This window comes from Amborella trichopoda, chromosome 9 (genome assembly GCF_054954075.1).
Source record: "Amborella trichopoda isolate Santa Cruz 75 chromosome 9, AtrichopodaSantaCruz75HAP2 v2.0, whole genome shotgun sequence".
NCBI classification, from domain to species: Eukaryota; Viridiplantae; Streptophyta; class Magnoliopsida; order Amborellales; family Amborellaceae; genus Amborella; species Amborella trichopoda.
Genome location: NC_142344.1, coordinates 36,354,952 through 36,427,040, shown reverse-complemented (window position 1 = coordinate 36,427,040; position 72,089 = coordinate 36,354,952). Strand labels below are relative to the sequence as shown.

General features: G+C 34.2%; 1 protein-coding gene and 1 pseudogene across 8 annotated transcripts; both read left to right on the top strand.

Moving 5' to 3' along the window:
• Positions 1 to 23,941: 23,941 nt before the first annotated feature.
• LOC18446571 (beta-glucuronosyltransferase GlcAT14B) lies at positions 23,942 to 46,507 on the top strand. 7 transcript variants are annotated; one of them, XM_088848115.1, is made up of 5 exons: positions 23,942 to 24,688; positions 24,800 to 24,875; positions 24,970 to 25,085; positions 43,629 to 43,664; positions 45,417 to 46,507. In XM_088848115.1, the coding sequence occupies exons 1-4, from the start codon at positions 24,091 to 24,093 to the stop codon at positions 43,661 to 43,663; spliced, it is 825 nt and encodes a 274-aa protein (XP_088704241.1). In that variant the 5' UTR covers positions 23,942 to 24,090; the 3' UTR covers position 43,664; positions 45,417 to 46,507. The 7 variants fall into 7 exon arrangements, with proteins under 7 accessions (XP_088704241.1, XP_088704244.1, XP_088704243.1 ...); XM_088848118.1 differs by lacking the exon at positions 45,417 to 46,507 and adding an exon at positions 44,653 to 45,012; XM_088848117.1 differs by lacking the exon at positions 45,417 to 46,507 and adding an exon at positions 44,079 to 44,406.
• An 8,977-nt stretch (positions 46,508 to 55,484) lies between these two features.
• On the top strand, positions 55,485 to 64,773 carry LOC18446572 (amino acid permease 3-like; annotated as a pseudogene). The gene is made up of 8 exons (XR_016041523.1): positions 55,485 to 55,742; positions 61,799 to 61,928; positions 62,053 to 62,286; positions 62,467 to 62,560; positions 62,675 to 62,889; positions 63,003 to 63,142; positions 63,540 to 63,767; positions 64,114 to 64,773. The product of XR_016041523.1 is annotated as an amino acid permease 3-like (transcript).
• Positions 64,774 to 72,089: the final 7,316 nt, after the last annotated feature.

Genomic DNA, 72,089 nt, shown 5'->3' with positions numbered 1-72,089 from the left:
GTGGCTTGTTTCCCTGATCAAGCTCATGCTCTTCGAAGGTCTTCTCATATTTCTCAACCTCCTTTTTCCTTAAAATTTTTTGTTAGTTTTCATGCTGTTTCGCATCCTATTGAAAGTCAAATTTGTTATGAAAATATATTATCTAAATATTGCACCTTTCTGAGTTCTATTTCTACTCTTGAGTCTACAAACTTTCATGATGCTAATTCACAACCTTTGTGGAAAATGGCCATGAAAGAAGAGATACAAGCCGTGGACAAGAATGAAACTTGGGATCTTTTTCTAATGGAAAAAAAATTACTGGTTGCAAGTGGGTATTTAAAATTAAGTATAATAGTGATGGAACCATAGAAAGGCACAAGGCTAGGTTAGTTGCTAAGGGCTTCATGCAGACTTATGGAGTAGACTACAATGAGACTTTTGCTCCTGTCGCAAAAATGGGTACGATTTGTGTCCTTTTATCTGTTGATGTGAATTGTGGATGGTCTTTATATCAAATTGACATTAAAAATGCTTTCCTTCATGGAGATTTGATGGAAGAAGTCTATATGGATTTACCTCCAAGTCATCCACAAGAAGGAAAATCTGGTCTTGTTTGCAAGCTAAAAAATGCCTTATATGGTTTTAAGCAATCTTCGCGAGCTTGGTATGATAAACTTAGCACTGTTCTCCTAAGCATTGATTTTAAGATAAGTTATGCTGATTCTTCTATGTTCACAAGGAAAAGTAAAAATGGGACAATTATAGTGGTTATCTATGTTGATGATATTGTAATTTCAGGAGATGACAAAAAAGAAATTTTAAAATTTTTTAAAAAATTTCATAGGAAATTTGACATCAAGGATATTGAGCAACTTAAGTATTTTTTGGGAATTGAAGTTGCATATTCAAAGAAAGATATTTTTCTTTCACAAAAAAATATGTGCTAAATTTGTTAAAAAAACTTGGAATATTGGGGGTCAAACCAGTCAAGACCCCTATCGAATGCAATGCAAAATTAACTAGTTCAAGGGGGAGAATTACTTCATGATGTTAGCCGTTATCAAATACTAGTTGGAAAATTGATTTATCGTACTATTACATGGCCTGACTTTACTCATGTTGTTGGCCTTATAAGCCATTTATGCATTCACCTCGAACTGTTCATTTGGAAGTGGTTAATAAAATCTCGAGGTATCTAAAAACTAACCCATGAAGAGGTATTTTAATGAAATGTAATGGTAATGCCGATATTCTTGGCTATATTGATGCTGACTGGGTTGGTAGCCTTGACGATAGAAAGTCTACAAGTGGCTACTTTACAATCGTAGGAGGAAATTTGGTCACTTGGAAGAGTAAAAAAGAAAGTGTTGTAGCTCGTTCCAGTGCTGAAGCTGAATACAGAGCCATGGCGTGAACAACAAGCGTGTTGTTTTGGTTAAAGTATCTTCTTCATGATATGAGCTTTCAAACAAAGTTATTAATGAAACTATTTTGTGATAATCGTGCTGCTATCCATTTGGCATTTAATCCGGTCTTCCACAAAAGAACAAAACACATAGAAATTGATTGCTATTATGTTTGAAAGAAGGTTCAAGCTAAAGTCATTGACACGCTGTTTTGTTCGTAGTGAAGCTCAATTGACAGACATATTTACTAAAGCCGTCACAAAGTCAAAATTCTCTGAAATTTTGTCCATGTTGGGAACCTTTGATATTTTTTCAATCCCAACTTGAAGGGGAGTGTAGAGAAGATTGCGGGAGGATATCAGCTGTACCAGCCATGCTAGTTGTGTTTCATCAACACTTTTGACTCTTTCCTTATCTAGTTGTGCTATAATTAGCCTATTTATACGATCCTTCATTGCTTTAGGCTTGTATCATGGGATTTCATTTACTCATGTTTATCCTGCATCTATATATAAGGGTGATGAACTATTGTAATTTTATGAATAAAAATAAGGTTGTTCATCTTTCATGAATGTAGGCTAAACAGCCGAACCATATATATGTCTTTGTTGATCTGTGTTTATCTATTTTTTCAGTTCACTCAATTCCAAAGATACCCCATCAAAAGTTTGTCTATTTCTTTCAAGCCACATCTCCCATAAAATCGCACCACAGTATATGTCCCAAAGAATACCACCCACCTTTGGAATAACAGTCATTTTCATTTGAGACACAAGATGAAAGATCGATGATGGAAGAACAAAGGTAAAACTTGTATTTTTCAAAGCCCAAGTCCACAAAGAATATGTGAATGGGCAATGAAGAAAACAATGATCGTCATTATCCTCATCATTCTTACAGAAAAGACACACAATAACAATGATTTTGCCTATTTTATGAAGATTAACAATAGTTATTACCTTCCATTGTGTTAAGATCCAAATAAATCCTTGAACTTTGTGCGGTATCTTCCACTTTCAAATATCTTTTAGGATACATATACGATCATGGAAAAGAATATGATAGGCAGATTTAATAGAGAAAATACCATCCACTTCTAGATTCCTCACCGGCTCATCACTCGCATGGCTAGAGGTATAAGCATGTTCTAACAATTGTAATAACTCAATATATTGGTCAATGGTTATACATGCAATTAATATTCCGAGAGACCATTTGACCCCTAACCACTCTAAACTAATTTAGCTTTGCCAATGGCTGGGCACTTATTAAGAACAAATCAAGAAAATGCCATTTGAAAGGTACATCCGAAAGCCCCTTAGAGGGCCAGAAAAGAACGCAATCTCCCCTTTATACTATCCATCTAGAATGACTTAAAACAAAAAGTTTCATTGATACAATAGATTTCCAGATATAAGACTTCTAACCTCCACTTTGTCCCCTTGCCACCATAAGATTAATGTTATCAAAACCATACTTAGTAATCAAAACTTGTTTCCAAAGTTGATTATCATTTTGTAGTATCCTCCACCACCATTTTGCAATCAAAACCTGATTGACATACTTCAGCTTGTGAATGCCCAAACCACTTTCTCTTTTAGGAGTACAAACTCAATCCCAACTTACCAAGTGGTATATTTTGATATCTTTATTAGAACCCCATAAAAAAATTTCTCATGAGACACTTTAATTTCTTTATAATATCTACATGCGTAAGCCAACAGAGATGTTTGATAAATTTGGGAGATTAGATATAAAAGATTTGATCAAGGTTATTCTGCCCCCTAAATATAAGTGCTTAGCCGTCCAAATATCGAGTTTCACATTAGCCCTCTTCACCACTGGATCCCACGCCTCGTTCGGGAGGCTCGAATCTGATAGTGACAAGCCCAAATACTTGATAGGGAATTTTTCCACCTTGCAATTCATCACCTCAGCCAAAAAACTAACTCTTTTATCCTGACAACAAACTCCAATGGCTGAAGTTTTTGTAAAATTAACTTTAACACCCAAAGCCATCTCATTGCATCTCAAAAACCTTCTAATAACTAACACCGAGTTCAATTCAGCCCCACAAAATAATAAAGTATCATCAACATATTGAAGATGAGAGATACATGGTCTAGATGAATTAATAAGAAAACCATGAAAACCTTGGCTTCTCACAATATTATTGAGCATTAAACTGAAAACCTCTCTTGCTAGAGTGAAAAGGAAAGGAGATAGATGATCCCCTTATCTGATACATCTAGATGCTTTAAAAAAGCTTTGGGACATCCACCCACGAATACAAAAAATGAGATGACAATATGCATTTGGAAATCCATTTCCTCCATTGAGACCCAAAACCCATACGAAAAAGAATTTCATCAGGAACACCCCATTCAACACGATCATACGCATTCTCTAAGTCAAGTTTAAATAGCAAACCCGGAATACCAAACCAAGATAGTGGAAGAACTAAGGGCTTGTTTGGCTCCATGTGTTAACAAACCTAGGTTTTGAATCAAAAGCTTGTTATGTCAAACCTTGCTTACATTAAAACCTGATTACTCAAGTGTTACTTGTTGGGATGGCTTTGAATGGTACCTAGGTTATGTAAATTTCATGTTGGGATTTTTTGTAAGCACACAAAACTTGAAATTTTGAGATAGTTTCTCTTTTCAAAGATTTTGAGATAATTTTTCTCTTAAAAATTTTTGAAACAATTTCTCCATCTAAAAATTTGAAATTTCAGATAGTTAACAAATTCTTTCTCAAAAAATTTTGAGATAGTTTCTATCTCTAAAAATTTTTAGGTAGTTTCTCTCTAAAATTTGATGTAGTTTATCTCACTATAATTTCAAGATACTCTCCCTCTCTAAAACTTAAAATTTGAAATAGTTTCTTTAAAATTTTTGAGATGGTTTCTCTCTATGAAAATTTTAGGTAGTTTCTCTATCTAAATTTGATATAGTTTTACTATAAAATTTTAAGATGGTTGTTTACGCTTCTATCCACACCGATCTCTGCAATGAGATCTGCTCAAGTCTTAGCAAAATTTAGTTAAATTTGTGAAAGATAGAGAAAATAAGGTCGCTCGAATTATGCGCACAAGAATGACACATCTATTCAGATCTGATCATTTCTTGGGTCCATTGGTAGCACCAGCTTCCAGATCTGTGTATTTTGCATTAAAAACTTATTTAAAACTTTACAAACTAAAAAATAATAAGAAAATACAGAAAATAAACTAACTAGAGAAGAATATAAACAAAAATTGAAGAAGGAAATGAGACTTACCTCTGGGAACACGGAACCAGGAGTTTTGGGCCTGGATCAGGCTACTCTTCTGATTTACATCACAATCTCCTTTTGGATGCCTATGGTTACTGGAATCAGTAGATATAAGGTACTTTTACTTAGATCTAGGGATCCTAAAGCAGGAGAAAAGCTGATGAATTTTTGTTTGTGTCTACCTAGGCTTTTTTGAGAGTTTAGGAGAGATTTTTTCTTAGTTCCTAAGGTTTTTGAAGGCTTCTAAGATTAAATCCAAAATTTTGAATTTATTAAGATTTTTGGGTTTTTTTTTATATAATGTTTTAAGAAATTTCTAGGGTTTTTTCTAGTTTTGGGTATTTTTGAGCTATTTTCCTAATCTTGAGAATTTCTAAAGGATTTCTTCATCTTTTCTGGTCTCTTTTTTGGGTTCTGGAGGAGGTATTTTTTAGACTTAGTTGGTGATTTTTCTTGATTTGTTTGGATTTTTTTTGGATTTATTTTGATTATTTAGCTTTATATCATTGAAAAACACATTTTACTACGTCATCGATTCAGACTGGGCTCGTCACGGGCTTTGGGGACCTGTGCGACAAGCGGAGTGTCGGGCGGGCCTACCCGACACACCCCGTGTTGGACGGGTCACCGTGGGCCCATTAAGCAGGAATTGAAATGCCATTTTTTGTATCTTTTTACTGTAGGTCCGATTTGGGTGATTCTTAGACCGTTGTAAAACTCTTGGGGTCTACTTTGATTTGAGATAGGTTTTGGGCAGCTTTGGGACAATTATATTGGGTCTTGATGTCTATGGTCTATTAGGGTTTTTGTGGTGGTTCAGAATCAAGATTTTAAGGAGTTCCCTTAGCCATAATTTTGAACGGGTGTCTATGATACTCTCTCTAAAACTTGAAATTTGATATAATTTCTCTCTCTAAGATTTTTGATATAGTTATTTTTCTAAAAAGTTTCACATAGTTTGTCTTTAAAATTTTAAGATATTTTCTATCTCTAAAACTTAAAATTTGAGATAGTTTTTCTCTCTAAAATTTTAAGCCTCTCTCTCTAAAGATTAAAATTTGAGATAATTTCTCTCTCTAAAATTTTTGAGATTGTTTATCTATTTAAAAATTCAAGTAGTTTCTCTCTCTCTCAAATGTTAAGATACTTTATCTGTGTAAAACTTGAAAACTGAGATAGTTTCTCTCTCTAAATTTTTTGAGTTTCTCTCCCTAATTTTTTTTGGATAGTTTCTTTCTCCAAAATTTGAAAGTAACATACTTTTTGTCTCTGAAACTTGAAATTTGAGATAGTTCCTCTCTTTCAATATTTTGAGAGAGTTTTTCTTTCTATTTTTTTTAGTTTCTTCTCTAAAATTTGATATTAAGATACTTTCTCTCTCTAAAATGTTTGAGAGTCACTCTCTCTCTAAACTTTGATATAATTTCTCTCTCTAAAATTTTAAGATACTTTCTTCCTCTAAAAATTTAATATACTTTCTCTCTCGAAAACTTAAAATTTTGAGATAATTTGTCTCTCTAAAAAATTTAGATAGTTTCTCTCTCTAAATGTTTTTAGATAGTTTTTCTCTCTAAATTTTGATATTGTTTCACTGTTTAAAATTTTGCGAAACTTTCTCTCTAAAACATGAAATTTGAGATAGTTTTTCTCTAAAAATTTTCAGGAAATTTCTCTCTATAAAACTTGATATAGTTTCTCTCTTCAAAATTTTAAGATATGTTTTCTCTTTAAAACTTGAAAATTGAAATGGTTTTCATCTCTAAAATTTTGAGATAGTTTCTCTTTAAATGTTTTTGGTGGATTTTCCCTCTCTAAAACGTAAAAGTTAAGATAATTTTTTTATCTAAAATTTGATATAATTTCTCTCTAAAGTTCTAAAATATTTCTCCCTCCAAAATTTTAAATTTGACATATTTTCCATTCTAAAATTATTGAAATAGTTTCTCTCTCAAAAAAATTTCATGTTGTTTCTCTCTCTAAATTTTGAGATAATTTGTCTCTCTAAAATATTTAGATAATTTCTCTCTCTAAATTTTTTTAGATAGTTTCTCTCTCTAAATTTTGATATTGTTTCACTGTTTAAAATTTTACGATACTTTCTCTCTAAAACATGAAATTTGAGATAATTTTTCTCTAAAAATTTTCAGGAAATTTCTCTCTCTAAAACTTGATATAGTTTCTCTCTTCAAAATTTTAAGATATGTTTTCTCTCTAAAACTTGAAAATTGAAATGGTTTCCATCTCTAAAATTTTGAGATCGTTTCTCTTTAAATGTTTTTTGTGGCTTTTCTCTCTCTAAAACGTAAAAGTTAAGATACTTTCTCTATCTAAACTTTGATATAATTTCTTTCCAAAGTTCTAAACTATTTCTCTCTCTAAAACTTTAAATATGACATATTTTCCTTTCTAGAGTTCTTGAAATAGTTTCTCTCTCTAAAACATTTCATGTTGTTTCTCTCTCTAAATTTTGAGATAATTTATCTCTCTAAAAAGTTTAGATAGTTTTTCTCTCTAAATTTTTTTAGAGAGTTTGTTTCTCTTAATTTTGATATTGTTTCACTGTTTAAAATTTTGCTATACTTTCTCTCTAAAACATGAAATTTGAGATAGTTTATCTCTAAAAATTTTCAGGAAACATCTCTCTCTAAAACTTGATATAGGTTTTCTCTTCAAAATTTTAAGATATGTTTTCTCTCTAAAACTTGAAAATTGAATTGGTTTCCATCTCTAAAATTTTGAGATAGTTTTTCTGTAAATGTTTTTTGTGGCTTTTCTCTCTCTAAAACGTAAAAGTTAAGATACTTTCTCTATCTAAAATTTGATATAATTTCTTTCCAAAGTTCTAAAATACTTCTCTCTCTAAAACTTCAAATTTGACATATTTTTCTTTCTAAAATTCTTGAAATAGTTTCTCTTTCTAAAAAATTTCATGTTGTTTCTCTCTCTAAATTTTGAGATAATTTGTCTCTCTAAAAATTTTAGATAGTTTCTCCCTCTAAATTTTTTTAGATAGTTTTCCTCTCTAAATTTTGATATTGTTTCACTGTTTAAAATTTTGCGGTACTTTCTCTCTAAAACATGAAATTTGAGATAGTTTTTCTCTAAAAAATTTTAGGAAATTTCTCTCTCTAAAACTTGATATAGTTTCTCTCTTCAAAATTTTAAGATATGTTTTCTCTCTAAAACTTGAAAATTGAAATGGTTTCCATCTCTAAAATTTTGAGAGAGTTTCTCTTTAAATGTTTTTTGTGGATTTTCTCTCTCTAAAACGTAAAAGTTAAGATATTTTCTCTATCTAAAATTTGATATAATTTCTCTCTAAAGTTCTAAAATATTTCTATCTCTAAAACTTTAAATTTGACATATTTTCCTTTCTAAAATTCTTGAAATAGTTTCTGTCTCTAAAAAATTTCATGGTGTTTCTCTCTCTAAATTTTGAGATAATTTGTGTCTCTAAAATTTTTAGATAGTTTCTCTCTCTAAAGTTTTTTAGATAGTTTTTCTCTTGAAATTTTTTTTTATAGTTTCTCTCTTTAAATTTTGATATTGTTTCACTGTTTAAAATTTTGCGATACTTTCTCTCTAAAACATGAAATTTGAGATAGTTTTTCTCTAAAATATTTCAAGAAATTTCTCTCTCTAAAACTTGATATAGTTTCTCTCTTCAAAATTTTAAGATATGTTTTCTCTCTAAAACATGAAAATTGAAATGGTTTCCATCTCTAAAATTTTGAGATCGTTTCTCTTTAAATGTTTTTTGTGGCTTTTCTCTCTCTAAAACGTAAAAGTTAAGATACTTTCTCTATCTAAAATTTGATATAAATTCTTTCCAAAGTTCTAAAATATTTCTCTCTCTAAAACTTTAAAGTTGACATATTTTTCTTTCTAAAATTCTTGAAATAGTTTCTCTCTCTAAAAAATTTCATGTTGTTTCTCTCTCTAAATTTTGAGATAATTTTTCTATAAAAAGTTTAGATAGTTTCTCTCTCTAAATTTTTTTAGAGAGTTTCTCTCTCTAAATTTAGATATTGTTTCACTGTTTAAAATTTTGCGATACTTTCTCTCTAAAACATGAAATTTGAGATAGTTTATCTCTAAAAATTTTCAGGAAATATCTCTCTCTAAAACTTGATATAGTTTTTCTCTTCAAAATTTTAAGATATGTTCTCTCTAAAACTTGAAAATTGAAATGGTTCCATCTCTAAAATTTTGAGATAGTTTTTCTTTAAATGTTTTTTGTGGCTTTTCTCTCTCTAAAACGTAAAAGTTAAGATACTTTCTCTATCTAAAATTTGATATAATTTCTTTCCAAAGTTCTAAAATATTTCTCTCTCTAAAACTTTAAATTTGACATATTTTCCTTTCTAAAATTCTTGAAATAGTTTCTCTTTCTAAAAAATTTCATGTTGTTTCTCTCTCTAAAATTTTGAGATAATTTGTCTCTAAAAATTTTAGATAGTTTCTCTCTCTAAATTTTTTTAGATAGTTTCTCTTTGTAAATTTTGATATTGTTTCACTGTTTAAAGTTTTGCGATACTTTCTCTCTAAAACATGAAATTGGAGATAGTTTTTCTCTAATAATTTTCAGGAAATTTCACTCTCTAAAACTTGATATCGTTTCTCTCTTCAAAATTTTAAGATATGTTTTCTCTTTAAAACTTGAAAAGTGAAATGGTTTCCATCTCTAAAATTTTGAGATAGTTTCTCTTTAAATGTTTTTTGTGGATTTTCTCTCTCTAAAACGTAAAAGTTAAGATAGTTTCTCTATCTAAAAATTGATATAATTCCTTTCTAAAGTTTTTAAATATTTCTCTCTCTAAAACTTTAAATTTGACATATTTTTCTTTATAAAATTCTTGAAATAGTTTATCTCTATAAAAAATTTCATGGTGTTTCTCTTTCTAAATTTTGAGATAATTTGTCACTCTAAAAATTTTAGATAGTTTCTCTCTCTAAATTTTTTTAGATAGTTTCTCTCTCTAAATTTTGATATTGTTTCACTGTTTAAAATTTTGCGATACTTTCTCTCTAAAACATGAAATTTGAGATAGTTTTTCTCTAAAACTTTTTAGAAAATTTCACTATCTAAAACTTGATATAGTTTCTCTCTACAAAATTTTAAGATATGTTTTCTCTCTAAAACTTGAAAATTGAAATGGTTTCCATCTCTAAAATTTTGAGATAGTTTCTCTTTAAATGTTTTTTGTGGCTTTTCTCTCTCTAAAACTTAAAAGTTAAGATACTTTCTCTATCTAAAATTTGATATAATTTCTCTCTAAAGTTCTAAAATATTTCTCTCTTTAAAACTTTAAATTTGACATATTTTCCTTTCTAAAATTCTAAAAATAGTTTCTCTCTCTAAAAAATTTCATGGTGTTTCTCTCTCTAAATTTTTTGATAATTTGTCCCTCTAAAAATTTTAGATAGTTTCTCTCTCTAAATTTTTTTAGATTGTTTCTCTCTCGAAATTTTTTTTAGATAGTTTCTCTCTCTAAATTTTGATATTGTTTCACTGTTTAAAATTTTGCGATACTTTCTCTCCAATACATGAAATTTGAGATAGTTTTTCTCTAAAAATTTTCAGGAAATTTCTTTCTCTAAAACTTGATATAGTTTCTCTCTTAAAAATTTTAAGATATGTTTTCTCTCTAAAACTTGAAAATTGAATCGGTTACCATCTCTAAAATTTTGAGATAGTTTCTCTTTAAATGTTTTTTGTGGCTTTTCTCTCTCTAAAACGTAAAAGTTAAGATACTTTCTCTATCTAAAATTTGATATAAATTCTTTCCAAAGTTCTAAAATATTTCTCTCTCTAAAACTTTAAATTTGACATATTTTCCTTTCTAAAGTTCTTGAAATAGTTTCTCTTTCTAAAAAATTTCATGTTCTTTCTCTCCCTAAATTTTGAGATAATTTGTCTCTCTAAAAAGTTTATATAGTTTCTCTCTCTAAATTTTTTTAGATAGTTTCTCTCTCTAAATTTTGATATTGTTTCACTGTTTAAAATTTTGCGATACTTTCTCTCTAAAACATGAAATTTGAGATAGTTTATCTCTAAAAATTTTCAGGAAATTTCTCTTTATAAAACTTGATATAGTTTCTCTCTTCAAAACTTGAAAATTGAAATGGTTTCCATTTCTAAAATTTTGAGATAGTTTCTCTTTAAATGTTTTTTGTAGTTTTTCTCTCTCTAAAACGTAAAAGTTAAGATACGTTCTCTATCTAAAATTTGATATAATTTCTCTCCAAAGTTTCAAAATATTTCTATCTCTAAAATTTTAAATTTGACATATTTTCCTTTCTAAAATTCTTGAAATAGTTTCTCTCTCTAAAAAATTTCATGTTGTTTCTCTCTCTAAATTTTGAGATAATTTGTCTCTCTAAAAATTTTAGATAGGTTCTCTCTAAATTTTTTTAGATAGTTTCTCTCTCTAAATTTTGATATTGTTTCACTGTTTAAAATTTTGCGAAACTTTCTCTCTAAAACATGAAATTTGAGATAGTTTTTCTCTAAAAATTTTCAAGAAATTTTTCTCTCCAAAACTTGATATAGTTTCTCTCTTCAAAATTTTAAGATATGTTTTCTCTCTAAAACTTGAAAATTGAAATGGTTTCCATCTCTAAAGTTTTGAGATAGTTTCTCTTTAAATGTTTTTTGTGGATTTTCTCTCTCTAAAACGTAAAAGTTAAGATACTTTCTCTATCTAAAATTTGATATAATTTCTCTCTAAAGTTCTAAAATATTTCTCTCTCTAAAACTTTAAATTTGACATATTTTCCTTTCTAAAATTCTTGAAATAGTTTCTCTCTCTAAAAAATTTCATGTTGTTTTTCTCTCTAAAATTAGTTATAGTTTCTCTCTCTAAAATTTTAAGATACTTTATCTGTCTAAAACTTAAAATTTGATATAAATTCTCTCTCTAAAAATCTTGAGATTGTTTCTCTCTCTAATTTTTTTTAAGGTAATTTCTCTCGAATATTTGATATAGTTTTGCTCTCTGAAATTTTAAGATACTTTATCTTTCTAAAATTTTAAATTTGATAGTTTTTCTCTAAAAATTTGAAATAATTTCTCTCTAAGAATTTTTAGTAGTTTCTCTCTTTAAAATTTGATATAGTTTCTCTTTCTAAATATTTATTATACTTTCTATCTGACACTTAAAATTTATAGTAGTTTATCTCTCTAATTCGTTGGGATGTTTAAGCTGAATTAATTGTATTTAATAAGGTGGGCAGCTTCGGCGTATGAAAATAGTATTATCAGTTGTATTATATTGCATGCTCTCTTTCATGTTTAGACAAAGTCATGTTTTTTATAATTAAAATTTTTTTATGCGGTGGGGGTTGCATTTCGAAATTTGAGGTCCCCGAGGTATAAAGCACCATCTTAAAGATGGTGCAAATAGGATATCCATCTAAAGGAAATTGTTTAATACAGGGCATATTTCTACAATATGCGGTCCCAAGGTATGAACCATTCATCTTTAAAATGATGCAAATAGGTGGTCCACCTAAAACCAATTGAAACTAACATTCCAAATGTTTTCTTAATAGAATTAATATTTTAATTTTCAAATTTTATTTATTTATTCATATTCATGATCTCCATGTTAGAGATTACACGCCCTTAAAACATAAGTCCAAAAATCTATCTCAAAAATAGATTTTTAAGAGGTCACTCATTTCTAAATAGACTCATAGAAAACGTACCCATCTAAAAACAATTGAAACTATCAGTCCAAATTTTTCTTAATAGAATTATTATTTTTAATTTTCAAAATTATTTATTTTTCATATTCATGATTTCCAATGTAGAGATTATAAAACATAAGTCCAAAAATCCATCTCAAAATTAGGATTTTAAGAGGTGACTCATCTACATGGACTCATAGAAACCATGTAGTTTGGATAACCCAAACTTTTTTCTTGATTTTGTGTACCTATGTTCTGGCCCTCTTTCTTGCATACAGAAAATGTGATTATGTATCCAAAACGTCTTTATGCAAGATACCCTGAGTATACAAAACATGATTTTGGATACCCTAGGAGCCAAACCATCCATTAAAAATAGGGAAAAGTTTATATAGAGCCGAGGCTCTAAACAGTCAAATTTGAGCATATCGCAAAAATCTCACTAGAAGAGGTTGTTTTGAAGCCCAAATATCTTCAAATTGATCATCTCGACATCAAGATGCATAGACATGAGAAAAAAATAGATTTCAAGTTTTGGCAATAGTGTATTTTGTAATGCATTTTTGGACCGTCAATTTTTAAGATTTTCAAGTTTTCATAAATATGTCGATCTACACTATTTTTGAAGCTTTAAATTTTATAAACAAATGTGAAAATATATTTTAAGGCTATCACAAAGATTTCCAATATTAAAACCATATTGCTCGACACTATGTGAAGGTAAGCCCTAATTTGATTGTTTAGAGCCTAGGCTCTATACAAACCACCCTTAAAAATAACAAGATATTCTGCCATATTATCGGATCTAAAGCATTACCATATTGTGATGGGGAGGGTCTTTATCCGATATATCCAATAAATTTGGTGACATAGTTTTGAACCTTGATGCAGTTTTGAACCTTGATGCAGACATAGGTTTCAGACTTCAATTTGTTCCAAGGTCATTCTTCAACCATGAAGTGAAGACAAAGGAAAGAGCAAAGCTTGAACGGACCTTTAGAACAACTCGATAAACATGTACCAACAATGGTGTTCTTAAATAAATTTGAGATAAAAAATACCAAAACAAATGACGACATTGTAACTCAAATGAAGTAAGTGCAATGTACCCATTGCATGCAGTAATGCTACAAATAGTCTGGATTTACTTTGAAGGAAAATCTAAATCAAAGACTTTGAACCAGTGTTTTAAAACCTAACAATTTTTGCTCCAGATCAATGATTTAGAGCAGAATTGTTTGGGATCGAACTAGTTTCTAAGATGATATGGGGTCTTGGCCCGATTGTCCCTTAAAACATTATATACGAAATGAAGTCGTGACCGTCAAATCGGCTCAGATTCAATCAGGGCCGTTGGGTTTATATGTTCATATGACCTATTGGGCTAATCTCAACATTTTCCTATATATATAGAAGAAAAGTTTATATGGAGCTGAGGCTCTAAACAATCAAATGAAAGCCTACCTCAAAAATTTCACTAGAAGAGGTTGTTTTGATGCCCAAATTTCCTCAAATTGATCATCCCAACATCAAGTTGCATGGACATAGAAAAAAATGGATTTCAAGTTTTGGAAATAGTATATTTTGTAACACATTTTTGAACCATCAATTTTCAAGAATTTCAAGTTTTCATAGATCTGTCGATCTACACTATTTTTGAAGCTTTAAACTTTATAAGTAAAAGTGAAAATATATTTTAAGGCTATCGAAAAAATTTCCAGCATTGAAAACACATTTGAATATGGGCTGTTGGGCTCATCCCGACATCAAGTTGCATGGACATAGAAAAAAATGGATTTCAAGTTTTGTAAATAGTGTATTTTGTAACGTATTTTTGAACTGTCAATTTTCAAGATTTTCAAGTTTTCATAGATCTGTCGATCTACACTAATTTTGAAGTTTACACTTTATAAACAAAAGTGAAAAAATATTTCAAGGCTATCACAAATTACAGTATTGAAAACACATTTGAATCTGGGCCATTGAGCTCTTATGTTTATAAGAGCTAGTGGGCTAATCCCAACATTTTCCACATATATATGAAGATCACGATCTCATTCGTGTTTGAATTTTAATTTTTTTTCAACAAATCCAAATCACTTGAAATTTTAGGTGTGTTATTCTCATCAAGGGTATTTTGGTTAATTTTTTCATGTAAAATATTTTTTTGATATTTTTTCAAAGATTCAAATATTTTTGATTGACACACTCCTAAAATTTTAAGTGATTTGTATTAGTGAAAAAAAAATTAAAATTCAAATACTATCAGACATCCGTAATCGTCAGATCGGCCTAAATTCAATCTAGGCCGTTGGGCTTATATTATTCCATGAGCTAGTGGGCTCACCCAAGCTTTTTCCTATATATATATATATATATAAGGCGTCTACGAGTAGGCGATCAATATCTGGATGTAAGCTCTAGCCCCATAGCCTATGACAACATAGGTAGCGACACTAGTACCAGCAGCATCATAGGCATCATCTTAGCCGAATCTAAAGCTGCGAAACGAGCAATGATACAAGCAACAGAACAACTGTATAGGTAAGGCTATTGCCGGATTATAAAAGCACAGTCCATTAGATTGTTTTCTTGCAAGTCCAACAAGCACTTGTATGGCTAAGGCTATTACTACTGCACGCAGTCCATTAAATTGTTTCTTGCAGCGTGAATAAGAAAACAGATGTGCCTAGCGCAAAATAGCTTTACTCATACAATTGTACCGTTTTCTTGTTGGTAGAAAATCGCTCGTTATATATATATATATATACTTTTTATACAAGGTGGTCACAATTCCTTACAACCATTTGATGTGAAATTTGATAGCTTGGATGTGTCACAAAGTTCGAAAAAATTTATTTTTAAGTTTGAGCATCGTCAATGGAATAATTGCAGCCACCCAACTTTACATCCAATGGCTAAGATATTTTGAGTACCTTGTATAAAAGGTAAATGGTCTCTTTTATATATATATATATATATATATATATATATATATATATATATATATATATATAGAGAAAGAGAGAGAGAGAGAGAGAGAGAGAGAGAGAGAGAGAGAGAGAGAGAGAGAGAGAGTCGATGCTCTAAACAATCAAAGTAAAATGCACCTTTAAATAGTGTTGAGAAAAGTGGTTTCAATACTGGAAATTTTTGTGATAGCCTTAAAATATTTTTTATCTCTAAAAAGTTTAAAGCTTAAAAAATAGTGTAGATCAGGTAGATCTATGAAAACTTGAAAATTGACGGTCCAAAAATGTGTTACAAGATGCATGATTTCCAAAACTTGAAATCCATTTTTTCTCATGTCCATGCATCTTGATGTCAAGATGATCAATTTAAGGATATTTGTGCATCAAAACGACCTTCTAATGCCAATTTTTGATGTGAGCTTTAATTTGATTGTTTAGAGCCTTGGCTCAACTTAATTTTTTCCCATGTTTATTAAGTTTGTCTAATATTTTCTAAGGTCCTTCTATATCCACACCCCATAAATTCATATTTTAATTTTTATTTATCTTATTTATTTATTAATAGATAAAATATAAGATGAAAAAGTAAATTTATTTAGAGATAAATTAGTTAGAAGAAAAATGGAACTTTGAACATGAGGTCGATACTATGTGGAATGAGATGGTTGACTGTATTAAGAAAGTGGCAAAAGAAGTTTTAAGGAAAAATTAGTGGGAAAAGAAAAATTGATAATGAAACTTAGTGGTAGAGTGATGAGATTTGCAAGACCATTACCGAAAAATAATCAAAATTTAAAATTTGGCAATGTAATAAAAATGATCAAAACGTAGAAGAATATAAAACTGTCAAGAAAAACCCTAAGGAACTAATAAGTATGCTATGACAATCTATACAATAAACTGAGAATAATAAAAGATAAAAAAATGTCTTTAAATTAGCAAAAATGAGAGAGAGAAGGACAACAATCTAGACAATATTAAATTCATTAAGAGTGATGATCAAAGGGTCTTAGTGAAAGAAGAAGAAGCCAACGAGAGTTTATTTTAAAAAATTCTTAAATGGCAAACACAATAGGAACACAACAACAAAAGAAACCATTAACATAAATGAGGGCGAATATCATATATACATTCATAGGATTAAGATATCATAATTGAAAGAAGCACTGAAGAAGATAAAGATAGGAAATAGTTTAAGGTTGGATAATATCCTGATAGAGGTTTGGCAAGTGCATGGGGGAGATCCGCATTGTCTGGCTCACTAAGTTGTTCAACAAGATGTTGAGAACAAAGAAAATATCAGACAAATAAAGGAAAAGTACTATAATACCTATTTACAAGAACAACTGAGATATACAAAATTGTGCTCACTATGGATAGATCAAACTTATGCGTCACACTATGAATTTGTAGGAAAGAGTGATTGAGCAACGACTAAGGTACAAGAAATGTCAACAATTGAGGTTATTTTCCTAGTTAGGCAACGGATTAAGAAGTTTAGGGCAAAGTGAAAAGGCTTCCACATGGTCTTTATTGATATGGAGAAAGTTTATGATAGAGTACATCGAGATTAATTTGGTGAGAGTTATAAAATGAATGACTCTATATACCATATCGACTTGGTGATAGATGTGACGAGGGAATGCTAACTAGTGTGTGAACAACTAGTGGAAAGATGAGTGTGTTTTCAGGGACACTAAGTCTACACCTGGGGTCAACATTGAACCCATATCTCTGTCTTAGTTAAGGATGAGTTACTTAGGTACCTACAAGATGACATACTGTGGTGTATGTTGTTTGAGGATTCATAGTTTTGATCAATGGGGCCCAAAACGGCATCAACAAGTTAGAACTTTGAAGAGATTCTATAGAATCTAAAGGTTTTAAAATTAGCAGGACTAAGACAAAGTATATTAAATACAAGTTTAATAAACATAGGACTAGAGATGAGGAACTAATTAAGGATGATAGCCAAGAAATAACAAAACGAGCACACTTTTGATATCTTGGGTCGATAATTTAGGAAAATGGAGAGATTGAAGAAGATGCCGCATACAAAATTAGAAATGGGTAGTGGAGATGTGTAACAAGAGTTTTATGTGATCACTGCATATCAATGAAGATGCACGACAAGTTTTATAGGACAACTATGAGATCAACTTTGCTTTATGTGGCAGAATGTTGGGCTTTTAAAAATAACATTCGCATATAATGAGTGTTTGTAGATACCATTTTTGTATTTGGTAGAGTTCCATTATTTTCTTGACCTTAGAATACCCTTAAGACTACACTATCCTAGAGCACTTTGGACCACAAGATACCATGGTCCATGATCCTCATTCTACGATCCCTTATCCCTTTTAACCCTAATTTAAAATTGAAAATAATCTAACTATGGATGGAGATCATATTTAACTTTGAAAATAGGATAATAATTATCCAAAAATGTATGAGGGATAACGAGAATCAAAATCTCATGATTCTAGCAGACTTTGATATGTCGCTTTGGACGACACCCTTTGTGTCGTCCAAACATGATGACCCAAATGACACACTTTGGGCCATCTGGACCATTTGGTGTTTGTTCTTCGTAAATGGTCGACGTTAAGATTTGTGACACAAATTGTGTCATCTAGTCGTGTTTGACCAAAATGACACACTTTGTGTCGTCCATACATTTGACCACTAGAATTTTTAATTTTGCTTTTAGCCAACTGGATAGGCACTCCTAACTTTCTCCCAACTATTCAAAAGTCTATAAAAGAACTTGAGTCCGACCTCATGAGGGTTGGTCAACAAAAAGTTACTTAAGACTCTATGAGTGGAGCAAGACACTTAGAATTCTAGGATTACATCAGCCTTTAACCGTTGGATCTAGGAAAATCCTGATTAGGAAACCTAGTAATCCCATTTCAACTAATGCTCTGGCTTGGTCATATCTGAAGAGAAAGAAGAGGACAAACGATATAAAGTGAAGCCATGGTGCTGATATGTGCAAAGCTTCAAGCGTTAGGAGTTCCGGGACAACTAGCCTTGTCACATATGTTTTCTCTTTTCTATGTTTTCAGTTATTTTAATTTTTTAATTATATTTTAGTTTAATTGCATTTCTTTAAGTATTTTAGTGTGGAAATTATGCCGCCCCTATCTATGATCTAAGGGAGGGTCTGTTTATTTGGATAGATCAACCCCTAGAACATAATTCGACTGATCCTACAATTTCTCTACAATTTAATTAATGAGTTTGTAGTGTCAAATTGATGAATTTTTATTTGAAAATCGCTGAGATTTGTAAACAAGTGTAATTAAGTTGATGATGTTAAGATGGATGAGTGACAAGACAATAAGGGATAGAATTCGAAATGAGTAGATTTGGAAGAACTTAGGGATGGCTCCAATAGGCAATAAGATGAGAGAAAGACTTTGGAGGGCTGGTCTTGTGCATCACGGACTCAGTACAAACCCTGTTAAGATATGCGAGTTGGTTCAAATGGAATGCCTAATATGGATAAGCAGTAGGCTCAAAAAGACATGATTGGAAGTAGACTTATGGCCTCATTAAGGGTATGACTTTTGGTAGAGCAGAATGGTTTACTAGGATTCGTGTAGTTGACTCCAAATAGTTAGGAGAAGGTTATGATGATATTGATGATGATGATAAAAGTATAAGATGAAACCATTTACACAACAAGGTCATACTTATTCCTAGTTATTAAATGTGAAATCAAATGGCTAAGGGTATGCTATTGATTGTGCACAATGCTCAATAATTTTTTAAAATTTTGTGCATTGCTCTTAGTATCCAAATTCCAAATCTAATGTCTGAAGATAATTGTGTCATTCTTATACTAAAATAGATGGTCTTATAGTATACATCATTTTTTATTATTTTTCTAATTATTAATTCAGATTTATCCCTATTCCCAATTCAATGACATGGATCTATGAGTAAACAATCTGCCCACCCATTTAAGCTTTAAAACGTTGCTTCAAACCAATTCATCAGTTAGTAGCAGTGTTAAAAAACACAAATTGGGAATGAAACCCGGCCATGGGCTGGGTCACGGTAGCCAGCCTTGACCGAACAGGTCTCGACTAGGCTAAACGGGTTAAAAGTTTAAAACATATAAAAATATCTCAAAAAAGTATAAAAGTATGTTAAAGTATAATTAAACAAAATATATCAAAATGAGATTAAAAAAAGTAGTCAACAAGGATATTGAAACAAATTTCTTTTCTTTTTTGAACTTTTTATTATAAATTCCTAACTTTTTTTATGTTCCTGGCTTGACTACCCTAACCAGCTAAAACCAGCCATGACTAGTGGCCTGCTATAGGTAACCTGGACAGATCTGGGTCGGCCCGACTGGTTTTGCTAACATTGGTGAGAAGAAGGAAGGGTAAGTAAATTCTTGATGAGAGGGATGCCACCAGGCGGAGCCTTGAAAACTCTCGGAAACTATTTGGCCCGGCCCGGCTTTAATATATCATGCAACAGCCCGGCTTGGCCCAAAAGATATCTATTGGGCTGGGAAGCATTTTTTTTAAATCTATCTCTTTAAACTTTTCTTGTTCATGGTAAGCGAAATAAAAAAAAAAAAATATACACTAAAGTACTTTTAAAAAAAATTGAAAACCCCTTAAAAAGCATTGGGAATGAAACATATTGGGAAGAGGGGTGAGTACACATGGCCACTCACCACCTCATTCACCATTTCCAAACCCCCCCCTCTCCCTCTCTAAAAATCCACTCACTCTCTCTCGGTCTAAAAACCTGAGTTCTCATTCCACCACTCCTTCTCTTTTTTTCTCTCTAAAAATCTATTCTCTCTTTAGAAATCCAATTTTTTAGAATTTTCAATTGAAACTCCATGTGTATTGAGATCGAAACAATCTGCCCCACCCATTTAAGCTTTAAAACGCTGCTTCAAACCAATTCATCCGGTAGTAGCAGTGTTAGAAAACACAAATTGGGAATGAAACTCGGCCATGGGCTGGGTCACAGTAGCCAGCCCTGACCGAACAGGTCTCGACTAGGCTAAAAGGTTTAAAAGTTTAAAACATATAAAAATATCTCAAAAAAGTATAAAAGCATGTTTAAAGTATAATTAAACAAAATATATCAAAATGAGATTAAAAAAAGTAGTCAACAAGGATTTTGAAACAAATTTCTTTTCTTTTTTGAAATTTTTATTATAAATTCTTCACTTTTTTTTATGTTCTTGGCTTGACTACCCTAACCAGCTAAAACCAGCCACGGCTAGTGGCCTGCTATAGGTAACCTGGACAGATCTGGGTCGGCCCGACTGGTTTTGCTAACATTGTTGAGCAGAAGGAAGGGTAAGTAAATTCTTGATGAGAGGGCAGCCACCAGGCCGGGCCTCGAAAACTCCTGGAAACTATTTGGCCCGGCCCGGCTTTAATATATCATGCAACAACCCGGTCTGGCCCAAAAGATATTTATTGGGCTGGGAAGCATTTTTTTAAATCTCTCTTTAAACTTTTCTTGTTCATAGTAAGCGAAATGAAATAAAATAAAATAAATATACACTAAAATACTTTTAAAAAAAATTGAAAACCCTTTAAAAAGCATTGGGAAGAGGGGTGAGTACACATGGCCACTCACCACCTCATTCACCATTTCCACACACCCCCCTCTCCCTCTCTAAAAATCCACTCACTCTCTCTCTCTCGGTCTAAAAACCTGAGTTCTCACTCCACCGCTCCTTGTTTCATTTTTTCTCTAAAAACCTATTCTCTCTCTAGAAATCCAATTTTTTAGAACTTTCAATTGAAACTCCATGTGTATTGAGATCGAAACAATTAGGACAATCTTTTAGGGTTTTTTTCGAGTGAGAGAGAGAGAGTTGGTGGATGGAGGGGGGAGAGAGAGAGTTGGTGGATGGAGAGAGAGAGAGAGAGACGGGGTGGGCTTTCAGGAAGGGGCAGGGAGGAGGGCAAGAAGGGTTTTAGGGTTTTCAGGCTGGCCTGTTAAAAGCCCGACCCAGCCCAATAAAGGTTGTCTTTCCCTAGCCTGGTCGGAGTCCATACCAAGCCTGAAATTGGCTCGAATTTGTGGCCCAGCTCGGACCATTTGCGGCCATTTGGGATTCTCATCCAGGATTTTCGAGACTAGTGTGTGCTCTATGGCCTGGTCAGGCCCTGAAAATAAATTGATTTCTTGAGCCTAGCTTGGGGCCCAATAGACGTCCCAAAACCAGCACCGACCAAAGTCCCGAAGCCCGCAACCCTACTTGTGATGAGAGAAAGCCAATGAGTCAAGCAGTTGATAAGGATGGTTTAAACGTTTTGAGTCTTTTTTTTTTTTTTTGATAATTCACTGAGGATAAACTCTTGCCCCAAGTTGACTCACTTTACCCGAATTGTTGAAAAGGATATGCATGACCCCAAATCATCGTATTTGCCCCAAAAATTTCAACCTACTGAAAGGTAGACAAAGTTGACCCAAGCTACCGGGTCAAGTTTCTCCGTACGATGAGATTCGAGCACCACACAATTTTGATTGGGACAAGTTCATACTACGTATAGAAAAAGTACAGCCATACCTCACAATTCTGCTTAAAAATGTAGTTAAAATGTTTAAATAAAAAAAAAAAAAAATGAACGAATATTATTGATTTAATTCTACCTCTACTATTTCTTAGGAATATATTTCCTTTCTAGAGAACATTTTTGATGAGCAGTTTTTTGTTTTTCTTCGAATGTTTGATGAGTAGTTTCTTTTGGGAATACATTTTATACGGCAGACATGTCCTTGGGTTGTACGTTGGTAAATGTTTTTGGTTAAACCAAGGTTATTGATTTAATTCTACTTTTACTAGGCGTAAAGTTCAAAGACTAAAGAAAGTTTCCAAAAAAAAATTTAAAAATAAAAGAAGAAAATTGGGAAGAAAATTTTCCATAGCCTAACGTCTCAAGTTCCATTCCTATATAACCTTATAAAAAAAAAAAAAAACCGGAAAGCAATTTTTGAGGAAAGAAAAATCAAGCGTTTATATTGCTTCCATAAAAAGGAGTCTTAATGTCTTTTGAAAATTAATGAATTTCAAGAAATGGGATTTTCTTCTTTAAAAAATCGTATTGTGATATAAGACACTCCTTGATATACAGTTCGAGGAGATGTTTAAAAAGTAATTAATTTCTTTTAGAGGAGACAAATATGGGGATCTGCCTCTTGATCATATCCTCTCTATGGTTTCCCTATTTTCATTGTTTTTTAATTTCCTTTTCCCCTCTTCCACGAGGAAGTTATGTGCTTTACTCACTTAAAGTATTGTTTTTTAATAAGCTAGAAAAGTTGTAATGTAAAATGTTTTATTTTTCTTTTCTGCCATACCAATGATACAATAGTGTTGTTAGGATCCCATTAGTGGTCATCTAATTGGTGAGGGGACTCCTTTGGTATGTAATGTTGACTAAATTTTAAAGAATAAACAGAAATTTGTATAATGTTACAGAAATATACCATATATTAATAAATGGTTATGTTAGGGTGTTCACACTATAAAACAATTTATAATTGTATCTAAGAAATTTTGGACACTTATATAACATTGTTTTGTCAATGAAATATTTATTAAGAAGAATATTAATAATCATTAGAAGGGGGTGACATCATTCACATAAGGTGTGACATCACGTATATGGGGTACACTAGTGGTATTTATTGCTCTATATAGGTGATGTCATACCCAATGTGGATGATTCACACCCTTCTTAATGATAAAAAATACTCTTACGAAAAAAATTCTATCTATAAAACATAGGTATATAAGTGTTCAAAATTTGTTGATTACAATGATAAATTACTTTATAGTATGAGCACCTTAACATAACCCATTAATAAAATATATTACTTAAATTTGTTTGGTAAGTCGAACTGACATGTTAGATAAGCAAATTAAATAATGGTTGTGACCAAACTCAATTTTTACTTTAAACCAGATTGGTCAAGGCATTGGTTAGCAGTTTCATTGATCGGATCACCAATTCGGCCTAATCATGATAACTATGGTATATAATGAAATTATTTTACTTAGGAATCTACAATAAATTGTCACTACTTCTTCCCCTTCTTAGAGGTGCAAAAGAACTTATTCACAACATCAAGAAGCGTTACCTAATTAATTTTTGAAAAATAAAATAAAAATTGATCATCTCGTTATCAAGATGTATGAATATGAAAAATAAAATAAAAAAGATTTCGAGTCTTAAAAACAATGCATCTTGCAATGTATTATCCCGACCAACTATTTTCAAGATTTTTAAATGTTTATAGATCTACTTGATTTTAACCATTTTCAAAGTTTAAAATTTTATAATTAGATAAAAAAATAGAGTTTTAGAACATCTTGATAACTTTTTACACCAAAATTATAGGTTGCAACCCCATTAATTTTCCCTTATCTAATAATTATAGCATAATACTTGATTGGGCATTATTTCCATGTGGTCTTCCTACGTAACTAATGGTTAGGACACAAACAGTTGGGTCGGGAATTTCTCCATCGATGTAATCCAAGCATGAGAGCCAACGGTTGCGTAACCAACGTAACAACGTCCTCTTTTCTTCTCTCTCCTCTGGTCAGAAAGAGGGAGCGAGAAAAGACAGAGAAACCTTATCTGCTTCCCATTCAACCAAACCTCCTCCTACCCCTCTCTCTCTCTCTCTCTCTCTCTTCCAGAGCAGGCGAAAGGAGGAGGAGGAGGAGGAGGAGGAGGAGGAGGTGGTGGTGATTGAAGATGAGGATTATGAAGAAGATGGTTTCAGCAGGTGGTGGGGCAATAGAGAGAAAGACATGGATTCTCCCTCTCTCTACCTTGTCAATCTCCTCTCTCTTCCTCCTCTTCCTCACAACTGATGTTGCCTTTCTCTCCTCTTTCTCTCTCATCCCCTACAACCCCTTTTCTTCCGACTCTTCGGAGACCGTCTTTGTAGAATCGAAGTTCCTGCAACTCACTGCTGCTTCTTCTTCTTCTTCTTCGTTGCCATCTCCTCCTCGCTTTGCATATCTGATATCGGGCTCGAAAGGGGATGGAGAGAGACTGAAGAGAACGCTTCAGGCTCTCTATCACCCGCTCAATTTCTACGCCGTGCATTTGGACCTGGAGTCTCCTCCTGCAGAGAGAATGGAGCTGGAAAAGTATGTGCGCGAAGAGGATGTGTTTTCGAAGGTGGGGAATGTGGTGGTGATGAGTAAGGCCAATTTGGTGACTTATAAAGGCCCCACCATGGTCGCAAACACTCTGCACGCTGCAGCTATTCTCCTGCGCAAGAGCGCGGAATGGGACTGGTTCATCAACCTCAGTGCCTCTGATTACCCCCTTGTTACTCAAGATGGTAAAAAAAAAAAAAAAAAAACTTAAAAACTTTCCCTTGTTTCCATTATACCTCTTTCTTTTGATTTGTGATTTTAGAGATCGTCTCTTATAAATGTATTTGTTTTATTAGATCTTCTGCACACTTTTTCTTATTTGCCGAGGGATCTCAATTTCATTGAGCACACCAGCAACATAGGTTGGAAAGAGTATGTTGCTCTCAATCCCTTGTTACTTCTTTAATTAGAATTTTCTCTCTGTGGGGAATGCTTGAATTGCCTGAGATTGATTCCTGTATTTTAGGTTTCAGAGGGCGAGGCCTATCATCATAGATCCAGGTTTGTACGCGTCCAACAAATCGGACGTTTTCTGGGTTTCTCAGAGGAGAAGTGTTCCCACGTCATTCAAACTCTTCACAGGTTGGTTCCAAATACATTTTTGGTCCTTTCTGTGCTTTCTTTTGCCTCTACGCCACAGTTATTTGATTCTGATACTCATGGTTGTTCTTTCTCGCTCCAAAATCGCCTCAGCTTTTATCCTTGTGCATCTAATTTCGTCTGAGGTAAGCATACGATTATATAATCCAAAAAACACAAAGAAAGGACACACAATTGAGCACATTCAGATATACAAGAAGAACCCACATCACAATTACAATGGAGCTTTATCTAGCAGAGCTTATGACCCACTTTTGAGAATGATGACAATAGGAGAATGACAATTCATTATTTTTTTCCCTTTTCTAGCACATCGATAGAATTTAACACAAATTACATAGCATCGAATTATCTAGTTTTGAAGTCTCCAATAGGAATACCATACAATGAGGCAGTAGTTTTATGGACAGATGACACATGCTTTGAATCTGTAGTTTTGTGCTTATTCCTTTATTTTTTGGCTCTATGAGCAAGATATTTTGTATATATTACGTAAATATGGCTTGCAAGTTAGGAGGGGTGCTGCCACTATCATTACATCAAGAGGGAAATCCTGGTATGTTTCCAGGAAATAAATCTAGCAGACCTTTCTAATCATCATCCTTATTCAAGGTCACATGCCAAGAGATATGCATTTTCCGGGTCCCTTTTTTTTATTACGAATCGCCCATTCAGCTGTTTGAGTCGGAATGCATCCTCTGTGTCCACATTTCTTTTTTTTTTTGGTTCAGTCTTCAGAGAGATTGCCTGAAGGAGACTACCTACTTGCAGGTATGTGTCAGCCTGCAATATAGGAAATCTGAAATACAAAACTGGTCCAAGCTTATGTGATATATTTGGAGCAGAAACTCCTAGACATGGGTATGAGGTGTCAATTTTGTCATGACATAGGATGAGATTCGGCGCCATCACTTCTTATAAAGAGAGAATAAAATTTAACATTGTTCAGTAATATTCCAGTTCATTTGAGTAGCCAAAACAATCAATTATGCCTTATTTCACTGAATTAATACAGATTTTAAATTTCATGCTGTCTGCTCAATGTGAAAAAGAAGATCAAAAGTCCATAACAATGAAGAGTATGGTCAGCAAAATAGAAGAGGAATCCAGAAGAATTTGTGCTGTTATGTGTGTGGATAACAACACAAATCTTTTGTAATTATTTTTTCAAGAGTTCCTAAGTGCTTTCGGACTACCAAATCTTTTACTTCTCTTACCTAATCAGCAAGTTTTATCTACATGGAACTGTCTCCCTTCTTCGCAACTTGTTTCCTGGCACAGACATGTAAATTTCTTTGGTGCTAGGAATCATGATTCACATGTGGGGATCATATCTCATTAGAAAAGGTTAGGAGATTTTGATTAAATGGCTTCATGGATATGGTTCTTCAGCTCAATTTCTGTTTGACTCTGTATTATGTATATTATCTCGTTCTTCTTATTTAGTAAGTTTGATTTTATCTTAAGATATTCTCCAATGGCTGTTTGAGGCTACAGAATTTCATCTCAAGAAACACCGGCTTTTATCTTAAGATATTATCCAATGGAGCTCTGTTTGAGGCTATAGAATTTCATCTCAAGAAACACTGGCTTTTGCTCTAGAGCAATGGGTTGACTGATGTGTGACTTGGCAGCTTCCGGTGTAATAGAGATTGTGCAGAGAATAGCATAAGGGAATTGCGTGTTCCTACTCTTTTGGATACTGGATTATGATTTTCGAAGTTACTTTGCAGAAACCTGATAGACTATGAATCTGTGTGCTATATACGAGGAAGATGTTATCCAAAAGGAAACTTGCATGAAAAAAATATCTCTTGCTCAGAATGGAGCATGTCAGAGGTACAAGCCACGACTCACCGGGCTTGTCTTAACTGATTAACTGAGATTGCATAGAGATGCCATATTAAAAATCCTATTGGTGATTTGGAAAAGAGCCGAAGGTGGGTTTACAATCATTGTATAGATGCGTAGAAAGTTACAGAGCTAGGTAGATAATATGGGAACATTGGTGCATAGGGAAGGATTTGTTCATTTGAGGGCAAAATTTGCATTCGGAAGGGACCCAAGAGTAGGGTTAGGTTAATGGTCCTATTTGGTGCAAAGCATCTGGGTATCTCAGCGGACTTGGTTTTGTGTCCTAGCTTTAAGAATAGAGTTCCTAGTTATGAAATGCATAGAATAGTGAAGCGATAGGGTAAGCTGGTGCCTATGTTCGTAAGAAACCCGAACAATGTGGAAATAGAGGAGTTGGAGTGTTTCCTCGGATGCCTCATGAATAAGTCTTTACAAGCAAGGGTGTGGGGAGCTGGGGCTGAAGTGGGTTAATCTTTGTCAGATACTGCCATAGAAATCTTTTGGGGGAGGGAAATGGAATCTTAGGTTGCCTTGTCTAGGGCATCCGGTTGTCCTTGTGCTCTTCCAAACTCCAGAAACGTGCTCACATGAGACCTCATCCAAGCATCCTAGTTGTCCTTGTGCCCTTTCAAACTCCAGTGGCATGGTCACATGAGACCACCTCCAAAACTCTGGGATCCACCCCATACATTTGCTTTGTGTCAGGATTAAGAGGAGACCATGGATCACCATTTGATGCATTATTCCTTTGTAATCGTGGTTTGGCAATACTTCTTAAACCTATTTCAAATGAGATGGGTGATGCCATAGGCAGTGGGAGTCTTTTTGGGATGTTGGAGCAGTTGAATATAGCCTAACAGTGGATGCTTTCTTTGGAAGATATACTGCTGGCTGATATTTTTGGTGCATCCAAAACAAAGAAATAGTTAAAACTTGTCGGCGCTTATGCTAATGATGTGGTGTTGAGATCATTTAATCAGTGACCTCTTGATCTCATGGGTCCTAGTTCTGAAAGATTTACACATGTTTAGGGCTAATGGCTTGATGTATGAGAGGGTGGAAAGCAATAAATCCCTAAATTTGGATCCAGGACCCATTTAGGTAAGTCCTTGGAGAGAGTTTTGAAAGTTGATCTGAATGGTAGTTCTTTGGAAAAGGACTGGTCATGATGGGTGGCTTAATTAGAAACTTAGAATGCTATTTGTGGTTACAGTTTTTCTTTTTTCCGCACTAGAATAATTATAATTCAAAGAAGATCGACAATTCGAGTCTGAACTACTCTGAAGCTGCAGCACATATGGCAGGCAATCATGCATGTCGGCATGCAATCTACCTTCACTCTAAAAGTTGCATCATTCATGACAAATATGGGGTCTCATTGAACCTCTTCAAATTGGTGCCTTCGTTTTCTTCAGGATTTAACTTACACATGAAGCTACCTGTCAATTTTTTTTTCCTTTTCACATTTCCAAAGTCGACAGCGAGGGTTCATGATCGATTCATTTTGTAGTCTTATTCTGCAATTATAAGTCCGCTGTGATATGCTTAGTTGCTCTGCTAATCCAGCCACCAATTGGAGCCTTTTGTGGTGACTGTCACCTTGTTGGCCATATTAGCATGGTTCTATACTGTCATTTGTGGCTGTATTTTTTGGATGGAAATTCTAAATAATTGGCACCTCCTTGTCTTTAGCTTTATTTGTGATTAGGTTGGGGATTTTGTACTTTCTTGGGCCCTTTTTTAAAAGTAGTTCCAGAAAATTAGAGATTTGGACCTGGTGTGTGACTGTGAGTGGAGGACTATGGCTTGCAGTATTTGACCTATAGGAGCTATCTTTACATTTTCTGGTGAAGCCTTTGGAGGGAGTCATGAATCCACAGTCGATGGTAGCTGATGTGGTCATCCATGTCCCAGTGGTGTGAGGAGCATCTTTAGTGCTGGTACTGGAGTAGTGAGGAAGTCCTTTGCCAAGGAATCAGCATGGGGGTACTCTGCTTTGAGGAACTGGATTTACCTTGTTCTTGTAGTTCTTCTAGGGGATCTTTATGGGTAGAGGCTGACTCACTGAATATTTAGAGGTGGACTCGTCAAGAACTGCATCACTGGTGGAGGTTGCAGACATTGTATAGATCATCAACTTGACATCAGTACTTAAACAGCAATGATTTTTTATCACCTTAATAGAGTTTTCTAATGGCATGCTGATTCCCTGTGTAGACAGGCTTTGACTAGAGTCTAGTGGGGGAGGATCTCTCAATTTTATATCTTTTTCTGAGGGTTTGACTAAGACCTTGTCTCACTCTTGTTGGTCATTTACTACCCTTGATTTTGCTTTCAATTTCCTGTTACACATGCCTCTGTTTGTCTGCCACAAAAGGTGCAATTTGGTTTACACTCCTTTAAATAGAAAGTGAATGAGCATCCTTGGTTTACACTCCTTTGCAAAAAATTACGTGGCTTTTAGAAGTTGTTGTAACTTATTCTCCTTGATATGACTTATCAAAAAGGACGTGCGAAGTCTCCTTTATGATTTCTGGCGCATTTTGCAATCCCGAGGAGCCTTCACAATGTTATCTAATTGAGGCACACTTCTCTACGATGCCATTTGCATCTTTTGCTTTTAGTTGGTTATCTGATCTGCATCTTACCATAATTTGGATGCTGCTTTGAGGATGCAATTAGATGCATCTTCATCCTTTTTGTAAGGTAATTCTTATCAACTAGGTATGACTGTTTGGTAAAATTGTAGGAGCATTACTTTGATTATGTGATTCTTAAAATTTATTGGTTATTGTCTAGTTGACAGATACAAATCATCTACTTTGATTATGTGATTCTTAAAATTTATTTGGTTGTAGTCCAGTTGACAGATACAAATAATCTATTTCATGGGTTAATGATTATACTTGTTAACAAAGTCATCTTGTATCCACTTACCATGCTTTGTTCTTACCTGTTTCCCTCTAGCTTAAGCTGCTTAATGGACCTTGTAGGGGCTGAAAACTATGCATATTCCATGGTTCCATACAAGTGTAACGTATTCCATACCTCTTAGCTCTCCCAGTGAACTCATCGATATATATCAGACTAGAAATTACTTTTAAGCTACGAATCACAGAAAAGAAAAAGTTCTTTTTTGGGCTACGGGAGGGGGGGGGGGGGGGGGGGGGGGGGGGTGTGGGTTTATAAAAAAATAGAGTCCCTATTAAGGAAGGAAGACCTTTCCATATTCACTTATTTCTTCTTCATTGAATATGTAGTGGACTGAGAGCGGTACTACATGCATATCCCTATTCGTCTAGTGGATATACATTTAAAGTACCTCTGTTTTTCCGTTGTACAAAAGATACTTTTTGGCAGGAAAAAAATGATTGGAGTAGATATATCATTTGACAAAATGTGAAGTATATGGTCTTATGAGATCTGCGACTAGGCTTTTAGATGGATTTGGACCAAATTTACCGATAACCTGTCAGGGTATTGTGTCCAACTTCAAGATCAGATAAATGCTTGATACTCAAAGTCGGGTTGTGGCTTCCATCACAAACTACTAGTGCTATTGCAAGAATTGCCATCCACCATGTTTAGGATAGAGAATCTCATAACTCATTATAATAAATTTACTTCTACATATAATTTTCTATTGGACTGCATCATGCATACTGGCTCAGTGAGGCTCTGAGAACCTCCCTTAGCATTAAAAGTGACCCACAAATCCTATCTGGACTGTACTACTTCGGCTGATTTATTAACTTCTCTAGCAGGCCATTTTTCTAGACTGGCAAACCTTTATGAGGGAGTGCATGGTCTTGACTGCCCATGGGCTAATGCAGTGTGGTGCACAGATGCACGTACACATTTGGGATGGTGGCAAAGACTATTTCTTACGAGGCTTTGGGCAAGATGGTGCGGACTGATGACTAAGGTGGTGAGACTTTGTGGACAACCAAGGCCATCAAGGTTGAGGCTTGGATGGTTGAATCATGGGCAGCATTACCTGATGGGACACTTGGTTAGGCAGGGGTGTTGACCAATAACGAACAAATGTGGGATTTGAAATCAAACTGTGTAACCACCGCAAGATTATGCTTATGAAACATTTATAGGCCACGTGAGAGAGGGTGAATGCACATGTATTGGGTCTGTGTGAATGCTAAAAGTCATGTAAATGACCATGCATGTTTAAATTGTTATGCACATGCAATAATGACCTGTGGAGTGGAGTTATGAGACTTAACAACCCCCAAACACACTCACACACAAAAATAGCCATGTTGGCATAACTGCTGCACAGGGGAGTGGGCAGCAATGGTGATGCAGGCAATCTATTAATGAGTGAGTGAATGTGTGGGTGCATACCCTTAAGGAAATACACACCACCCGGACTCTTGAAGGGCATTTGTGACTGTACACAACAGTATATAGAGCTAATAAGAGCAGGATATGGCCCTTTTCTATGCTTTGTGAGTGTCTTGTTTGCTTGTTTGCTCCATTTATCTTATGTTTTCTTGTGGAAGGCTGGCCTCAGCTTTACGTAGTATCACACAGTTTGGCTAAGTGAATAATTAGCTCCCATGACAATTGTGTTAAGTTGTGGTCCATTGACTAATGTGTCAGTTATGTCAGTCACCTCGAAGAGCAGTTAGAGGAAGACATGACCAGGGGCCAAAGACAATGGGTTGTGTAGAGCTTTATCACCTTGGAAGCTCGAACTAGAGTCTTGGAGGCCACTGCAGAAGAATGATTTGGCACTTATGATGCTTTGTCTGGGAGGGCTCTTAGACTGCCTTAAAAAGCTTTCCGACACCTTCAAGTCGAGTCTTGTGACCTTGCAAGAAGAAATGGCGCTTGTCAGAAGGCCTTGTAACACCATGATTTGCTTGGATTCTCATAGCGTGAGGATGCTAGAGCCCAGCACATTTGGAGGAGTGAGGGATTCCAATGTTTTGGAGAACTTCCTATGGGACTTGGATAATATTTGAAGTTGCTCATGCCCTTGAAGAAGATTGAGTTGGTGTTTGCACACCATGCACTGCACTGGAGATGCCAAACTCTAGTGGAGGATGTGGGTGGAAGGCAGTTCAGGGCCTAATGTGAACACAAGAGGCCTTGAAATAAGATCTAAATGATCAATTCTTGCCAGGAAATGTGGCCTAAGTGGCTCATGAGGATTTGTGAAAGCTTTGACAGACAAACTTAGTGAGTATGTTCTTTTGAATCTCATGTTGGGCATTTGGACCATGACAGAGGAGGATCATGGTTTAACTTCATATCTAGGCTGCAAGGTCGGGCTAGGCTGAGGAGGAGGCAAGTAGTTGTATGAGACCTTGCCCATTTCTATGGTGGAATGTGAGGACCTAGTAGACTGTGCCTCATGGCAAGATGGAGTTGACTTGCTACGATGAGCCTTTAGGGTCTATGGCGAGATAGTGGTGCTCCGAAATGGGGCTAGACTTGAGAAAGGGGCGAGAGAGAGACCGAGAGGGCCCCCCCAGTTGGAGGGGGCGGATTGCATGCCGAAAGGTCATATGAGGTTGCTTCATTTGTGCGGATGACTAGCAGCTGAGGGATACCAACAAAAGAATCGCCTCAATGTAGCTCGACTAGTTGAGGAGAATGAGGATGCCCCTATGTGGGCCTTTTTAATGCACAATTGTTGAATGCAACAGGTGGTAGAGATTGGTATGCAGGCCCAGGAGGAGCTTGGGGGCGGTGAAGGTGTGGTAATCCTGAGGAGGCTCTAGGTAGTGAGGGTCGACTTGTGGCCAAGTTCTCGTTGCTCCATTGGGAATGAGGCATCCTTGATCAATGAAGAGATTCGGCAACTTGAATGAGTATCTGTCACGCTCCAAGAATTTACAATACTGATATTCCTGAGAGGTGACGGTCAAAACATATATACATCTCTTGATAGGACAAATTTACAGTGGCGAATTCTTATAAAGTAACAAAAGAAAGTTTAAGCACAACTACAGTATCTTCCAGAGTTGATCCTGACGAGCACTCAAAATGAAACTGCAGTTATCTTGATACAATGTTTACCATAATTTGATGAGTTTGGCTACTCAGTAAGTGATAATCATAATCGTAAAAATAATCATGGTTGAAAGATATCAATATTTTCAAAAAGGAGATCTATTAACAGAAATGCATCAACAGTTTCACTTTAAAAAATACAGAATTAAGTATAATTCGAATAATTGGAATGCGTATAACATTTTAACGTCAGTGCATAATTCAAAAGATTTCACAAAATACCCTACTGGCGCCCCAAGTAGGTCACCTATATACCCCATTAGTGTCCTGATGAGTCCACTTAATCCCTACCGGCATACCGGATAGGTCCACTTATACCTCACCGGCGAATTGGATGAGTCCACTTGCATACTTAAAGTATTTCTAAATCTCTTTAAACATTTGAAAGCAGCAATATCATGTACTCAACATATCACTGAAATTATTAATATGAATTTCACTGAAACCATTAATAACAGTCACTTTCAATAACATTTCAAAAATAACCAGTCAAATATTTTGGGTTCAAATTTAGAAAGGTAGCAGCTCGTAAAGACATTTTAGCATAATTGTCAATCTAATATGTACAGAAAAATTCTTATAGAAATTCAAGAATACTGAATTATCACAGTTTATGGGATGTTAATTCGCAAATAAACATTTTACACACAATGCTATAATCAAATGCAAAAATATCAGTTTTCAGATAATAAGGCAGTCATTTGCACATGAATTTTAAAATGTCTAAATATTCAAAAACAGTAGAAAGAAATCTCACAATATTCAAAAACAGTAGAAAGAAATCTCACAATTTTAGTAAAAGCAGAACTATAACATTTATTTCTAATAATTTTATTTCTAAAATTTTCTAACAATAGACAAGAAAAATAAATAAATAAATTTATTTCTAAGAATTTATAGCATTTAAAATTTCTAATATCATAATTTTATTAAAAAGATTAATTTTCAAAATAATGAGGTCGCTTGCGCATAAAATTTATCGCGCCTAAAATTCATGATAATAAGCAGAAATAATTATTTCATTTCATTTAAAAAAAAACGGATTATTTTTCAAGATAATGAAGTCACTTACCTAAAATATTTGAGAGGGAGCTTTCGATAAAAAATTGGCTAGAGAGAGAAAAGCTCTAAAGAGAGAAAGATCTCAAAAATTTTCTAGGATGGGAGTCCTCGCCTCTCCTATTTAAATTCTTAAGATACCTTATTATATTATCTTATTAAGTTACACCTCATACATGAGGTGTAAGAATTATATTACACCTGAACGTTTAAAGCCCACATCCACTAAAGAACGTGGCAAGGCAGCAAAAAAGCTTAAACCAAAAGCTTTTGAAAGTAGTGATGGTCCCTAAGGACCATCATGCTCATATGGACCATCACTTATTAAAAGTTTCTTTTGTTTTTGAAATTTTAGGATTATTACATTCTTCCCCCCTTGAAGAAATTTAGTCATCTAAATTTGTGTACTTGATTATTGAAAAAGATGGATATTTTTCTCTGATATCGTCTTCTCGTTCCCAAGTCGACTCCTCTCTTGAATGGTACTGCCATAATATATGAACTAAAGGAATCTCCTTGTTGTGCAACACTTGTACCCTTCTATCCAGTATCAAAATTGGCTGCTCATTGAAGGATAGGTCCTTCCTGATCGGTAAAGGTTCATATTTCAAGATATGGGATGGGTCGGGCTAATATTTTCGTAGTGATGATACATGGAAGACATTATGGACGTGTGCGAATTCGGGTGGTAAGGCAAGTCTATAAGTGACACCTCCGATTCTTTCTAAGATTTCAATTGGTCCGATGTAACGTGGGCTCAGCTTTCTTTTCTTATCGAATCTCATAATACCTTTTATTGGTGAGATTTTTAGGAAAACTCGATCACCTTCCTCAAATTCAATCTCTCTCCTTCGGTTATCGATATAACTCTTTTGCCGACTCTGAGCTGTCTTGAGCCTTTCTCGAATTAATGCTATCTTATCTGTGGTTACCTGGACAATTTTTGGCCCCAAAAGCTTTCTTTCACCAACCTCGTTCCAACAAATGGGTGACCTGCATTTCCTTTCATACAAGGCTTCATATGATGCTATCTGAATACTGGCTTGGAAGCTATTATTATAAGCAAACTCAATCAGGGGTAAATGGTCATTCCAGCTTCTTGTAAAGTCAATGACACAGGCCCTCAGCATATCTTCCAAGGTTTGGATGGTCCTCTCCGATTGTCCATCAGTTTGGGGATGAAAGGCAGTGCTAAAGGTGAGTCTCGTTCCCATGGCTGAATGTAGCCTAGCCCAAAATTTAGAAGTAAATCGAATATCCCAGTCCGATACAATACTGGCCGGAACTCCATACAACCGCACTATTTCCTTAATGTACAACTGGGTCAGTCAATCCAAAGTGTACGTCGTACGAATCGACAGAAAGTGGGCAGCTTTGGTCAGCCGGTCCACAATGACCCAAATGCTATGATGTCCTGAATTTGTTCTAGGCAAGCCAGAGACAAAATCCATAGAGATGTGCTCCCACTTCCACTTTGGCACGGGTAAAGGCTGCAACAACCGAGCGGGCCTTTGATGCTCAGCTTTTACTTGCTGGCATGTTAGGCACTTAGACACAATAGTGCTACTCTTTTTTCATATTATGCGACCAAAAGGTTTTCTTCAGGTCCTGATACATTTTAGTACTTCCGAGATGTATCGTATAACGAGAGTGATGTGCTTATTCCAAGATAGCTTTCTTCACACTCTCATCATTCGGGACACGACCTTTGAATCTTAGTAAATCCTCACTATATATAGAGAATTCTTCTCTTTCCCAGCTTCACCTCTTCCACAATTGTTATAAGCTGAGGGTCTTTCTTTTGTGCCGATCGAATCTGTTGGATTAATTGGGGTTCTGACTTAATGTTGGCAATCATACTTACCACACTATTAATGGACGGAGTCGGATGCCAATCTGATATTTCCTCTAACAATCTCATTTCTTGGATCATTAGATGAGCTAAGACTCCCGTAGATTTTCTACTTAGAGCGTCGGTCATAACGTTAGCTTTTCTTGAATGATAATGGATTGTACAATCATAATTTTTTAAGAAATCCATCCATCTTATCTACCGCATGTTTAAATCCTTCTGAGAGAAGAGGTATTTCAAGCTCTTATAATCCGTGTATATTTCGAATTGCTCACCATATAGATAATGCCTCCACATTTTCAAAGTGAATACTATTGCAGCCAGCTCCAAGTCATGAATTGGATATTTTCTCATATTATTTCAACTGTCTGGATGCATATGCCACTACCTTCCCATATTGCATTAATACACAGCCCAAGCCTTTATGTGAAGCATCACTATAAATCACAAATCCCCCACTCCCTTCAGGAATAGTTGAAATAGGTGCTAAAGTTAATCGAACTTTTAGTTCTTGAAAACTCTCCTCAAATTCACTTGTCCACTCAAATTTGACATTTTTCTGTGTCAATCGAGTCAATGGGGTTGCGATTCGAGAAAATCCTTTTACAAATTTTCTGTAATATCCTGCCAATCTCAAAAAGCATCGAACTTCAGTCACATTATTTGGTTGTTTCCAATTAACAACGGCTTCAACCTTTGAAGGATCAACTGATAGACCTTCCTTTGATATGACATGTCCTAAAAATGTCACTTGTTCAAGCCAAAATTCACATTTATTAAGTTTGGCATACAATTTTTTTTCTCTTAATATTTGCAATACCATTCTTACATGCTGCTCATGTTCCTTCTGATTCTTGGAATAAATTAAAATATCATCGATGAATACCACAATAAATTTATCCAAAAAGGGCTTAAAGACCCGATTCATCAAATCCATAAATGCAGCCGGTGCATTGGTTAATCCAAAAGGCATGACTAAAAATTTATAATGACCATACCTTGTTCTGAAAGCTGTCTTGGGGACATCTTCACTTTTAATCTTAAGCTGATGGTATCCAGATCTAAGATCTATTTTTGAAAACACTTGTGATGCTTGTAATTGATCAAATAAATCATCAATTCTAGGTAATGGATACTTATTTTTCACTGTCACTTGGTTTAACTGTCTATAATCGATACACAATCTCATAGTCCCATCTTTCTTTTTAACAAACAATAACGGAGCACCCCAAGGTGACACACTGGGCTTGATAAATTCTTCCAATTGTTGTTTAAGTTACTTAAGTTCTGCAGGTGCCATTCTGTAAGGTGCCTTAGAAATTGGGGCTAACTCTGGCAATAATTCAATAGAGAAATTCAATTTCCCTGTCAGGCTGTAATCCTGGCAATTTTTTAGGGAAAACGTCGAGAAATTCTCGGATAACCGGAGTGGTATCCAAATTTATCTCTTCCTTCTTATCTTCTTTGATATAGGCAAGAAAGCCTTGACACCCTTTTTGGAGGAGGCGATTAGCTCGAATACAGGAGATTAAATATGATGGGGAGTCTTCTTTGATACCATTGAAGTAAAATACTGGTTGATCCGGAATACTAAAGATAACCATTTTCTTGTAACAATCAATACTTGTATGGTATGTAGAAAGCCAATCCATGCTTAAGATTACATCAAAATCTTGAATTTCAAGAAGTATTAAATCAACCAATAGTTCCTTTTCTTCCATCTTTATTACACAGGATTTGTACACTATATTGGTGTCACCTGAATTTTCCCTCGGTGTGGCTACCTCTAGAATGTATTCTAATTGTTCTGGTTCTACCTTTAAGTGGTATGCATAGTGTGGTGAGACAAATGAATGAGTAGATCCAGGATCAATCAAAACATGAGCTACTTTTTGAAAGATAGTAAGAGTACGTTGAATTACTGATTTTGAGGCCTGACCGTTTTGCTGGGTGATCGCAAATACTTTTCCCTTCATCTGAGACTTTTGAGCTATCTCTCCCTGCTTTGGAAGCTATTGCATCTATAAGCTAGGACACTCTCTAATCTGGTGCCCACCCCAATTTGCCACATTTAAAACAGGCTCCAGTATTCCAATAACAAGGGTTCGATCCATGGTTTTTCCCACATTTTTTACATGGTTCTATTGGGCTTTGAAGTGGCAAGAGCCTTGGCTTCTTGATTGCCCTTTCAAACTGTTGTCAATTAGATGGTGTGGGTCTAACTTGACTTTTCTGATTTTTCATCTTTTGGTAATCTTCGAAATCTTTTTTGACAATTTGGGCTCGATCCACTATTTCAGCATAAGTTCTCAATTTTAAGATTGATATTTTTCTTCTAATAGCTGGTCTGAGACTTTTTTCAAATTTTTTCAACTTTCTTGCGTCATTGTTAATCATATGTGGTGCAAACCTGGCCAATTCAGTAAACTTGGCCTCGTACTGTGCTACTGTTCTATTTCCTTGGATTAATTCCAGAAATTCCATTTCTTTTTGGTCTCGAATAAAATCTGGAAAATACTTTTCATTAAATGCCTCTAGAAATATTTCCCAAGTCAAGGGTTTATTTTCTTTGGCCAATACTCCTTTTGCCATTTGCCACCAATGTTGTGCTACGCCTTCTAACATAAAAACTGCTAAGGCCACCTTCCTATCATCAGGACATTCCATTACCTGAATTATTTCTCTAATTGCATAATTCGTCCTTCGGCTTCCAGTGGGTTTACAACACCCTTAAAAGAAGGTGGGTTCAATTTCTTAAATTGTTCGATATTACTCCCACCATTTCCCGTAACTGACTGCCTGGGTGAATTGTTGTTTTTCATCTGATGTTGCATTAGAGCAACCATATTTTCCAACTCTTTGTGAATTCCTTCCATATTAGCTTCAGCTATTTTGGATCTTGACTTCGTCCCGGTCTATACACACAATAAATGTGATTTTGAGTACATTCTTTTTAAATTTCTTAAGAGTCTTAAACCTATTGCTTTGATACCATAATTGTCACGCCCCAAGAATTTACAATACTGATATTCCTAAGATGTGACAGTCAAAACATATATACATCTCTTGATAAGACAAATTTACAGTGGCGAATTCTTACAAAGTAACAAAAGAAAGTTTTATCACAACTACAATATCTTCCAAAGTTGATGCTGACGAGCACTCAAAATGAAACCGCAGTTATCCTAAAAAAATGTTTACCATAATTTGATGAGTTTAGCTACTCAGTAAGTGATCATCATAATCCTTAAAATAATCATGGTTGAAAGATATCAATATTTTCAAAAAGGAGATCTATTAACAGAAATGCATCAACAGTCTCACTTTAAAAAATACATAATTAAGTATAATTCGAATAATTGAAATGCGTATAACATTTTAACGTCAGTGCATAATTCAAAAGATTTCACAAAAGACCCTACTGGCGTCCCAAGTAGGTTACCTATATACCCCATCAGCGTCCTGATGGGTCCACTTAATCCCTATCGGTGTCTCAGATAGGTCCACTTATACCTCACCGACATACCGGATGAGTCCACTTAATCCCAACCGGCGTACCGGATAGGTCCACTTATACCTCACCGGCGAACCGGATGAGTCCACTTGCATACTTATAGTATTTCTAAATCTCTTTAAACATTCGAAAGCAGCAATATCATGTACTCAACATATCACTGAAATTATTAATATGAATTTCACAGAAACCATTAATAACAGTCACTTTCAATAACATTTCAAAAATAACCAGTCAAATATTTTGGGCTCAAATTTAGAAAGGTAGCAGTTTGTAAAGACATTTTAGCATAATTGGCAATCTAATATGTATAGAAAAATTCTTATAGAAATTCAAGAATACGGAATTATCACAGTTTATGGGATGTTAATTCGCAAATAAACATTTCATAGACAATGCTATAATCAAATGAAAAAATATCAGTTTTCAAATAATAAGGCAGTCATTTGCACATGAATTTTACAATGTTTAAATATTCAAAAACAGTAGAAAGAAATCTCACAATTTTAGTAAAAGTAGAACTATCACATTTATTTCTAATAATTTTATTTCTAAAATTTTCTAACAATAGGTAAGAAAAATAAATAAATAAATTTATTTCTAAGAATTTACAGCATTTAAAATTTCTAATATCATAATTTTATTAAAAAGATTATTTTTCAAAATAATGAGGTCACTTGTGCATAAAATTTATCGCGCTTAAAATTCATGATAATAAGCAGAAATAATTATTTCATTTCATTTTTTTAAAGAACGGATTATTTTTCAAGATAACGAAGTCACTTACCTAAAATATTTGAGAGGGAGCTTCCGATAAAACTTCGTCTAGAGTGAGAAAAAGCTCACTGCATTTCGACTAGAGAGAGAAAGATTTCAAAAATTTTCTAGGGTGGGAGTCCTTGCCTCTCCTATTTAAATTCTTAAGATACTTTATTATATTATCTTATTAAGTTACACCTCATACATGAGGTGTAAGAATTATATTACACCTGAACGTTTAAAGCCCATGTCCACTAAAGGACGTGGCAAGGCAGCCAAAAACTTAAACCAAAAGCTTTTGAAAGTAGTGATGGTCCCTGAGGACCATCATGCTCATATGGACCATCACTTATTAAAAGTTTATTTTTTTTTTTTTTTTTAAACTTTAGGATTATTGTAGTATCGCAGGTAGTGCTTGACTTGTCATATGGCTGGAGGTAGGCTTCCCTCTTGGAGACTACATGAGGTGGCATGGGTCGTGGTGGTAGAGCTATGCACACACCTAGGTGGGCACCTGGTGATAGCGAAGAACCCGGCATTCGTGCATGAGTAGAGAGACTTGGTGGCAGTAGTGAACTTGACCAAAGGCATGTGTGAGCCTTGGGTAATGCTTAAGGTTTATGGGGACCTGGTGTAGAACAAGAGTTGAACTAGACACGTCGGAGTTAAGATGGGGGAGGCTTGTTAGATCTCTCCTATTTAGTGTCATTTGTGTGAGCTAAATGAGGCACAAAAACTTGCTGAGCAACATGTCATTTTACAAAGGATCCATAGGTCTTGTATGCGTGCTCCTTTGGCATATTTAGGTATCTCTCCCATAGTTGTTGGGAACAGGATCGGGAACGGTTCCAGGATCGAGGATGGGATGGACAGATCTAAGCTACCCCGAAGATTTTGATATTTTGGTTCGATGTCCGTATAGCCTCAAATGTAGGGAACACGGTCCATGTTTGTTGGGGATCGAGTTCCTCTATTAGATGGGATCAATAAATATAATGTTGGGGAGCGAGATCCTTTGATTAGGAAATGAAGTTCCTGAGCGCAAGTTTGAGTTTCTTGATCTGGGGAGCGCAATAGGAAAAATGATTCAACATAGTATGGAGCAAGGGGTAAATTTTCAAGGAGCGAGCTCCATTTACATGAAAAATGAGATCCTCCTGTAAGTTTAAATAGGGCTTCCTGGCTTTGCAGGGTAATTCCCAGCATTGTTAATTAATAATATGTAATCTTTATCTAGGAAGACGGAGCATTAATTTTGGAAGATCGCAGGGCATAATTTATGCATGTAAAAGTAAAATTCTATGTGTAAAGTGTAAACTATAAATTACAAATCTGGATGCAATATGCAGTGATCCTTGTGTTCCAATGTAACATAATCTAGATCCTATAAATTACAGATCTGGATGCAATATGTGGTGATCCTTGTGTTCCAATGTAACAAAATCTAGATCTGACGACTCTTAGGATTGAGAACCGTATCACTCAGGAATTAGATCCTATAGTAGGCCGGAACACAAACACATAACCTTAAGGAAACTCGTTCCCTTGAAAAAGGGCGGAAGATTCTGAAGGCCAAGAAAACGAGATCCGTTCCGGGAGCAATAGATTCAAGATTCTAGAAGGTATCACCTACCAAAGTAGGCGATCCTGGTAACTATGATCTCTCTTGGCAGACCAGCTTTTTAGACCGGAAAACCTATACGAGGGTGGAACTTCATCTTTAACCAACCTCGGTTGGGAGGCAAGATTGTGAGGTGCGGGGTGCCGATGCATGTGCTCATATGGGCTAGCAATGCTACACCTTGCACAAGATGGTATGACTAAGGTGGTGGGACTTGGTGGACCACCAAGACCAATAGGCTTAGGCTTGGATGGTTGAACAATGGGCAGTATGACTTGATGGGACATGGGCATGGTCCATGTGCAGGAGGCATAGCTAACCATACAATTGGCTGGGCTTATGTAATTGTCCCAGACATGCACTCATGTATATAGGTTCCATAAGAAAGAATGAGTGCACATGTAGTGGGCCTGTGTGGGCACTGATAGCCCACAATTTCATCAAATATAGGATATAATATGGCTACTTTATAACAAGAACACACTGGTTGTTTTGATGGTTAGATATATTGCTTATTAGCTCTGCGATGAAGGTTCGAACCTTAGGCGCGCCTCTTTTCTTTTTCGAATGCATAATAAGTTAGTTGTAGATTAGTATAGTTTATGCAAAAAACTTTGAAAAGTATTCGTGGTTAGATGTTATAGTTATTGAGTCCTAGGGATGGAGGTTCGATCCCAGGAGCGGCCTCTTCTCTTTTTATCAACGGTAAAAAAATAAGAAAAGAAGAATCTTTTCTTTAAGAGTTCATTAAAATAGAATTGCACTGTTGGGGTGCTAGCATCACACCCTTTTGCTAAGGTGCATAAAGGACAGAATGCACAGCCTAGTAAACCACTTAAAATATATGATCAATAATAGCAGCATTGTATAATATATTGATTATTTTATTTTATCTTTATTTTTAAATTTTGGTTTCCCTGGATTGCCAATCCATGCGATTCCGGACCAGGATAAATGGGTCGACAGTCCACCCTACCTGTCTACTTTCAAAATATTTTCTACTATGAAGATTTACTGTGTCAGTTTGTTCTATGTCCTGCACAAGTTTTGGCAATGTTCTGTTCAAATTGATTTCTATAAAGTAGGCATTGGTCTAAGCCCCATATTGAAAACTAGTTCGCATAATTTTAGTTGTATATGCATTGGTGGATCATAGATGCTTTTATTGAATGGAGGCCTTTTCCTGTGTTTTGCCTTCTTATTAATTCATAGATTATGGCACAACATGCGTTTAGAGAAATGGCGTATGTGTGGCAAAGTATTGATCAAAATATCAAATGGCTCTTTTGTCATCCGAATTCTCTTTCAAAATTTAGGGAATGGACCAAGGTTTTCTTGTTTTATCTTCACTAATTTAATTAAGTTTGGAGCCAAAATGACAGTTTTCTTCATATTCATGTAACCAGGGACCATGATATGTGCTTTACTTATAGTTATCTGTAAATAGTATGGGAATATGACCAAGAGTAATTGGAGTTTTGGATATATCTTGAGTTAGACTCAACTGCATCAATGAAATAATATATGAATCAATTTTGTTACGAGTAAATGATCAAATTAGCCAATTAGATATGCAAGATAAAAGTACCAAAAAGATACACAAGTTGAAACCCATGAATCACTTAAACAAGCCCTCAGAGCATGGTTTATTGTTTGTACTCGTTACCAACAGTAACTCATTTTAATTTGGTAAACCAAATTCAGGGAACATTTGGCCATTTGCCTAAGGGGGAATGTTAAGTTAGAAGTTTGTGGGACTTTTCATATCATGGATGTATTCATTCGTGGCATAAATATGCCTTTGATATTATTTTGGTCACTCATCCACAGGGAACAAAATAGTGGATATTCTCACTGGCATTTAATGTAAGTTCTCTTCCCAAATGGTGACTCTATATATTCTGTGTAAATTGCTATTAGGAATTATGCAGCTTTTAGATGGAGAGTCAAATAGCTCCTTGGAACCTCAAATTTTTAGAACTTCATTGAGACATTACTAAACTGGTTCCACGCTCATATGGGTCCTATTGTTATTTTTGGTATTGTCACACCAGCTTTCCACATTTTTCTAGATTGGGTTGGTTGTCTAGGCACTCAAACGTTGTGCTTCCTTTGCATATCACTCATATCATAGAAGTGAATAGGGTGGAACTGGTTATTAACTCCATTCTGGTGGTACAGTGTCATGCCGCCTTCCACACTTGCTGTGAGATCGTGAGCCGTCAAAATTTTTTATGATCTTGGTAGTTATCTGAGTTTTACCCCTCGATATTGTGGCAGATGACCTCCATCCTATCTAATGACTACCTTCGGTAGTGTGGGAGAATCATGCAACCGGAATTATGGAAATAAGTGTTTAACAATTACGGGTTCATTTGAAAGAACCTTTTAACATCTATAATAGTGCCATATGTCCTGTGCATTGTTGTAAAAAGTAAAATGAGGAAAACAAAGACCTTTTGTGGTCCATCTTTATTATTAAAGCAAGATTAGGAGCAGAGTTTTGGTTTCCTGTCAGTTTCTAAAAGGCTGTAGTAAAAAACGGTATGTTGGCTGACCCTGAGATTTTTGATATTGAAGTGAAAATGCAATATGGTCCCTTCTGAAACGCCTCATAGCTTTGCAATCTCGCAAGGGGTATTTAATTTGTACACTCCTTAGAAGTGTCTTGCAACAAATTGCAAAGTATTATCTATCAAAAAACAAGACAACAATCTGTAGATTATGGGAAGTTCAATAATTGTTGCTCTTTAATATTATATTATTTGTTTTCCTCAAATTTTTTTTTTTTTATGTTATTTGAAATATAAGCTTTGCAACATATTTGCTAAACAAGTTGCCAGCACTGCAACAGGTCATCTCTATAATTCCTGCTTTTACCAAGAAAGGAAACGAAAAAAGGCTTTATGGAGTACGAAATGCGGCTTTCAGTGTTTGTATATGTCCTAACATAAAATAGATACTTCAGTGAGTCTACGAGCAAGTATAACTAGGCTACAGACTATGGCCCTTCTATAGAAACAATGTTAAGAGCCGTGTCAAATTCGTTTTGGAGGCTCCTTGTTTGGCCTGAAAGAGAACTGCTCGGCTCTTTGGCTGAATCAGCAGTCTTTGGGAGTAACTTTGTAGCTAAAAGATAAAAATTTTCAAAAAAATGTTGTCAACTAATCTCTTCAATGTTCGATTCTATTCTATGTTACAAAATTTCTGTGAATGCTATTCCGATCTCGTAGTCCTATTCTGTGTCCCGTGCCAAGAAGCTTTACTCCTCTTTTCATTCCAAATTCAACAATACGACCGATACGATTGATTTGTCTTTTTTTTTTTTCTTTTTTTTTTTTAAATTTATTTAAATTTTGTATATGACATGTAATTTTTTTGAAATTTCAATATTGTAGGGATATTTTGTTGGAATTTTGAACATATTTGGGGCTTTTTTAAAAATTTTATCTGTGTATTGGAATGAACAGGGTATGATTCATTAAACATCTGTTCAGGGCCTCAAGCTGTAAGACTTTGGCCAAGTTGGCCAAAGCGAATCTAATAACACTGCCTAAGAGTTTGATTATACCTCTCTATGTTAAAGGAGTGATCATAACTTGGTTCATTTATTCTCAGGCTCCGCATGGATGGTGCTCTCACGTTCCTTCATGGAGTTCTGCATATGGGGGTGGGACAACCTCCCACGAAGGGTCCTAATGTATTACGCCAACTTCATATCTTCGCCTGAGGGTTACTTCCACACTGTCATTTGCAACACTAAGGAGTTTCGCAACACCACTGTGAACCATGATCTTCACTACATTGCATGGGACAACCCTCCAAAGCAACACCCACATAACCTTGGCCTAAATGATACCCAAATGATGATTGATAGCAATGCCCCCTTTGCAAGAAAGTTCAAAAGAGATGACCCTGTGCTTGACAAGATTGATGCCGAGCTCTTGGGTCGCTCCAAAGGTGCACTTTTGCCTGGGGGCTGGTGTAGTGGAGATGGGCAAAATGGGAGCAATCCATGTTCGGTTTTGGGGGATCCGAGTGTACTTAGGCCTGGTCCAGGGGCCATGAGGCTCGAGCACCTCACTGTAGATTTGCTTTCTCACCGTAAGTTTAGGCCAAGGCAATGCAGGTAATGACACAACAATGTTGTTGTTGCAACCTATATATTTGCAGCCAGTGGGAAGCTTGGCACATTCATCATCATAACATCATTATTGCCATACATGGGGTGACTGATTGTGGTTTCCCACGAATGAGAAAAACTTGATTCTTTCTTAAAGAATATCACTCGGCAATAAAGGAGGTGATAAGATGGGTGAATTGATGGTGGTTCATGCCGGTGGTGATAGATGGGCAAGCATGTGTGGTTTGCCATTTGATATGCTGTCATAAGAATTGAATCAGTTGGCTCGCAAAGTAGGAAAGTTTTCTGAGCTTTGTTTCATCTTTTTTGCCATGCGCTTTACTGCTGCCCATGCTCTTCCAGCTTGAAGTGCGGAATGGAATTTGAAAGTGTCAATTCCATGTGGCTACCTGTACAGTTTCATGCAATCGTAAGTAAAAGAAAGGGAAACCACAAACTTTTGAGTTCTGAAAGTTGCATTATGTTCACATGACAGTTTTGTTCCATCTAAATGCACAATCCGTTGTGCAAGAGAATGTTATGAGAAGAAATGAAAGGGAATAATATCATGAGCTAAATTCAATTTCATGCTTTTGTGGCTCATTTTCCCTGTGAGAAAATGGAGAAAAATTAGACAAGCCTCTGAGGACTAGAATGTTGGATTCTTTTGCTAAAATTGTGGGCTGAACTACTAGAGCACTACAAGCTACCTCATAAAAGTCATGAGGTAGGGTTGAGATTGATAAATGTGTATGTCTCACTTGTGCAGTCAGGATTGCACCCTCTCATGACTGAATTTTACAATCACAGTGATCCTTGTGGAAGTAAAAACAGTTTTGAAACTTCAGGTAATGGGTTTGGAGTTATTTTACATATTAGAGGTTCACGTGTATTCGCAAGACGTTAAGATTTCAATCTCTCCATCGCTCCTATTGAATGAGAGATTATTGGAATTTAGGCTTTGATAGACCATATTTCCAACAGTAACTTGGCTTGGGCTAGGGCCGAGCCCATGGTCCGACCATATTCTAAAATGCTGAGTAGGAGATCAAGGTAATCTTTATAATTAGAATTAGGAAGCATCTAAGTTCCAATTATGGTGTTAGGCATCTTGAGAAAAATAAAAACTTGTATTCAAACTTCAAATAGGAGATCAAGGTAGTTTTCAATAGACTTGAATTTGCAAGCATCTAGCTGACCCTATTGAGTTCGTAGGGCTGGCAATGGGCCAGGTGACGCCAGTCCTATACTCTATCGAGCTTGTAGGCTTGGCAATGGGCTGGGCCAGCCCTGGCCTTGTTCCATTGAGGTCCTAGCCCTGTCAAGGCGTTGGGCCGGGTAAAGTTGAAGAAAAACAAAGCAAAAAAATTTAAAGGAATAAGGGCCAGGCCCTCCCTTGCCCTGACCTAGGCCGGGCCCTCTGGCCACATTTTGAGCCCAAACCCTAGGTTTTTTTTAGGACTGGTGGCCGGGACGGGCTCCCCCGCTCATTGCTACCAATGTATACAATTGAATTCTACAAAATCACGAAAAGTCTCGTTGCAACGTATTCAAGAGATAAAATGGTTAAAGCAATATGTACACATTCAGAAACATGCAACCATCAATCAGTCACATACTTATATAAAACGATGACCCGCAAGGATAATGCTACATTTTTGCAAGTTTCAAAATTTGTAGTTTGGTATTGTTTTAGGGCTATGGCCATAAGCAAACAATCAGATTTTGCGTCCATGGCTAGAAACAAAAAGCAACTGAAGGGGCATAAATCTCTTTTATGCAATATGCATGCAATGGGTAAAAAAGATTCCCTTGTATACAAACAACAACTTGGATAAGTGGCTAATGTAATTGACGGAAACCCTCAGACCTTTGGGTTATGCATGTCTCTTCTATATTTTATTGAGAACTAATTTGGGCATGATTGTATTTTATATTTGAATTTTAATTTTTTTTATAGATCTAATTCACTCAAAATTTTGAGCGTTTACTATTGAAAAAATGGAGCACCTAATAAAAATATTAAAAACATAATTTGCAAAAAATACATTGACCAAAATGCTTCTAAAAGTTATAGGGGTATTTTGGCTTTTATTTTTACAAATAATTTATTTAATACTTTTATTAGGTTCGTCTTGATGAGAAGAATATACATTAAAAAATTCAAATGATTTGATTTTGTAGAAAGAACATTAAAATTGAAATACGAAAGACAATTATGACCATCAAATCGGCCCATATTCAATCTAAGCTATTGGGCTTATACTATTCCATCAGCTAGTAAACAGACATGATCTTTATATATATATATATATATATATAAGAAAATGTTTATATAAGGTTGCAACCTTAAAGTGTAGAACTATATATGCACTTCAAAAATTCATCGCAAAAGGTTGGTTTAATGTTGAAAAACCCTCTAATTGAGCATCTCAACATCGAGATGTATGATTATGAAAGAAAAATTGATTTTGAGTCCCAGAAATAGTCCATCTTACATCACATTATTTAGACTGTCGTTTTCAAAATTGTCATATGTTTTTAGATCTACTTGATTTTAACCATTTTTGGAGTTTAAAATTTTATAATTAGATATAAAAATAGATTTTGAGATAATCCTAAGAATATTTTGCATCAAAGTTATATATTATGATCAAATTTGAAGGTACGCCTTAATTGGATTGTTTAAAGGTTGCAACCTTATATATATATATATATGTATGTATATTGAATAATATAAGTCCTAACGATAATTCTTATGGGTCAGAGTGGTCGGTTCTTCCCCCTGCAAAAATTCTCGTGTTAGAAAATCAGGTAGATGATTAGAAGTACCACGAAGATGTTCAATGGTGAAATCAAATGCAGAGAGAATGGCTTGCCAACGAGCGAATATCTGTTTGGACACTAAATTTTGCCATCTTTAGTAAGAATATCTTTAGCAGCTTTACAATCAGTTCTAATAAGAAAAAAAGTATTCAAAATATCACCTTGAAATTTAGGTACACAATGTACTATAGCTAAAATTTCTTTTTTGACAGTTGAATAATTTTGTTGGGTTGTATTCCAAGCTTTGGAAGTATATCAGACTAATTGTTCAGTATTATTAAGTTTTTGTTTAAGTATTCCTCCTAAGCCTAAGTCTAATGCATCACATTCAATGATCTTAAAACCATCTAGGTCAGAAAGAGAAAGACAAGGTAATTCTTTAGATTCCATTTTAAGTTTTTTGACTGCTTCAGTATGGATATTAGTCCTTCTGGGAGGATTTTTCTTTAGTCTATCGTATAGAGGTTTTGCATCTATAGCTAAGTCTTTGTAGAAGTCTGCTATATAATTAAGACAACCTAAAAATCGTTGTAATTCTTTTTTATTTAGAATTGTATCTGGAAATTTATCAGCAAATTGAATAGATCTATCTATTGGGATGATTGTTCCTTGTGTGATATTATGTCATAAGAATCTGATTTTTGTTTGGAATAAACTCATTTTTTTTGCAGATATTGCTAGTAAATTTACCATATGAATCTAATCTCAAATACCAACAAAAGCTAGACTCATTCAAATGAATACAAAACTATTAGAATTTTGTAAACAGGAAATAGATAGTTTATTATCTAAAGGATTATATAGATTCAGTACCTCTCCTTGGAGTTGTGCTGCTTTCTATGTTAATAAAAATGCCAAAAAAAAAAGAGGAGTCACACGGTTAGTAATAAATTATAAACCACTAAATAAAGCATTACAATGGATTAGATATCCCATACCCAATAAAAAAGATTTATTAGATCGATTATTAAATGCTTGTATATTTTTTAAATTTGATTTAAAATTTGGTTACTGGCAAATTCAAATAAAGGAAGAAGATAGATATAAAACTGTATTTAATGTCCTCTTTGAGCAATATGAATGGAATGTCATGCCTTTTGGATTGAAAAATGCTCCATCAGAATTTCAAAGAATTATAAATGATGTCTTCAATCCATATATAAAATTCATGATAGTTTATATTGATGATGTTTTAATCTTTTCAGATAATATACCTCAACATATCAAACACATTCATGCTTTTATTAATGCAGTCAAACATGCAGGACTAGCAATATCTGCAAAAAAATGAGTTTATTCCAAACAAAAATCAGATTCTTAGGACATAATATCACACAAGGAACAATCATCCCAATAGATAGATCTATTCAATTTGCTGATAAATTTTCAGATACAATTCTAGATAAAAAAGAATTACAACGATTTTTAGGTTGTCTTAATTATATAGCAGACTTCTACAAAGACTTAATTATAGATGCAAAACCTCTATATGATAGACTAAAGAAAAATCCTCCCAGATGGACTAATATCCATACTGAAGCAGTCAAAAAACTTAAAATGGAATCTAAAGAATTACCTTGTCTTTCTCTTTCTGACCCAGATGGTTTTAAGATCATTGAATGTGATGCATCAGACTTAGGCTTAGGAGGAATACTTAAACAAAAACTTAATAATACTGAACAATTAGTCAGATATACTTCCAAAGCTTGAAATACAACCCAACAAAATTATTCAATTGTCAAAAAAGAAATTTTAGCTATAGTACATTGTGTAACTAAATTTCAAGGTGATATTTTGAATACTTCTTTTCTTATTAAAACTTATTGTAAAGTTGCTAAAGATATTCTTACTAAAGATGTGCAAAATTTAGTGTCCAAACAGATATTCGCTCGTTGGCAAGCCATTCTCTCTGCATTTGATTTCACCATTGAACATCTTCGTGGTACTTTTAATCATCTACCTGATTCATATTCAAAGAATAACATATGGAAAGAATTGGAAACCTGCTACCGCAAGACCTTATCACCATAGACCAACACCAGTAGATATACAATTTGAAGAAGACCTTATATCACATACAACCTCCTATTCAAGAAGAACCATAGTTAATTGGTACATAGATGGCATGTCTGAACTTCAAATACTTGATACCATGAAACATATGACTATGTATGCATCCGCCTGTAAGATGGTAGGCAACCATGACCAAGAAGTAGCCAAAGGCATAGTTTGTGGATTGACTGGTTGGTTACGAGGTTGGTGGGATTTTTCATCTCCCTGAACTTACAAAAAATCAAATATTAAATACTACTCGACAATGAACAGTAAAAAATGAACATAACCAAGATACTTTATACTCTGAAAGTGATGTTGTTAACACTCTTATTTATACCATCACCCTTCATTTTGTGGGGAGTACAACCCTCCTCGAAGCAAGAACTGAAGATCTTTTATCCAATTTAAAATGTCCAACATTATCACATTATAAATGGTATAAATATGTATTTTTCTCAAGACTATTAACTCGAGAAGATATATATATATATATATATATATATATATATATATATATATATTTGGGAAAAGATGAGATTAGCTCACTAGCTCATATGAACATATGAGCCCAACGTCTCAGATTGAATCTTGGCCGATCTGACGATCATGGATGTCTGATAGTGTTTAAATTTTAGTTTTTTTTCTACAAATGCAAATCACTTTAAATTTTAGGCTTGTGTTCATAAAAAATAGGTGAATCTTCAAAAAATATCAAAAAAATAATTTATATGAAATAAATTGACCAAAATATCTCCAAAATGTTTTGGGGTGTATTTTGATATTTTTTGCACGAATACTTTGTTTTATTAGATGCACCTTGATGAGAAGAATACACGTCTAAAATTTCAAGTGATTTGGATATGTAGAAAAAGAAAAAAAATTCAAGCACTACCGGATATTCGTGATCGTCAAATCGACTCAGATTCAATCTAAGCCGTTGGGCTCATATGTTTATATGAGCTAGTGGGCTAATCCCATCTTTTCCATATATATATATATATATATATATATATAAATGATCATATGAGCTAGTGGGCTCACAAAAAAAAATGAGCCCAACGACCCAGAGATTCAATCTTGGCCAATTTGATGATTACTGATGTCCGGTATTATTTGAATTTTAAATTTTTTCTACAAATCCAAATGACTTGAAATTTTAGGCGTGTGTCCTTCTCATCAAGCCACACCTAATAAAAATAAAAATAAAATAATCCACAAAAAATAAATTGACCAAAATACCTCCGAAACATTACGGGGGTGTTTTGGTCAATATTTTTCATGTAAAATAGTTTTTCGATATTTTTTGAAGATTCATCTATTTTTTATGAACACACTCGTAAAATTTCAAGTGATTTGGATTTATAGAAAAAAAAATTAAAATTCAAACACTATCGAGTATCCGTGATCGTCAAATCAGCCGAGATTCAATTTGAGCCGTTAGGCTCATTTTTACTTGTGAGCCTACCGGCTCACATGATCTTTCTCCTATATATAGAAAAAAGATTCTGTCAACCCAAGGGCATACTGCTACAGTAAACACCAACGGCCCAGATTGAATCTAGGCCGATCTGACGATCCCGAATGTCTGATAGTGTTTGAATTTTAGTTTTTTTTCTATAAATCGAATTGATATGAAATTTGGATTGTGTATACATAAAAAATAGGTGAATCTTCGAAAAATATAAAAAAAATATTTTACATGAAAAAATTGACCAAAATACCCCTATAAAGTTTTAAGGGTATTTTGATTAATTTTTTTTGCAGATTATTATTTTTTTTTATATTTTTATTAGGTGCGCCTTGATGAGAAGAATATACACCAAAAATTATAAGTAATTTGAATTTATAAAAAAAATTAAAATTCAAACACGAAAAGAAGTCGTGACCGTCATATCAGCCTAGATTCAATCTGAGCCATTGGTGTGTGTATATATATATATATATCTAGTGATCTCATGTAACGGTTGTATCATAGTATAATGCAACCACACTTCTAAAAAGCCATGTCTGTGGTTTTTGTATGACCCAAAATTGCATGCACACTCTCTATCTCAATAATGAACCAAAAAAAAAAAAGAGTTTAATTTGAACTTTAGACATAGTCAAAATGAGTTCCCTCCAACAACGAATATAGACCATTCATTTGATGAATTTCAAGATCGTAGCCTTTACAAACTCAAAATCTTTTTTTTTTTTTTCTGTTGTAACATTGTTCATCTAATGATAATAAAGCCATCTAAAAAAATTGAAAAAAAAAAAATCTTTCTAATGCCTAGATCTAAGCATCTTATCAAATCAGACGGTCCACGTTAATTGGGCTAAAAAATTACTTTATCCTTCTAATGCCTAGATCTAAGCATCTTATCAAATCGGACGGTCTACGTTAATTGGGCTAAAAAATTACTTTATATATATATATATATATATATATATATATATATATATATATATATATATATATATATAAACTTAGAATTATGTACTGCATTGAGAAGGGAATAATTGTAATTTTAAAGTCGAATTGTCGTTAAAAAAGTCAAAGAAAATTTGAAATGGAGTTTTGAAAGGATTTTAAAAGGACAAAATTACATCTTTTATATATTTAACATTTAAAATTTTTATGTTTTGAAATTTCATTTAAGATTCATTTTTTTTTTTTTTGAGAAATTTTAAAATAGAAAAATAGATGTTATTTGTTTAGCAAATTTTATATGTTTTGAAAATAGTTTATAGTTTATTTCTGCACGTCAAAGTACGAAATTCTATAAGCACTAAATGGTTCATGACTAACACCTTGGCATAATTTTATGAAATGTAAAATAGCAAGAGACATAGAGAGATAAAAAGTTTAGAGGTTAGAGATGTGTCTGTACAAAAGCATATACACTCCATTGCATATTACCCGGTTATTTACGTGATCGCTTAATCACACTAGTACATAATTAAAACATAAACATGGTAGAAACTTAATTGATTGGATGCTTAATGGCTTAATATGTTAAGATCATTATAGCTTAATAGTTTACAATCATTGTTTAATGCTTTTTAAGTTCGGTAACATTAAAAAGTAGTTACCGAACTTAAAAAGTTCAAACTTATATTAAAACTTTTAGAGTTGTTTCCAGGCAAGTGATAAGTCGCCTTTCAATTTGAAATTGCCAATTGATATTGACGAAAAAGTTTTTGATAATGATAAGGGAAAAGTTTATATAGAGTCGATGCTCTAAACAATCAAATTTGAGCATACCTCAAAAATTTCACTAGAAGAGGTTGTTTTGATGTTCAAATATAATTCAAATTGATCATACGGACATCAAGATGTATGGACATGAAAAAAAAATGGATTTCAAGTTTTGAAAATAATATATTTTGTAACGCATTTTTTGGACAGTCAATTTTCAAGTTTTCATAGATCTGTCGATCTACACTATTTTTGAAGCTTTCAATATTATAAATAAATATAAAAAATATATTTTAAGTTTATCATTAAAATTTTCAATATTGAAACCATATTTCTCGATACTATTTCAAAGTAGGGTTTAATTTGATTGTTTAGAGCATGGGCTCTATACAAACCGCAATGATAATAGTGGGAACGCGATATATGGATTTTGGCATCATATTATTAGGATTAGAAGTCATAGAAATAAAATAAATTCATTGAAAGATAATTGACACTGAACTTTTCATTTTGGGGTTGGGAATGATTCTATGAAGCAATGATTTATTTTTGTATGTGTTATGTGTTTCTCTGGTTTTCCACTACACAAGTGTATGTAATACGGTACACTGGTTCATGTGGACGCTGACTCATTGTCCATTTATTTCAAGATGTTCCTATTCGCTACCCGGCATTGACGCTCTCTTGACTCACAAACCGACCACATTTTCGGGCTTTGGCCCTAAAAATTACTATAAAACGTGTTTGATAACAGGAAGTTAGAGGGAGGAAGAAGAAATTTTCTTGTTGTTGTATAAATTCTGCATTTGATGCACAGAACTTATATAATAAAGAAGTTTCCTTAGAACTTTCTTACTCTTTTGTGCTTAAACAAAAAACCTTAAAATAGGAACTTTGCTTTCAAAGAGGGCTTTTTTTCTCAAACCTTATTCGGCCTCTCTTCTTATAACTGTATTGTTAATTTATATTTATATGATATTTACACACATGTACTTAGAACTTCTTTACTATTTTATTAAGTTATCAAATACAAACACCTAAAACTTCCCCTGAGATCTTCTTTTTTAGCAAAAAGAACTCAAATTTCCAGAGAACGTCTACCTTTTAGTTATCAAACAAGCCTTATAAACGTGTGTGTCTTTCGGGAAAGTGGATTTACGTCTTTCAAGAAAGTGGATACCCCAAATTTTTATAGTCATCTATAGAACTGGTGGTATCTACTATTTCTGGCCTTAAATATAAGGTAAGTGGTTGCTATTTAAACAACCACTAGACATAGTTTACAAAAATCATATCTTCCAAAAAAATCATATCTTCCAAAAATCAAACAAGCTCTAAAACAATCCAATAGGCCCTGGGAGCCGCAATTCAGTAGGGGGTATTTTGAGGATTTACACCATTGAAAAGCGCCATACGCGTGTTCCACAAATAAATTGAAGTGTTGGTGGGGTCATTTCTATCAAGAAAAAAAGGTGGTCTTGCGTGACTCGGGGTACTTTGGCAAAACAAGAAAAAAACTCTCTTGGGTGATAATAATGTTACACCAAACCTTGACAAGTTTGGTGCTTATATAGACCATCCTTTCTCTTGCAAATTCCTCACATACTCCCAATCCCAACCTTGCTCCAATCAACGATTGATTGGTGATAAGTTGTACTCCTCTCTATCTTCTTTCTATCCAACATGTAATATCAATATCAATATGAGCAACGTGTTGGCTAGAAGTCGTTCTGTCCCGGCTCGAGTCCAAAGTTTCATGGTATGAATTTTTCTTTTTCTTTTTTTTTTGAATGCTTTCATGCATGTGTTTTATGTCTTTAACTTTTATTTGTGAATTGTCTTCTCTTCTGCCTGCGAATCAATCATTAGGTTTATCATTAAAATCTGATTTTCTCGTAAATTTAGATTCTATCTAATCATTATTATTGTCATTAATTTTTTTCAACTATTTAAGATCGACTATACGAATTTTGATACATTCTATCTAATTTATATATATGAAAAGAATTATTGATTGCATCTAAACATGCGCTGACACATATGTATGTAGGAAGTAAAGGGGTTGTTTTTGTTATTTTATTATATTGGGAAAGTAAGGTACAACTTCGCTTTAGAAAGTATGTGCAAACTCAAGACCTCCATGGCTGGTCCTCTACTTTTACATAAATTATTTGTGGGATGCTGAGTCTCAACCAAAGCTGGATGGCTAGGCGTTATATTGATGGGAAGTAGGGGGCAGATGAGCCACGTTTATGAGGGGCGTGCTCCCATTTTTGAGACCAGCAAAATAATAAAGGAAAATGTTTGTATAGGGTTGCAACTTTAAAATGTAGAATTAAATGTGCACCTCAAAGCTCCAATATAGAAGGTTATTTGGATGTTGGAAAACCCTCTAATTGATCATCTCAACATCTAGATGTAGGGATATGAAAGAAAAAAAGATTTCGAGCCTGCAAATAGTGTATTTTGGAACACATTAGCTGGACCGTCTATTTTTTAGATTTTCATGTGTTTATAGATCTACTTGACTTGAACCATTTTTAGAGTTTAAAATTTTATAATTAGAGATGAAAATAGATTCTCAAGTTATCCTTAGAATTTTTTATATCAAAATTACAATTATGATAAAATTTAGAGGTGTGCCTTAATTGGATTGTTTAAGGTTGCAACCTTACAAAAACCACACCCAATAATAAAAGGGAGAAGTTTATATAGAGCCGAGGCTCGAAACAATCAAATTAGAGCCTACCTCAAAAATTTCACTAGATGAGGTTATTTTGATACTCAAATATATTCAAATTGATCATCTTGACCTCAAGATGCATGGACATGTGAGAAAAATGGATTTCAGGTTTTAGAAATAGTGTCTTTTGTAATGCTTTTTGAACTGTCAATTTTCAAGATTTTCAAGTTTTCATAGATCTATCGATCTATTTTTTAATCTTTTAAACTTTATAAATTAAAATTAAAATATATTTTAAAGCTATCACAAAGATTTTCAGTATTGAAACCACATTTATGGATACTATTTGAAAGTAAGCTCTAATTTGATTGTTTAGACCCTAGGCTCTATACCAATCGCACCCATAAAAAAGACAGTTTGTATGAGTCCATAGACTCACATGTAGAAATCCGGCGCCCCTAATAATTTATTTTTGAAATAGAATTTGATCTTAATTTTTAGGGAATATATAATCTTTAATATAGAGATTATTAATATGTAAAAATAAATAAATTTTAAAAACCAAAAATCATATTTTTTGGAAAAAATATTTGAACAATTGATTTTACTTTTCTCTAGAGGACTATTATTTACGAGAAGACCCGGTTTTGGTGGACGGTGTAGATCTCCAAACCCGTAAACAGGTGCGGGCTTGACCACTCCAAACAATTTTCCATAATAAAATGAGGAAGAATAGGTTGTTCTTGTATCCACAGACGAGTAAGTTCAGTGGGGGTGCCTGATATGACATATTCTTATCTTTCCACTTTATTTGGAGTGAGATTTCACGTAAATGTCATACGTCCACGCACCAAATTTAGTGCGTCTCCGCTTTTTGTGTTTTCGTCGTTTATACAGCACTTAATCTCTCTTTAGATCCATGTTTATTTACTTTTGATCTCAGGGGATAAATTACAAGTGTTGGAAAAATCGAACCCGACCCTGACTAAGGACCGGGTTTGAGTAGCTCGGAAAACAGCCAGTTTACCCAGCCTAACCAGGCAGGTCCCGAGCGTTTAAAAATAAAACAAATATAAAATAATCCTAGAAGTATGAAAAGTATATTTACATTATAATTAAACAAAACCCATCCAAATGAAATTAAAAAGTATTGAAGAAAATAGATTTTAAAAATCGATTTATGTCCGGGGATGTTTTAGAAATAATTCAAAAAAAAGAAAAAAAATTATAAAAATAAGTATTGACGGCCGCATTACATTCAATCTTTGTCAAAATAATAAAAACATTCAAACACACATCACAAACAAATCCCTTAATATTTGGGATTTTATATTTTAAATTTTTATTTTTTTTCAAAATAACCAATCAAACGGGCTTGGCCAATGGCCGATTCCGAGTTGCAGACCAAACCTGCGAACCATTTTATTGGAAACACGACATCATCGAGTGGGCTACTAACCACCAAGTTACCGACACGAATATACTATCTCAATCAGTCTACATTTTGGGAGCCAAACTTTTCATGGAGCCGATAAGGTACTGCATAAAATTTTTATGCTTTCTTATTCTGAATGGACGTCTGATATGACTTTAATCACAATATCACATTTATAAACTATTTTATTTTTAGTTTTTTTTTTTTTTTTACAAATTATTTTGACACCAAAGTTTGAATATCCACTCCTCTCTTAAATTCGCATTTATTAAAAATATAAAAACAATATTCTCAATAAAATATAATGACCAAAATACTTATAAATATTTCAAGAGATATTTTGGTCATTATATTTTATCGAAAACTTGTTTTTAGTATTTTTTTTTAAGTGCGCCCCTTTGAGATGATAGCATGTACCAAATTTCATATTCATATAATTTGTAGAAAAAACTTAAAAAAAAAATTTTTAAGGCGTTAGATCTCGATCAAATGGTCAATAACTCACTTGATCGAAATTAAATAGATGGATGGGAGGAAAGCATATATCTTCTATGCAATAAGGCCAATATAGAAACCTTTCCCTTATGTATTTGCCCCCTCAGATAAAACCCAATATTGTCATTTAGGCAAATCCTTTTTTTTTGTTTTCTTTTAATACTCATTAGCGATTCTAAAAGAATCCGTGTGTTTCACATAATAAAACGTTTTCTAAGTAGGTATCTTTCTAGATGGAGTAGGTGTATAATATTGCTCCAATAAAAATATACTCTGCACACTCATATAATATAGGGAAAGGGGACGTATTCTCGCTTTCTAAAATTATTATCTCAAACAACCCCCTAGTCTTATGAAAAGATTAAGGAAAACCTCAAGAAAAATAAAATAAAATAAAAAGGATATTTAACCCCTTTTTATTTTTTTCATTATCCAAATTATAATATTTATCATTCTTATTTTTTTTAATCACCCCATTTATCTAAATCCTGAAAAAAGCTCTCCCTCTCTTTCTCTCTCTTCCTCAACCATGAACCTCTTCCCTCCTTTCCCTAGCGACCATCCCTGAATACTTATCTCTCACTCTCATCTCGTGAACGTCACAAGTAACTTAAAAGAGGTATCGTAAACTCTATCTATAAGATGAGGTTAATAGAAAAAATAAGGAGAATAAAAGCAGTAATTTGGATAGAGAGGGGTTAAACATATTTCCTTTAACTAGGGGGTTATGATTTTAGAGAGTGGGTATGTGTTTTTTTTCCTAAATTAGATGCATTTGAGCACTCTTATTCATGCGATCTAATGAGTGGCTAGTAGCACTCTTGTGATAGAAAGGTGGGAAACCTAAGGTGGGGAAAACTTTACTCTCAACCAGTATCCCATCACCCATCAAACCAAGTCATAGAATGGCTTATTCGATCTACACTAGAGGAGTAATTTTTATGCAATAATTTATAGTAACATAATAAAGTAATCTTCAAAAATCATTCGAGGGCCCTTATTTAACCACGGTTTTTAAAGTACACTCTTTTTATCCTGATGAACAATCACAAGATAACAAAATTTGAATATGTACTCCAAAAAGTGTTTTTTTGACGCAATTAATGTAGGCTGTCCTTTAGGTGAAACGCTTAAATCTAGGCCTTCGAGGCTCTTTTTCATTTTTCAAAGTTTGTAAATTGCTTTATTATCACTCGATGAATGTTGTTAAATACGCAAAAACTGATTTTGAGCTCATAACATTCAACATATACATGGTCCAAACTCATTATCGAGGGGTTTATTTTAACATATCTATTGTGAAAATTGAATTTTACTTTTATTTTAGGATTGACTGCTGGGATAAAGAGTGCTTGTGCGAAATTTGAGATCACATAATTTTTAGAAGTGTGGTTTCATTATATTATAATGACACGATTGCTTGAAATTACTTCACATATGTGTGCTCGTGTAGTGTCTGAGGAATTCCAATTTTTCAAAAAAATTCACCTCGAAACCAGATTAAAGAGCTTTGAATCAAGCATAGGAGTAAGAAGTAAAGTTTTTTTTTTTTTTCTTTATGAATATTAACTAGGGACCTAGTGAAAATGGAGCTTAAGTAGCCACATCGTAGGAGACTGCCACCCTGACCAACTATGCCTTGGGCATTTAAGCAAAAAATCATCCACGTTAGGCAAATTAGCCTGAGGTTGAAACGCTTTGAAAGTTAGGTCTTATAGGCTATGGTGGTGAAGAAATTTACTGTTTGTGGAGCGTTTAGAAAACCCGGGGTTTGAGGTTGAGCAATGAAGATGAGTTAGGGTTAAGGGGTACAATAGAACGGTCAAATTGGGTGGAAAAGGATTTGTTAGAGAAGCAGACAAGATGAAGGGGTTAGACGTGAAGAAATTGATGAAAGCATTTGGATTGTTCAACATTTTGTTGATGCTTTAATAGTGCTTTGTGACATCATACATGTACAAGGGTTCTCAATTAAGCCTTTCTTGTAGCTGTTGTTGGTCTTTCATCAATCCTTAGCTTTTAAGGTGTTTGTCCTAGTTTTATTTATTGTTTTTTTATTTTTTTTGCTATTTTTATTAGGATGCAATTTCTACAAGGCCTAAGCTTTATGAAAACAAAACAAAACCTCATGTTGAATCCTCATCCGGAAAGCATTTTGAGCATTAAAAATCTCTATGATGACTCCAAAATCAATTTCCAACACTGACTATAAAATTTGAAGCTAAAAACTTCATGCAGATCTTGCAGAGCTGTAAATACTTATTTTTAGGATGAAATAGACGATCTAGATAATGTGTTACAATATACACTATTTTTAAGACTTGGAATCTTTTTTTCTTTTTTTTTACCATTATAATAGTCAAGACCGAGATGATTGATTTAAAAGTTTTTTTATGCTAGAACTACAATTTTCAGTAAATTTTGGGGTGAGGGTTTACTTTTTTGATAGGTCTGCGACCCTATCAAAACATTTTCCTTATTCTTATCATCAGTTTTGTTTTGTGGCTCAGATGGAAGAAGAGGTCATTGGTTGATAGCTAGTAAGTAGATTTTTCCTATTTTTATGACATTGTCACAAGAGTGCAGGTGGGAGTGCTCGTGCACTTAATTTTTTGGAAAAGTAAACAAAGAGACTATTTACTTTTTACGGTCCCTTGAAATGGATAATCCACATTTTTTGGAAAAGTAAACAAACCTCAATAAACTATATCTAAATATGCTCAATCTAGGGTCCCTTGAAATGGATAATCCACATTAAATGATGAACTACTTAGTTGTTGGGAGAGCAAATTGTTTCTTATGGGGGCCGGGAGGATCTGGGGATGTGTAGGGGTGTTCATGTGACTGAAATAACCATGTCAGGTCTGACTCGGGGCTTATATGTGCGCGTGTGTGTTTGTGTGGGCGCGTGTGTTTATGTAATTGACATGGTCCAAAGTACCAGTTAGTTTCAGTTGGGCCCGGATCCCGATCAATCCAACTCAACTCATTTTTGCTCTCCTAACGTCTGATATCTAAACACTTTTACTAAACTTCTCTCAAGCATCCTTCTATCATAATCTGAGGATTCAATAGCTACACTTTTGGAGTTTAAGTTGTGAGACGTAGTAGAGGCTGACACTCATATTCCCATCCTTATATCATAATCTAAGCTACATTTTCCCAATACTAATTTCCTTGTTTCGGTCTAATCATTGTTTAGAGGGACGAGAATCGCAGTTCAAGAAATTATCAACAGATCGAACTGCAACAACAAATTGATGTCGAACAAGACACTCCTCAGCCCGGATATTTGAAGGGCCTTGATGATGATGGACGCCCCAAAAGAACAGGTGAGTTTTTGAAACATAATCATCCCATGATGCCATCTCTCTTATATTCTCTTCTCTCTTAACATTAAAAAAAACAAAAAAAAAATTTCTCTATCTCTAACAGTGTATATTACTTACTATGCAGGGAATGTTTGGACGAGTAGCTCGCACATTATAACAGCGGTGATAGGGTCGGGAGTTCTATCTCTTGCATGGGCAATTGCTCAGCTTGGATGGATTGCCGGGCCGGCAGTAATGGTGCTTTTTGCATTGGTGAACTTCTACACTTCCAACCTCCTCGCTGGTTGTTACAGGTCTGGTGACCCAATCTCTGGCAAAAGAAACTACACCTATATGGATGCTGTCAGAGCCAACTTAGGTACTAATACAATACGTTCGTGTGATTATTGATTCTGGTTTAAAGTTTAGGGTTTAGGGTAACATTTTCATGTAATTGGTGTCATATGCCAATTGCCGATGGTGTATGGTTTAATGGTTTTTAGTTAACTGGTAAGAATGTCAACAATGATTTTTTTTTTTGTATAAAAATTATTGAAAGGTGGATCGAAAGTGAAGCTTTGTGGTGCGATTCAGTATATCAATCTCCTTGGGGTTGCTATTGGCTACACGATCGCAGCTTCCATTAGTATGATGTATGAGCCGGCTCTCTTTTTCATTGTTTTTTATGAACTTTAGTGATGTTTTTCTTTTTCTTGTTACTCTAGAACTGGCCATTTCTCTCTATCTTAAGCTTGGTTTTGGGACAGGGCAATAAAAAGATCAAACTGCTTTCATCGGAGTAAAGGGAAGGATCCATGTCACATGTCGAGCAATGGGTATATGATAATGTTTGGAGTTACAGAGATATTCTTCTCTCAGATACCAGACTTCAATGAGGTGTGGTGGCTGTCTATAGTTGCAGCAGTCATGTCCTTCACCTATTCTACCGTTGGGCTTGGACTGGGGATCGCCAAAGTTTCAGGTTTCTAATACCTCTCACTCTCTGTTTATCTATATATCTATCTATTTATCAAAACTGATATTTAGGCCCATGTTCCATGTCTCCATGAATGATTTGATTATCATCAACTGCAGAAACAAGGAAATTCAAGGGAAGCCTTATGGGTATCAGCATTGGTAAAGCGACCCCAACTCAAAAGATCTGGAGGAGTATGCAAGCTTTGGGAGATATTGCTTTCGCTTACTCTTTTTCAATCATTCTCATTGAGATCCAGGTATTTCCATTTCTATCTTTGCAAATGCTGATAAACTGCAAATTAGAATGCTAGTATTGTTCTCAAGTAAAAAGCAATCTAAATAATTACAATTAGAACACAGGAATCAAAACTTGATATAAAGGTGTGGACCCCCAAAATAGGCTTTCTAAATGTTAAGACAGATATCAAAGTTCTTTAAATCTCATCTCAACTAGATTATTGTAATTAACAGTGGTCGAAAGAACAAAAATAATTGCAACATACACTAAAAGATATTGACGAACCACCACATGGATACCCTTTTCCTTTTACACAAAGTGAATTTATCAAGGTCACAAACACCAAATCTGAATTTGTTAGAGATGAATGTTCCCTTTCTTTTATGTGGATTGGTTACACAATGTAAATTATGCAGGACACCATAAAGTCGCCCCCTGCCGAGCACAAAACTATGAGGAAGGCTACCTTACTGAGCATTGTGGTCACTACTGTCTTTTACTTACTATGAGGATGCATGGGCTATGCTGCATTTGGAGATGATTCTCCAGGGAACCTCCTTACAGGTTTCGGCTTCTTCAATCCTTATTGGTTGCTTGACATAGCGAATATGGCCATTGTCATTCATTTGGTTGGAGCTTACCAGGTAACCACACCTCAATTTTCATTGATCGATGAGCGTACCACTTGCAGTCAGTAACTTGGTATAAATAGAGGAATTTAATCCAATTACACCTGAGAGATCAATGAACATGTCACCTGTCGAATATTTTCCAACATCATGACCAACGGGGTTATTTGAAATCTCATCAAAAGAATGATGAACTATTTGAGATCAAGAGAGCTGATGAGATTTCAAATAGTTCAAGTGTCTAATTTATGAATTTCCTATGAAGACAGCAATAAGAATAATGGAGCAACAGAGTCTTTACGAGTTTTCTTAACTCTTTTACAAGACAATAACATTGGACTCTCTTTAACATCCCTTTCAGGTCTACTGTCAGCCTCTATTCGCCTTCATAGAGAAATGTTGCACAGAGAGATGGCCAAATAATGCACTGATAACCAAGGAATACAAAATTCATGTCCCCTGCTGTGGATCTTACTCCCTCAACCTCTTTCGCCTAGTCTGGAGGATCGTCTTTGTTTGCTTCACGACTGTCACAGCAATGCTCATGCCCTTCTTCAATGACGTGGTGGGAATCCTCGGTGCCTTTGGCTTTTGGCCACTCACAGTGTACTTTCCTGTAGAGAAGTACATTTCACATAGGAAGATAGCAAAGTGGAGCAGTTGATGGTTGGGCCTAAAAATCCTGAGCCTAACATGCCTCCTTATCTCCCTTGCTGCTGCATGTGGCTCGGTGGCTGGAGTTGTGCTTGATCTGAAACACTACAAGCCCTTCCAAACAACTTACTAATGCCATCATTATCATTGCCAGTTAAATGTTTTGTTTGAGATCTAGACTGGATTAGATAGGGGAAAGTTGATTTTGAAAGACGTTAAGATTTTATAGATTGTCATCAATATCAAATGTAGCAAAATAAAGTGCAGCTTGATTAGTTATAGGCCATGTTTTTGGCCCTTGGAACATTCGGTTTCTTGTAATATTTCATAGCTGATCATCCAATACAATGTTAAACACTTGCATTCATAATCATGTCACACAAGTTGGCAGCTTGTTTTTAAAAAATAAAGGTCAGGTTAGCATGTTTGGGCTCTTAAGACAAACCTTCAGAGTTCAAACCCTCCATCTCCCTGACCTAAACCCATAGGACTCCCACTAAATTGAAGCCTAAGGCCCAATGGATTGCCTGATTAACCTTTGTGCTTGTGTATATATATGAAACCCCCATGGGCTGCTTGATAGGGTGAACCACCTCTTACCATGAAGTCTTGTGAACCAACCCCAGGGGAGTAAAAACACCTTTTCGCTTTAATACTTTCTTTTAGTAAGAACAATTGTTTCATGCCTGCTAGACCGCATGAAACAATATGCGGTCCAGAGCTATAAAGCATTCATTATAAAAATAGGTTGTCCATCTAAAAACAATGGTAACTAACGGTCCAAATGTTTTCTTAATATAATTATTATTTTTGGTTTTGATTTTTTTTTTTTTTTTCTTCATATTCATAATCTCCATGTTAAAGATTTATATATACTCTAAAAATTAGGATCAAGTTATATTTAAGAAATATATTTATTTGCCAAGCCTGCATTTCTATAATATGTGAGTTGACCGCATGCTAACCGCGTTCGTCCATAATGTTTATGTGACCATGAAATTACATAAATTTCATAAAATAAATAAGTAACATCTAAATCATACTCACTAAAACATTAAGGTTCTGAGCCCAATACCGGAAGACATATACTCTTTCTGTATGGTAGATTTTTACCACCTATTCCACATAATAATTATGACTAAAGTTTCCAAATTAATTAAAATTAAATTAGAAAATAAATTTTTTATTTTTCTATTTTTTATGTAATTGTAAAATTTATAATTTATAATTGATAATAAAGTATTGCACAGACGTATCGGGAAAGTACTGAATTTTTTTGGCCCTACATATTGAACACTCCAATACGTACCAGACACCGACACTTGTGTCAATGTCCATGCAACACTGGTTCCGGAAAATATTTTAAAAGGGAAAGAATTTGGTCTGCCTTGGGGTGGTTACTTATAGGCACCGCTCTCCTCAAAAAATCTATGTTAGGGAACTTTTTCGATTCCAAGCACATTCTCTTAAGCCTGGTTAAAAGTCTCAAAAAAAATAAAAAAGTAAGTGTTCTTTTAGCGCATTGAACACAACATCCACTGGATGACATTATTACTTCTAGGTCATTCAGAATGTAAAGTTTTATCTTCAAAATTTTTCATCTAGTGATGAACGTGCCATTTAGAAATTAGAGATGAGAAAATTCCTCTGACGCCGAGAGTTAAACATCCATCAAAATGGACACCATGTGTTTACTATTTTCTTTCTCGTAAAAAAAGAACTTCTATGGTCTTTAAGACTTTTTTTTTGCCTGGATTCAAGAGTGTGTTGTACAAAGTTTGGGGTCAAAGAAGCACTTGTAATCTGATTTTGGGAAAAAGATTTGCCAGGTGGACTTTCATCACGCATACACCCATGAGTCGACTGAAAACCCGTAGACCCACCCAAGCTTTTAATAATTGGACACTAAACCCTCACCCTTCATGTTTTCGCTCTTCAAATTTTGGAATCAAGACTTGCCCTCTTTTGGTGGACTTTCATCCCTCTCTCTTTAATAATTGGACACTAAACCCCCACCCTTCATGTTTTCACTCTTCAAATTTTGGAAACAAGACTTACCCTCTTTTGGTGGACTTTCATCCCTCTCTCTCTTTTCCTCTGCCTTTTCCCCCTCTCCATCTCTATCTATCCAACCTGTTGTCCCTGTCAACTCATTCTAGACAAGAGAGAGAGATAACAACGGGTAAAGAGAGTATGTGTAGAGGATGGGAAAGAGAGAGGGTCATGGGAAGTTTTAGATGAGAGAGAGATATAGGGAAAGACAAAGGGTGAGAATATATATATATATATATATATATATATATATATATATATAAAGAAAATATCGATCATGTCTGCCCATGGGTTGACAGCTACAGTGTCAGCTAACAACCCATATTCAATGATCACGACCTCATTTTCTATTTGAATTTTTATTTTTTATATAATTTTAAATCACTTGAAATTTTGAGACTCAATTCTTAAAAAATAATAAAATCTAATAAAAATATTCAAAAAATAATTTGAAAAATATAAATTGATCAAAATACCATCGAAATATTTCAGAGGTATTTTGATCAATTTATATTTTACAAATTATTTTTTTTATAATTGTACTAGGTATGCATTGATGAGTAGAATGTACACCTAAATTTTCAAGTGATTTAGATTTTTAGGAAAAAAATGAAAATTCAAATACGAAATAAAGTTATGATTATCAGATCGGTCCAGATTCAATATGGCTCATTAGCTGACACTGTAGCAGTCACCTCGTGGGCTGATAGCATCCATTCATATATATATATATATATATATATATATATATATATATATATATATATATATATATATATATAGGGAAATGATCTAATGCAACGAGTGTATAGTAGTATAATGCAACCATGCCTCTAAAAAACTATATTTTTGGTATTTGTATGATTTCAAATTTTACGCACATTCTCTTCATCCTCATAATCAATCCTACAAAAAAAAAAACAATTTGCACTCTAGAAATGGTCAAAATTAGTACCCATCCAACAATGAATCTCGACCATTCTTTTGGTGAATTTCAAAATCTAGGCCTTAACAAAATCAAAATAATTTTTTGCTTTTTTAGCATTATTAATCTAATGATGATAATGCTATATAAAAATTTTGGAAATAAAAAAAATCGTTTTGAGATCTATATCTAACGATCTCAAAAAAATAGACGGCTTATATTAATTGGGCCAGAATGAAAACTTTCTAGAGCATTTTTTCAAAATTTTCCTTTTTGTGATTGTTCTTAAAAATGAAGAGTACATTTAAAAATTTGTGTCAAACAAATGTATCTAACATGGTTTTTTAAGATGGTTGCATTATACTACTATACAACTGTTGCATGAAATCGTTCTCTCTCTCTATATATAAATGTATATATATTGAAGAGACTTTGGGTTGGGTGGTTAGAGGTGGAGAGATGAAGAAGGGGTAGAGAGATCGGTTTCTGTAGGTTATGGTTTGGGAATGCTTTTTGGATGGAAATGGGCACTGAATAAATAATATAATTAAAATAGTAATTTGGATAGTGAAAACGTGAACGAGAAGGTGTAGTGTTCTATTATTATTATCATTATTTATTTATTTATTTATTTATTCCAAGGAGAAGGTGTGGTGAATTGGTTTTTTATAACCCGGGGTGTATGCGAGTTGAAAGCCCGCCAAAAGAGATGAGCTTCCATTTCCCTATGGTAAAAGTGTAGGAAAAAAAATTTGTACTCTAGATATGGTCAAAACTAGTACCCATCCAATAATGAATCTCGACCATTCTTTTGGTGAATTTCAAAATCTAGGCCTTAACAAAATCAAAATCAGTTTTTGCTTTTTTAGCATTATTAATCTAATGATGATAACGTTATATAAAAATTTTGGGAATAAAAAAAATCGTTTTGAGATCTATATCTAACCATCTCAAAAAAATAGACGGCTTATATTAATTGGGCTAGAATGAAAACTTTCTAGAGCATTTTTTCAAAATTTTCTTTTTTGTGATTGTTCTTAAAACTGAAAAGAGTACATTTAAAAATTTGTGTCAAACAAATGTATCTAACATGGTTTTTTAAGATGGTTACATTATACTACTATACAACTGTTGCATGAAATCGTTCTCTCTCTCTCTCTCTCTCTCTCTCTCTATATATATATATATATATATATATATATATATATATATATATATATATATATATATATATATATATATATATATATATATATATATATATATATATATATTGAAGAGACTTTGGGTTGGGTGGTTAGAGATGGAGAGAGGAAGAAGGGGTAGAGAGATCGGTTTCTATAGGTTATGGTTTGGGAATGCTTTTTGGACGGAAATGGGTATTGAATAAATAATATAATTAAAATAGTAATTTGGATAGTGAAAACGTCAACGAGAGGGTGTAGTGTTCTATTATTATTATCATTATTTATTTATTTATTTATTGCAAGGAAAAGGTGTGGTGAATTGGTTTTTTATAACCCGGGGTGTATGCGAGTTGAAAGTCTGCCAAAAGAGATGAGCTTCCATTTCCCTATGGTAAAAGTGTAGGAAAATGCCACATCAGGCTGGACCAAATCCTTATCAAAAGGATAGGGACCAGTGGGTATGGTTTCAAAGGGCTGACTAAGTTCAAGTTAGTTGTACGTTTAGGATTCTTTCTTTTTATATAAATATGTAGGGCTACGATGCTAGGTTTACTTGATTGCATTTAGCTGCGGCTTTTGATGAGATTTATGTAGGTTAAATATAAATTGTATGATCATGAAAGTGAAGCGAGTTTGACAAGAGTGAAGGAAGGTTCCATTCATGGAAGGGAAGTCGCTCCAGAACAGTACTTGAAAGGCCAGAACAGCAAAACAATAGATTGTAGTTCCAATCCAAATGGAAAGGCATTTTTGTGGAGCACTTGTGGGCTTAAGCCATGATGTTGTAGTTCCAATCCAAATGGAAAGGCATTTTTGTGGAACACTTATGGGCTTAAGCCAACATAATACCTTTTTTTTTTTGGTAAATCAGGATCCCTACCTTTTAGTGAGAATGGAATCAGAGACTTCACCATGAGACTCAGACAATTCTATCACCAATGCCCTAGTCCATTCTCTCTATCATAGTACCTTGAAATGCCGGAACAATAAAGCAATAGATTGTAGTTCCAATCCAAATGGAAAGGCATTTTTTTGGATACTTGTGAGCTTAAGCCATCATCACAGGAAACGGTTTGGTTAAGACGGAAGAGGCTAAGTTTTTATAATCTAATATCTCAAGTTCTATTCATATGTAACTTTGTCTTCTAACAAAAAAAAAGAAGAAAAAACCAAGAAAGGAAGCTTAAGCCGTCATAGTAGAGCAACCTGGGATAATTTGTTACGAGAATTTCTCTAATTTATTCATAAATTTAAATACATCTTGAAGCCCAGTGCATGTGTGGTAACTCGACCATCTCATTACAACATAATCATTAGTTCATGAGTTTTGTATGAAAAAAGCCTTACTAGATTATTTTTTAAGATACCGGAATTATTGAGGACTTGTTTTTTACTTTGGTTCCTCTCCTTTTTGTAGAGGCAAATAGACTACTCTAACCCCCTTTCAAAAACAAAGTCTTAGTCTGATTTTTTTCCATCTTGGACAATTATTTTTCCGATGGTTTCTGTTGGGATGGTAATAGAAAATCACCTCCCATTTATCCTAAGGTATTTCTCTAATTAACCAAAGGTATTTTGGTCACAAAAGAAATGTCTTTTATGGAGGCCCATATAGTCAATTGTTGAGAGAGTAATGTGGGTTTTTTAGAGGGAGGCTTTTATTGAGAAAAAAAAATAGTTTTTGGGAAAAAATAAATATTGGGGGTTTGGGCAACCCCTAACTTCTTAGTGGCCTTGTATTAGGCCGGATTTCATCGACATTTATTCGCGGCGACAATGTTGGTTGATAGAAGGGAGTCAAATGATGGTTTATTTGGGATATAGAAAATTCATTTTGAGCTTTTTCCTCTATCATTGTACGATAATCTCTACATACCCCAAAATTTGTAATTCTTCCATTGATGGTGAATCATTTCCTTGCCTGTTGCCCGTGGATATAGCCCGATTTTGGGTAAACCACATATGTGTTTATGGTTCTTTGATTATGATTTGTAGTGTGTAGTTGTACAATTGGACTTCCTATTTATCTTCTCTTGATTTCATTATATTTTTACCAAATTTATTACACCATATACAGTACTTGGGTGTTGGATTACTTGGAATCAATTTGTTGGTGATTGACAAGTTGGTTTTGAGGTATTAGATTTGTTGTAGTTGTTTGAGTTATAGCCTTTCAAGGCCTTCTAATACCGATATGTTATAGCTCTTGACTACAATGGGAGTAAAAATAATAACATGACTGTAGGATCTTGGCGTACTTGGACCAAGAGTCATAGAAACCCTGAAACAGTCATGAGCAATGTTATCGAATTCGCTTCCCTTTGGCCCAAAAGGCCAAAGCCTTCGGTTTTTAAGCATAAACCAAAGCGAATAGAAGCGTGGTGCCACCGCTTCAATCAGATTCGGGCCGCTTCGACCATATTCGGGTCAGCTTCGGCCGAAGCTTTGGGCTGCTTCGAATAGAAAAGCAGTACCTATATAAAAGTAATTTTTAATTTTAATTTTTCCATTATTTTTATATATTTTATATAAAAATATATTTTTTATTTATATTAAATTAAGAAAAAGTCCAAAGTCTTCTCCCGAATCAGCTAAAGCACCAAATTGCTTCATTTTTCTCACTAAATCGAAGAAAGACTCCAAAGCGAATCTGAAAACATTGGTCGATGAGGATGATTGGTGTAAATATGGGAGGCACTAAGAAGTTATAGAGTTGCCTCAATCAGGGTTGGTTATTATTATTATTATTGAGTTCGATTGGGCATCATGACTAGATGATTGGGCCAGCGCTATGTGATTATATGTGTGATTATATGAGCTTGATTATTAGCCCTATATGGGATGGTTAGTGCCAATATAGGACATTGGCCTAAATCCAGGATTCTTATAACATTCTCATAGCATGTGCATAAAGCATGGGAAATCGACTTTTTCAGGGATCTACTGAGAAGAGGTATACACATGTGTAAAGAGAGGAACCCTCGCACCATGTGTATCTATGTCCTCTATGGGGTACACCTGAAATCCACTGGTACGTGGGGATTCAAGATCACTCATTGGTTTGACTTTGATAGGCTAATATCATAAGTCCCTGATTATACATTGTGGAACATGAGTCTTTTAAGTCATTTCAAGAATGTTGTTTTGGATTAAATTCTAGCCAAGTAGAGTGCTCTGATTCTTAATTCAACTCTATAGGAACTTAATTTTCCTTGAAAATATTTCAAATAATGTAAAAATAAGTTGTATTGATGGAAAATGGCTAAAATAATTTGCTAGATTTTTTGGAATTATTTTTACAAAAAGATTATTAAGGACAGACCCTTGAGACCCACAAAAGACACCCAAATGGCCAATAGGTGTCCACGTAGGTCTATGGGGGCCTCTATGTTATCCCTACATGGAGATGATGTAAGGGTGACATCATCCCCTATAGTGACTTTCTAGGTCATTATGTAATTTTTTAATATGGGGATATGTTTTGTAATATTGGATTTTGTGCAATTTTAAATTAAGAAA

Excerpts from the sequence above, each read along its gene's own strand:
- LOC18446571 (XM_006856689.4), top strand. The coding sequence starts at position 24,091 with ATGAGGATTATGAAGAAGATGGTTTCAGCAGGTGGTGGGGCAATAGAG. Across the intron at positions 24,689-24,799 it reads CCCCCTTGTTACTCAAGATG|ATCTTCTGCACACTTTTTCT; the intron begins GTAAAAAAAAAA and ends TTGTTTTATTAG. Across the intron at positions 25,086-45,416 it reads GTCATTCAAACTCTTCACAG|GCTCCGCATGGATGGTGCTC; the intron begins GTTGGTTCCAAA and ends ATTTATTCTCAG.